Source organism: Equus przewalskii, chromosome 3 (assembly GCF_037783145.1).
Source record: "Equus przewalskii isolate Varuska chromosome 3, EquPr2, whole genome shotgun sequence".
Classification (NCBI taxonomy): Eukaryota; Metazoa; Chordata; class Mammalia; order Perissodactyla; family Equidae; genus Equus; species Equus przewalskii.
The window spans coordinates 7,803,749-7,862,164 of record NC_091833.1 but is presented as its reverse complement, the minus strand read 5'-3'; the positions used below and the strand labels follow the sequence as shown (position 1 = coordinate 7,862,164).

The 58,416-nt window shown below is 47.0% G+C and overlaps 1 protein-coding gene and 3 long non-coding RNA genes across 6 annotated transcripts; 2 read left to right on the top strand and 2 right to left on the bottom strand.

Annotated features, from left to right (window-relative positions):
* Positions 1-11,168: 11,168 nt before the first annotated feature.
* Positions 11,169-14,976, bottom strand: LOC103553188 (uncharacterized). The gene is made up of 7 exons (XR_011538441.1): positions 14,838-14,976; positions 14,329-14,707; positions 13,525-13,731; positions 12,902-13,413; positions 12,613-12,728; positions 12,335-12,391; positions 11,169-12,046 (listed from the first exon to the last, which is right to left on the bottom strand). It is a non-coding gene; the product is annotated as an uncharacterized lncRNA (long non-coding RNA).
* Positions 11,873-43,411, top strand: LOC103553189 (liver carboxylesterase-like). 2 transcript variants are annotated; one of them, XM_070613674.1, is made up of 13 exons: positions 11,873-12,036; positions 14,881-15,085; positions 18,495-18,639; positions 21,647-21,780; positions 24,541-24,694; positions 25,789-25,893; positions 27,736-27,840; positions 34,627-34,767; positions 36,624-36,704; positions 36,965-37,112; positions 41,560-41,691; positions 42,687-42,759; positions 43,040-43,411. In XM_070613674.1, exons 1-13 carry the CDS (start codon positions 11,985-11,987, stop codon positions 43,221-43,223), a joined length of 1,659 nt encoding a protein of 552 aa, XP_070469775.1. In that variant the 5' UTR covers positions 11,873-11,984; the 3' UTR covers positions 43,224-43,411. The 2 variants fall into 2 exon arrangements, with proteins under 2 accessions (XP_070469775.1, XP_070469774.1); XM_070613673.1 differs by having other exon boundaries at positions 11,888-12,036; positions 14,878-15,085.
* LOC139082447 (uncharacterized) lies at positions 18,892-24,075 on the bottom strand. Its single transcript, XR_011538454.1, has 2 exons — positions 23,958-24,075; positions 18,892-22,919 (listed from the first exon to the last, which is right to left on the bottom strand). It is a non-coding gene; the product is annotated as an uncharacterized lncRNA (long non-coding RNA).
* A 3,740-nt stretch (positions 43,412-47,151) lies between the features above and the next one.
* On the top strand, positions 47,152-53,064 carry LOC103553187 (uncharacterized). 2 transcript variants are annotated; one of them, XR_011538447.1, is made up of 3 exons: positions 47,152-47,372; positions 51,595-51,748; positions 52,822-53,064. It is a non-coding gene; the product is annotated as an uncharacterized lncRNA (long non-coding RNA). The 2 variants fall into 2 exon arrangements; XR_011538446.1 differs by having other exon boundaries at positions 47,191-47,372; positions 52,811-53,064.
* The last annotated feature ends 5,352 nt before the right edge of the window (positions 53,065-58,416 follow it).

The window sequence follows — 58,416 nt, the reverse complement described above, 5'->3', positions numbered from 1 at the left end:
GTATGGACAAAGGAGGCCCAGAGAGGGGAAGGAACTGGCTCAAATCACCCAGAAAACATAGACAAAACTACTGGAGCCAAACTGAGGCCTCGCTACCCTAAGCTGGAGTCTCTCTACTGCATTGCCTGGCCACCCCCAGATTGACCCCCTTCACAGGACGGGTCTTTCCCTCTTGACCACACTCTCCACTCTTCTCCCCTCTGCATCTGCCCACAGCTGCTCCCCCTCCTCCCAGAGCTCCAGGGTGTGAAACTGACTCTATCAAACACGCTTTGCTGCCACATCCCAGGCAGCTGTGGGAGGAAGAGACTGAAATTTCCAACAATGGACATTTCCCTTAAATAATTATGACTAATCTTTGGGGAAAATGGTGGCTTGAGATGGTGCCTCATCTAGACCAAGGAGAAAAAAACTTGAAAAACAAAGACGGAGGGGGCTGGCCTGGTGGCGCAGCGATTAAGTTCACAGGTTCAGCTTCAGCGACCCAGGGTTTGCAAGTTCAGATCCTGGGTGCAGACCTATGCACTGCTTTTCAAGCCATGCTGTGGCAGGCATCCCACATATAAAGTAGAGGAATATGGGCATAGATGTGAGCTCGGGGCCAGTCTTCCTCAGCAGAAAGAGGAAGATTGGTGGCAGATATTAGCTCAAGGCTAATACTTCTCAAGAGAAACAGAAATTTAAAAAATAGAATAAAAAGAAAGATGGAGATAAGAAAATGCACGAAGAATTAAAGAGGCAAACCCTGCAAAGGCTGAAAGAAATCCACTAGATGAAACATTCTCCATCGTGGCCGCCATTGGAATCAACTGAGCAGCTTCTGAAGCATGCCATTGCCCGGGCCCCATCCTGATCCTGACGCCTTTCATCTGGAGAGATGCCTGGGTGTCAGGAGTTTTTAAAAGCCCCCCACGTGAAGATGGTGTACATTCAGAGTTGAGAACTCCTGACCTGCTCAGTTTGTTCCTGAAGGAGGATACTTTCTATCTGTCTCTGCGACTCCAGGGCCCTGCACAGAGCATGCACTGAATGCAGGCAGGCATGCAGGGCTGAATACAGGAGCAGGAGGACAAAGGATTTGTTTGCCAGGTGCCTGGGGATTGCAAACATGTAGGCCCACCCAGGATTTCTTCAGTGACCGGGGCTTGTGGTCAGAATGCAGGAAGAAGAAGGAAAGCAGCACACTGACCAGGCCTTGTGGGGACAGGAATGTCGTCTGGGAGATGAACCCAAGGAAGCCATGACAACAGGGTCATTCCCTGCAGTGGCACCCACCACCCCCTAAGCTAGATGTCGCCCTTCATGGCAACTCAGCCCCTCTGAGCCTCTGCTTCTGCAGCTCCTGCTGATGTCTCTGTGTCTGATGCTGGAGGTTTCTGCTCACTGTGACCTCGTGTTGCACTCTGTCCCCTCCCCTGATCTCCGGCCTTCTCTGCACAGTTTCTGTCCAACCTTTCCTGAGAGGGAAGGTCTGATTGCTCATCTCACTCACCCTTCAGTAGAGACCATCCCCAACCAAGCTGTGGCTCTCAGCCCACTGTCCTTCTTGGCCTGGGTGCCTGCCCTGGACTGTGCAGCTGTTGCCATACCATGGGGTACAGCAGAGCAGCCCACATCTCACCCTGATAAGGGCACTGGGAAGTGGCAGACTTCTGAAGCTGGTCCCTTGTAACCGCAGCCCCTGCCTAGAGCTTCCCTCATCAGTCCAGGAGGTGAGCGCCTGGGTGAGGAATGGACAGTGAGCCCAGGGTCAGCCAACATATCCTGTCCATCAGTCCCTGCTCCATGAGCTCATTTGTGTTCCTCTGTGCACTGGCACCAGGAATAAATATGAAGGCAATGAAGCTGGTGACCAGAGACATTCCTTTAAACTGTGGCCTCCTTGGGGTCAGGACCAAAGTCAGATTCATTTTCATGGTGCCCTGGAAGGTGTTCAACAGGGGGACTAGGTGGATGGACTCACGGATCTTTATGAGGTGGAGGTGAACATCAGCCTTCGGTGACCTGCTGATTATGTCTTTGAACTCTATGCTAATAATAGAAAATAAAATTATTGAATGTTTATTATGTGTCTTCATAATAAAGTACTTTTCGTATTAATTGAAATAATCTTCACAGCAACCCTATGAGGTTAACACAGGGCCAAGAAAACTCAACTAGTAAGTGATAGACTGGACCAGCTACATAATTAACAGTGCAAAATAGAACTATATAATTTACATGATTTTGTTGTGCAAAGTAAAATAATCCTCATTTTAAAAGTTATTAAGAATTTCATTATGGTGACAGAGCAGCATTTAAGTGACTATGTAGCCTGGAGGCCTTCAGAGAGCTGGGTCTGTGTGACTGCACAGGTCTCACGCCCGTGAAGCCGGCCCTGGTGACAGAGCTGGGATATGAACCTCGCAGTCTGGCTCCAGAGCCTGAGTCCTTAAGTGCAAAGCAACCCTTCCTTCCTGCGCAGGACACTGTTTACCATCCACCTCTGGGCCCCTCCTCATCTGTATCTTCATCCCTTGATTCTGGCCAAAGGCACCGATTTGATGACTCTCTGCTGCCCTCTTGTGGGCAGTGTCCATGCAGCCATACCTGCTTCAAGGATGGAGCCAGGACTGCACCCCAGGCCAAGACTCCCCACCGTGTCCCCAAATAGTGTGACCATGCCTGAGCTGACACATTCAGGGACGGCATTCAGAGTAATCTCTTGGCTCTTGCAGCCTCTGGAGTCCTAGCCATGCAGGGGCTGCTTGGGTGGGAGCTTCCCAGCTCTTATTCCTCCTTCGAACTGAGATTAAACACCTTCAGGCCCAGGTGGTCTCCCAGCCTCTAAGACAGAACTAATCCAGTTCCCGCACCTGGGAAGTGCTCAGGAAGCTCCACTCACATAGCATTTCTCTGCAAAGCGTCTGTCCTCTGCCTCTCACCTGGGCTGGTCTAAGACTCCTATCAAGTCTCCTGCCTTTGTTCTCCACCCTACGGGGCCAGAGTGATGCATCTGAACAACCACAACTGTTATCACCTCTCTGGACACACACCCTTTTCCATATGATTCTGTAGGTCCACTCATTCAGGGTCTGGGCTGGCCTCTTGACTTGCTTTGACAGAAAAATGTGGTGGAAGTGAGGGTGTACCAGTTCTCAGCTAAAGAACCAGTTCACAGCTAAGGATTCAAGAGGGCTTGCATGTGTCCACATGCTCTCTTGAGCCCACGTGACTGCCATGTGAACAAACCCAGGCTAGCTGGCTGGAGAATGAGACGCCACAACGAAGGGAGTCATTCTCGGAGAGGCTATCTAAGACCAGCCAGCCTCCAGCTGAATGACCCACAGCTGCAGACACATGGGTAAGTCTGATCAAGATCGGATGAGCCTGGTCCAGATCAGCAGAACTGTGGCAGACAGGTTGTCCACCGACTGAGCTACATACATGGTTGTTATTCAAAGATATGGGATGGTTTGTTACCCAGCAGCTACTCACTGGTATGCTATATAACACCCAAGTATGATCACATCACTGCACCAATCTAAAACTTCCAACTGGCTCCCCAGGGCCCCTGGAAAAAATTGCATCTCCTCATCCCGGCACAGGAGGTCCTCGTCTTCTGGTTTACTTTCCTCTGCAGCTGGTCCACGCAGACCCTGCAAATTTCTGTGAACCCTTGAACTGTCTATACTGCTTCACACCTCTGTGCTGTCACTTTTGCTGTCTCATGACCTAGAATTACCCTCAAGACGGAGCTCAAGTGCCACCTGTTATGGGGAGCCCTCTCTGATGTCCCCAGGTGGGGTTCTGTGCATGATTTCTCTGTCTGGCTGAGATGGCCTTGTCTCACTTGTCTCTGTAACCCAACCATTCCCTGAGGACCGACCATGTGCCAGACACTCGTCTAGACTCTGGAGACATACAGAAAAGTAAGTGGTTGTGCCTCCCGTCTGAAAAGTTGCCGGCCCCTGAAAGTTCATGTCAACAAACTGTGGTAAGTGCACTGACAGGCGTAGGTCAGGGAAAGGATTTTTAGGGATGAAATCTTGAGGGACCAATAGGACTTAGGTACTTTCAGACGGAGAGGGAAAGGCCCAGGGATGAGGCCCAGGGCCCACAGCGTGCTGGGGGACACACCTGCATTAGTCTAGGGCGATTGGGGCAGAGAGGCGGGGTGAGATGAGGAGGGAGAGGCTGAGGAACTTGGATTTACATGAAGGCAACGGGGAGCCGCTAGAGGACTTCAAACAAGCATGCAGGAGGTGCTCAATATGTGTTTCCTGATCAGCACACCAGCTGTCTCCTCCATCAGACCGAGAGTTCCTTGAGGACAGGGTCATTTGACCTTTGTGTTCTCTAGTTCCTTCTCGTACATAGTAGGACTGAGTATGACTCTGATCAATAAATGGATGAATAAACGAGTGAATCCATCCAAGATCTATCAGTATGAAATCAAACGGATCTTGTCAAGAACTGCTTCTCACCTCCTGGTTCAGGGAAGTGTTGAGGGTTCAAACAGGCTGAGACTGGTCCAGAGACGAAGACCCCCAGTCCTCCTGGCTTCACTCAGCCTCTACTTGGCAGCAGGAGCCTGTGTTGCTGCCACCTGGTGGCCACAGTGCCATATTCTATTTTAATCAGCTTCCTCTGTTCCTAAGGTGCCCTGTCACTCCAGAGAAGGGGAGAGGGAACCTGGAATGGAGAAAATGCTCCCCTCAGTTGACATACCCACCAGCTCAGCCAACTTAGAGGTTCCTCTGTAAATGCCAACCCAAATCTGCCTGTTCTCACTCTGTAAGAACTGAGTCCTGAGTGCCCATAACTTGAGACCAGGAGAATAATGATAGTCCAGGGGACAGAGAAGCCCTTCTCTACGGCTTCTCAGACCACGGTGCTTTCCACAAAGCACTCCTCACCTTTCTCAGCAGATGCTGGAATCCAGGGTGCGGAAGCCACAGGAAAGGAGGCAATGACCAGCATCTTCCCCATATCCTTCTTCTCCTCCTCCTAAGAGAACCCTGATTCTGTCCAGAGAAGCAATGTACTCAGTTACAAGTTCTTACCCCACCCCACGACTCCCTTACAGCTGGAAGTTGCCATGTTACACGGATCGGGCCTGTGAGATGTAGGCAGACATCCAGGTTGGGACTCTGGACTGGAGTGTGAAGCTGCAATGGGTCTGGGGGCTGCTCCCTATATAATAGCCATTCTCTGCTGCAGAAACAATAGATCTATGGCTCCTGGTTATGTCCAACCCTGGATCTTGCTAGGGCCTTCTCTGGGGACAGAGATTTTCCTCTTAAAGTCTTCCTTAAATCTTTAAGCCCAAGCCCTTACTTTCATACCCTGCTTGTCTGTCCCAGCTCCGTCTCTCCCAGGCCTGAGGCTGACAGTACATGATATGCAGGACATGAGAAGCCAGTTAGTTGCCAGCTCTTTCAGGAGTCTCTTGTCACCACACTTCTGACTTGAGCATTCACGCATTTTGGCATCCATGTGGGGTCCTGGGACCAATCTCCTGTGGATACCGTGGGATGACTGTATTTGGATAGACTTTGCTAAAGTGCTCCCCAAGAAAGTATGCTAGTGTGGGGGCCTGGAATTGGCCACCCCAAGATATGTCTCTTTCGCATGATGATTATTTGAGGCTGGTTACTTTGCAGACAGGAAAGCAACTGAAAAGTAGAATTTACTTACCCCTTGTAAGAGACATTTACACTGTAAAGGAAGTCTCCATCTGTAAATATATCTCCCTCTCTACCAGGAAGAAGGGGGGATGACCTTATCTCTAGAAACTCTTAATCAATGGGGAGGGCAAGGACTTAAATCTGCATTTGTTTATTGTGCTTGTCTGGTAACCTCCTGTAACCGACTCCCCCCACCCCCAAGATCCTCCTTTGTCTTTAGCTGGATAAGATATTTAAGTGGGGACTTCAGCCATTTTAGTGAGTTGCTCAGCTTGCCTGACCTCTCCCATGTATACATGTTATAAAGCTTTGTTTAATTTTCTCCTGCTATTCTGTCTCATGTGAATTTAATTCATCCTCTGGCCAGATGAAACCACATTGGGTAGAGGAAATGTCTTCCTTCCCTGCACTAGTTTATCTCACACATCAGTTGTGAAAGGTCCTGTTTTTCCATACTCTTTCCAACACTTGGCATGACCACTAAAACACTAGTGGTACAAATCCTTGCCAATTTAATAGGAGCAATTTGAGTATCTGGATTTACTTTGCACGTCTTGATGTTCAACCTGGGATGTTGAAATGACATTTTGTATGTGTGTAGCTTAAAAGGCCCTAGGAGCCTGGGTGATGGGATGGGGGTCCATGGACAGACTCAACCTCCCACACACACTCTTGTGTCCACTGCCAGCATGCTCCCCGCCTGCTTGCATAGAAGGACAAGTAGGACAGAACAGAAAATGATTTGGGGGATCTCAGAGGGTTACAACTTCTCCACGGCTTTGGTGACCTTCTAAAGTGAGAACTAAAGGCCAGCATCAATAGATCATGGGATGTGGCAAGACTTTGTGCAGTCCAACATTTTGGAGATGCTTATGTCTTTATTCTTGCTGAGGCCTGTCTGAGTCCAAAAGGTGAAGGTTTCACATGCAGAGAGCTTAGCCATCTTTGGAAAGGAGAGCTTACCTTCCACCCTCCCAGTGATTGCCTGGGAGGTTCCTTTTCAGAGTGACTCTCTTGACTTCTCCAATGACTTGCCTGCTCTGCTAGATTCTCCTTTCAGAAATGTCCTTTTGATCTTGTCATTCCCTGGATTAAAGCCTTTCAATGGCTCCCCGTTGTCCAGGGTGTAAGCCAGCTTTCCTTAGCTTGGCATTCAAGCTCTTCATCCTCTATTCACCCATCCAGCCCAAAAGACTTCCCCAAGAAGCCCTCAAACCCACTTTACACCACTGCTAATGTCCTCTCTTCTCTGCTTCTCCAAAACCTGCTCAACTGTTGATGCCCAGTATAATCAGGAGAGGTCACGGAGAGTTTGGTGCATTAGTATATATGAACTTTCAGGGTATGAAAACTTTGTCTAGTTGAGGTCACTGTATTCACCCAGATATCTATAATAAAATCTGTAATAGCAATTTGAGTTGCTGATCCCTTTCCAGAATATGATTCAATCTTCACTTTTATGGGCTGAAATTTTAATGTATCTTTCTGATTCACCCATTTATGTTTTTTATTCCTAAAAAGCTGAAGGAAATGTTCATAGCTAGCGCTAGGAAGCAGGGACTAGATTTACAACCAGACTCTAGAAATTTAAATCAAATAAATAGAAAAACTCGGTGTTTACCAAAATGAGCACACATTCCAAGAATTATGTGAGATCGTTTCAGATGCCTGCAAACAAACTTTAAATTATTTACGTAATGGTTAAATATTTGTTTTGCTGGTTATTGGGAAAAAAATCCCTAATTTCAAATCTGTGTTTTAATCTATATCACTTGGGGCAAGAATTGCTAGTTGTGCATTAAAGTCTGTCCTACCTTCTGTGATGCACAACCAGACCACATTTCCCAGTCTTCCTTGCAATTAGATTGGCCATGTGGGTAAGTTCTTTCCAGTGGAATGTGAGTAGAAGTGAGGAGGGCCACGTCCACATCTGACCCCTAATGCCCCTCCCCTGCCCCATGTTCACTTCTTCATGGTCCTCCCCTCTTCAGCTGACTGGAATCAACACCCATAACAACGACAGAAACCATGAGTTCAAGATGGCTAAACCACCAGGATCCTGATCAGTGGTCTGCAGACTGTCCTTTGGGCCAAATCTGGTCCACCATCTGTGTTTGAAATAAAGTTTATTGTAACGTGGTCATGCCCATTTGCCTGGTATTGTCTATGCTTCTCTTGCCACAACAGCAGAGTTGAGAAGTTGCCACAGAGAGAATATAACCCACAAACCCTAAAACATTTGTTATCTGGCTTTTTACAGAATAAGTTTTCTGACCCCCTGGTTAGATTCCTGAATGAGCATATGGAGGACAGCCACCTTGTTCACGTGAACAGCACCCCAGTTTATTACATAAGAGGGAAATAAGCCCCTGAAATTCTGGAACTGTTTGCTCCCATAGTCTACCCAATTCTCACAATACTTTCTTACTCAGCAGGAGCTAAGCTAGGCAGTCCCACATGATCACCGATGCAGATGACCTGACCGCCAGTTGTTTGTGCCGTGCTTAAGCCCACAGGGCAGTGTTCCCCTCTGACAGCCACTCCCAGGCCAAAGTTTCCCACAAGCGCTCTCCTTCCTTGTGTCCTTGGACCAGATCGACCTCAGGGAGTCCAAACACCTAATTACAGCCCAGCATTAAGGGCCTAGAGAGATGTGAACAGAATGAGATTTCTCCCCAGTGATTGGAATTTTAAAAAGAAGATCCCTAAAGCTCAAGGAAATGGCTACAGTAACAATGACCCTTGATCTGGCCAGTGCCTGGTCGCCTCCCTAGTGGTCATGATGGTGGAGAAGGTTGTTCCTGCCCTTCTCTTACTTACTGACCATCAACGGTTCCCTGTTCCCATTGAGTAACGTGATTTTGGGAGTACACTTTTGTAAAATAATTGAAGGTATTATTACTTATATGTCTTTCTTCACTTCTTATTTACCATCTTTTTAATTTTTAAAAATACAATGACTCATTTTCCATGCTTACCTTTAATTCACGGTAAGTTATACAAGTCTTCCATTTCTGAAAATGATGTGAGACTTCCTTTTTGAATGATTGTGTTAAAGTAAAAAGAATACCGTTACGAAATGGAAAAGTGCTAACAATACTGCAGATGGTACCCTGACATCCCCCAAAACATGACGTTATTATGAGAATCAAAATACATCAAAAATGACGTCAAAATAATATACAATAACTAAATATCATCAAAAAACATGATGTTCTTATGAGAATAACTGAGGTTCCAGAAACACTGCATGTGTCTAAGCTGCATTAGAAAAGATCCTAGGGTTCTTGATTCACAGAATATTGATCCACGGTGAACAGTGCATGAGAGATCGTCAACCCATAGCCACTCCCTGCCTCTCATGACTCCACTTCCAGAAAGGGCTCCCGAATATCACCCAGAGGGGTTCGCTGACCTCTGGTCTCCCAGTGCAGTGTTCTGCAGTCCAACAGACAGCTGGAGACAACGGTGCTTCACATCTGCCCCCCTCCATTGGCAGGAACGAATCTCACGAATCCAGTTAATGTGAGGGGGACGGGGAATGTGTTCCCGGCTGGGCAGCATTTTCTCACTGACAAGTGCACACTGGGAGAGAGGACCATGAAGGTAGAGCCAACAGCAAGCCCTCCACCACCTGGTCACCACCTCTCCCAGGAACCCCAGCACTCCTGGTTCCAACCATCCTTCCAGGCAGCCTGAGAATCCAGGAGGGGTCAGCAGGAAGACTTGGCACAAGGGGCAGACATGGAGGAGATCTTAGAAGAGAGAGGCCACCTGAGCTCACCCACAGAACCAAACATGTGCTTAAGGCCCAAACAAGGTCAGTTTCTCAAAAAGTTTTTAACACTGCCATAGAGTTGTTGAGAGTATGGGCCGCAATATTATGCAGCTTTTGTTCAATCCTCAGCTCTTCCTCGTACTTGCTGTGTGACTGTTGGCCAGTTCCTTGACCACACTGAGCCACAGGAGATAATAGCACCAATGCATTGGGTTATTTTGAGAACTAAGATCCTACAAACAAAACACTCAACCCAGTGTTTGCCACACAGTCGAATGTCTGACTGAATAAAAGCTGAAAATACAAATAAGCATAAACACTCACAATACTATAGCCAGCAAATGGCTATTGTAATACTAAATAGATGTATATCCTTCCAGAATTTTTCCTATGCAAATGAAGGTATATGTTTTTACTAACATGGGTATTACACATGACATGATTTTTTTTAAAAGTTTCTTTCTTTTATTGAAATATGATTTACATACCATAAAATTCACCTTTTTAATAAAGTGTGCAATTCAGCGGTTTTTGTATATTCACAAAGTTCTGTATCCTTGCCACTATCTAATCCGTAAACATTTCCCTCATGCCAAATAGAAACCTCATACTTATTGGCAGTCATTCCTCATTCTCTCCTCCCCTAAACCCTGGAAACATCTAATTTCTGTCCATGTGGATTTGCTTATTCTGGACGTTTCTTATACATAAAACCATACGATGTGGCCTCTTGTGTCTGGGTTCTTTCATTAGTGTAATGTTTTCAAAATTCAACCTTGCAATGAGTGAAAAGATTCTTGTTGTAACAAGTATCTATACTTCGTTTCTTTTTATGGTGAACAATATTCCATTGTTTGGATAGATCACATTTCATTTGTCCATTCATCAATTGATGGATACTTGAGTGTTTCCACTTTGTGTACAGGTTTTTAATGCTCCTATTTGCGTACACGTTTTTGTATGGACATGTTTTCAATTGTCCTGGGTAATAACCTTGCAGTGGAATTCCTGGGAGATATGGTAACCCTAATGTTTAATTTTTGAGAAACTGTCTAACTGTTTCCCAAAGCAGATACAACGATTTTACAACCGGGGCCGGCTCGGTGGTGTAGTGGTTAAGCTCGCACACTCCGCTTCGGTGGCCCGGGGCTTGCCGGTTCAGATCCTGGCTGTGGACATACATTCCACTCATCAAGCCATGCTCTGGCAGCATCCCACATAGAAGAACTAGAAGGACGTACAGATAGGATATACAACTATGTACTGGGGCTTTGGGGAGAAAAAATAAAAAGAGGAAGATTGGCAAAAGATGTTATCTCAGGGCCAATCTTCTCCAACAATAACAACAAAATACCTAAAGTACAAAAAATACCCCATTATTTTATAACGTGTTTTTTTCCCTTTCACAATAGATCATGACTGTCTTTCCTTGTCAATAAATAGCTGTGAGCGTCACTAGTTTGAGTGAATGCATTGTATGTCCTTAGCCAGCTGTACCAGTGTCTATAACGGATTCCCCATGGTTGGACATTTAATGATTCTATGAAACAGGCTTTGAGTATCTTGCTTGCATCCCCAGCAGGTAAATGACACTTTCCCAGGTGAACCCAGAGCACTTTGCATCCCTCAGTTTTGGTGCTTTCACATTACATTGCAATTCATACCCCCACACCCCATCTGTCTTAATTACTACACGGTGAACTACAAGAGGAGATGGAACATATCTTGAATTCATCTTTGTATTTATAACACCTAGCATAGTGCTAGGCTTGGTAAATTTTCGAGAATGAATGAATGGATAAATGGAATAATGAATAAATGGGAGGACAAATGGATGGATGCATGAATGAATGAATATAGCCAGGCACTGTGGTGGGATGGAATTCACTACTCTAAGAACCTTGTGCCCAAATATCCCTGCGTCTAGAGATAGTGAGTTCCCTGTCCCTGGAGGTGTGAGACAGGAAGCTCAGTCATTTGGCAGGAATATTGTAAAGTCAATTTAGGCAACAGAAGGGAGACTGGATGCAATTTAAGATGCTTACAAACCTGACAGCATAGAGCCCTATGAAATAGAAGCCCAGGGAAAAGAAGAGATAGGTTCTCAGTTCCCCAGCAGAGCAGCTGCAGGGCTGGGAGTTGCTGTAAAAGTTTTCAAGCTTGTTCTGGGAGCCCAAACCAAAGGCATCTGGTGCTTGTACCTGCCTTTGGGAAGCTCACAGTGCACTGAGGTTAGCATCCAGGAGAGGGGAAACCCTTATGTAACAAGTTGTTTGACCAGTCTGTGGCTGTCTGTAATGGCAGAGTTCATTCTGTGCTGTTTAGATAAAAGAGGGTAAACTCTAAGAGGCGGAGCATAAAGGATCCACAAAGCCCAGAGTGATCTTTGGAAGGGGAAATCTGTTCTGCCTGATTAGGCTATTGGCTGGGAGGGAGGGAGCTGAGGGGCGGGGCAGGGGCAGGGCTCTGGGGCTGACTGCACAGCCCCTTCCAGCAGCGCTGAGTCCTGCAGGTCCAGGAGCTGCTGTCCTTCCAAGATGTGGCTCTTCGCTCTGGTCCTGGTCTCCTTGGCCACCTCCACAGTTTGGGGTGAGTTCTTCTGAAATACAAACAGGGGGGCACCTTGGAAATGCTGGTCCAGGGGTGAGGTGAGGGAGACGACGTAGGACAAAGGTGTGACAGGTCCGGTTCTGCAGCAGCTGCCCTCCAGACTTGGATCGCCCAGCCCAGACCGTCCTCTCCAGGGGAGGATGAACACCTCGAGAATTCAGCTTATTTCCGCTTGATATTAGTCCAGATATGGCCAAATCATGGACAGTGGCTTAGCAGAATAGAATTATTCACTCTGGCTGAGAGGGTGCAGGCTCCGTCTCAGCTCAGCACTCACCAGCTGTGTGTCTTTAGGCAAGGTTCTTCACTCTCCTGTGCCTCAGTTTCCCCCTCTCTAAAATGGAAATGAACACAGTCTCTAATTCATTGGACAACTGTGAGGAGGAAATGCATTGTTGTTTCTACAGAGCATAGTTCCTGGCATGAAGAAAGTGCAAAATAAGGATTCATAAATAAAGGGTTTGTTCTAAAATAGCATACTAATAGAAATTTGAGGTATGGTAAGACCAACAGAGCAGGAGACGACTACCATTGAAAAGACAGTTTGTTACTCACAGTTCCCAAGGTGAGGGGCACACTACCACCATGGTGGGCCTCAAGGTGGGGCACTGGGCAGGTCAGGAGGCAGAGGAAGAGGGAGGAATTGTGGCTTAGAGTCTTCCTCCTGGGTGCTGCGGGAAGGAAGGGGTGAGGCAGAATAAGCAGGGTTAGGAGGGCAATCAAGAGGTGGGGCAGGATAAGCAGGTATAGGATTTGCACCCAAAGCAAAGTACTCTGGTGCCTGGGCTTGTCCACAGTTGTCAGGTACCTGATCCTGGAGTGATTAGAGCAGGATGACAGTTACCTGGCATGTAAGAGCCCCATGAAGAAGGCGGTTGGGGTGTGGGCTCTGGCAAGCTGGAAGGACCAGCTGATTCCTGCCTCTAGGGAGAGGTGGTCCCTCCAGGGTCAGCAAGGCCCCTGATGTCAAAGCATCTGATCAGAGAAACTAAAAGACACGGTTAATACAAGGGTGCAGCAAGGGACCTCAGAATACATCTGTGCCATTTGATAGATGGAGAAACTGAGACTCAGACACAGAAATGGACTTGTCCAAGGTCAACTGGAAAATCACAAGCTGGAATCTATCTGTGCCTCCTGAATCCAACACTGTCCTGACAGCCTAGGCTGCATCTGGGTTTTACCTTCTTTCTGCTGGTGTGACACCATGAGAGGCCTGGAACTGAGTGTAACTACAGAGTAACAGCCAAATCAGGACACATTATTCCCAATCAGCAGTCACCTCCTGGCAAGTCCATCCCATTTCCATCTTCAGAAAGTCCATAGTGGCTGCCTCCATCTCCTCAGCTTCCTCATCTGTAAAATGGGCATACGAACAACTACCTAGCAAGGCTTTTGGGAAGATTAATTTAGCGGACCTGGAATGCACATCCAGCACATAGGAAGTACTCAGTATACAAACATTACCTGTAACACACGTGGTAACTGCTGCTCTTACCACTATGGCTGATGCCTCTCACCCCATCGCCCACTTTGTCACCCTTGGCATCTGGCTTCTGTCCACTTCATCTCTCCTGAAGGTTAGCACTGGATATTCTTCTTCAGAACAAGTCTGGGTTATTCTTTCTGCTCTGGCCACACACTTTGAGGGAGATGCAGCCCTTTCGTCAACATCTAAAAGAGAGCAGTTGGGAGGACGAGAGGCTAGACATCATTTCCTACGAGGAACGCTGGAACCATCTGAGGACGGACAAGAGGAGGCCTGAGGGATGGGCAGGCTCAGGGGTCTGCAAGGCCGCTGCCACATGGGAGCTCAGGACGGGCCACAGCAGGTAGAAGCAGGGCTGATGTGGAAGCTGCAGGGGAGGAACTTCAGCTCAGCGAGGAAGAGCTGTCTGCTCCACAAGAACGGAACAGACGGGGATCTGACCCCAGTCTCAGCCCCTCTGGACGACCCTGCTCAGAGTCGCCAGAAGAATCCTCCTCAAGCTGATGGTGTCACTCTCCCGTACTCTAACGGTTCATTGCTGCTCATTTACCCACAGTAAAGCCCAGATCCTTAGCCTGGCATTCAAGGCCCTCCAAAACATGAACCTCTCTCACCCCAGGATTATTTTCCGCTCCCCGTAGACTCCCTCTGCCTCACATGGGCCATCACTCTTCCTTGGGCAGGCCTTGCCTTTTGCTGTCTCAGAGCCTCGCCTCGGCACATTCTCTTCTCTGCTCTATACCTTTATACCCCCTCGGCCATCTCCCCCTGCTCAGTCTCACCTAATGTGAGTTCCAGCTCCAAGGTCACCGCCTCCAGGATGCCACCAATCAGAAGGCCTCGCTCCCTCTTCTAACTCCTGGAGGACCCCACTGGTCCCTCTCTCAGGACACTGACCACTTTCTTCCCAGCAGTAGGGTCGAGCGTGTATGTGGCTCATTCTCCCCACAAGGCTCAGAGCTTCTGAGAAGAGGGGCCGCCTCTTGTCCATCTTCCCATCCAGCACGCAGCTCAGCACCAGGATCCTAGTGGATAACTGTCTCCAGGGATCCTGAGAGCGCAACCCAATGTCTGCTTCACTCCCAGCAGCTCTCCTTCTTGCATTTCCTTCTCACTTGATGCCGTTTTACCTCCATGTCCACTTTGCTCCTTAAGACAGCCCTGGGAGTTAGGAAGGACAGTTAAACTCCCCTCCCTTTTACATAAGAAGAAACTGAGGCCTAGAGAGTTGAGGTGACTCATTCAAGGTCACATGCTGAGAGTGGTAAGACCCCTGGAATCCAGGTCAAACCTTTCACTGCTAACCTGTCTCATTTCCTCTTGCTGTCCAGCAGGGCACCCATCCTCGCCGCCTGTGGTGGACACCGCGCAGGGCAAGGTCCTGGGGAAGCACGTCAGCCTGGAAGGATTTGCACAGCCCGTGGCCGTTTTCCTGGGGGTCCCTTTTGCCAAGCCCCCCCTGGGATCCCTGAGGTTTGCTCCGCCGCAGCCTGCAGATCCATGGCCCTTCGTGAAGAACGCCACCTCCTACCCTCCCATGTAAGCCGGGGGCTTTGGCATCTTTCAGTGGGTGTGTGCCTCAAAGTGACGCAGGAAGGAGCCAAGGCCATCCTCCAGGTGCCTCACACTTTGTTCTGGAATCCTCAAGATATCGTAGATCCTTAGAGACATTCCAGAACTCTCACGGCATTCTAGAGCCCTCTATTCAACACATGGTTATTGAGCACCTACTGTGTGCCAGGCATGCTCTAGGTCCTGGGATCCGTTAGTGAACACAACCAAGATCCTGCCTTCACGTAGCTTAGATTTAAGCAGGGGAAACAGCCAATAAAAAACATGCAAATTAATAAATGAGCTATGTAATGTGTTAGAATATGATAACTTTTTGGAAAAAAAATTAAAATTTGCTCACATGGGAGGGACCAGAGGTAGCAGTTCTGTTTATTCTTCTGTCTTGAACTTTGCTATAGTTGGCAAGTGGAGTAAGCCAGGCAGTGTGTGGATGAGGAGGGCCTGGGGTGTTGAGCAGGCAAGTTCTCAACTCCCAGATGTGTCTAGCTGCTCAGTCACAAGCAGAAGAGTGGGTCATGTGTCCTAGTCACCCTGGACAAGCCGGGCAAAGAGGACTTGCAGCTGCACCTCGGAGACACGAATGCCTCCATGCATCCAGTTAGACTTCATTCTTCTCAGCAAGGCATTTCTCGGAATCTCCAGGTTCCCACCTCTTGCCGTCTTTTCTTTTCTTTCCTTTTTCCTCTTCTCCCCTTTCTTCTTTCCTTTAAAAATAATTTTCACTGTTTTTATTTCTTGATTGTAAGTGTAATACATACTTATTACTGAAAAGTGCAGGAGTACAGGTAAGGAAAGGTAAGAGAATGAAAATCCTTTATGATTCCACCCCTGGAGAGAACTGCGGTTCATGTTTTAGGTTCTGCTCTTCCAGTCTTTCATGTGTTGCATGTTTTCTCTCTTAAAAATAGAACCACCCAACATTCTGCACCCAATTCAACATGGGGAGTTTTGTCCACACTAGCTGGAATTCAACTCAATTCAGACACTCTTTACCAGGAGGTAGTATCAGATGCTACGAGTTAAGAACTCAGTCCCACAGGACTGTCCTCTCCTTCAGATGCCCATCACAAGTCCAGGTTGTTATCTGTGCTTCTGATTGACCAGCTATAAATCAGACATTCCCATGGCACCCTCCTTGGGTTCCATTAATTTTCTAAAGCAGCTCACAGAACTCAGGAAACTGGTTGACTCGCTACATTACTGGTTTATTACGAAGCACATTAAAGAATATGAATCAACAGCAGATGAAGAGATTCCTAGGGTGAGGCTGTGAAGAAAGCAGCTTCTGTTCTCATGAAGTTTGGGTCTGGCACGGCGGCACAGGGGGGCGTTCTGGTTCACCAACCTGGATGCTCTCTGAGCCCTTGTCCATTTGGTTTTTTATGGATGCTTCCTTACATAGGCATGATTGGTTAAATCTTTGGCCATTGAACATTAATTCAACACCCAGCCTCTCTCCCTTCCCGAGAGGTCGGGGGGGGGTGGGACTGAGAGTTCCAGCCCTGTAATCACTGATGGGTTTCCTGGCAACCAGCCCACATCCTTAGCCGAGGTCCAAAATTCACCTGATTAATATAACAAACACACCTTTATGGCTCTCGTCTCTTAGGAAATTCTAAGGGTTTTAGGAGCCCTGTGCCAGAAACTGGACGACAAATAAATAGATATTTCTTATTATAAATCACAGTATCCCATCATGCTATACGGATAGTTTGGATGCCTTCTTTGCTCACCTTTAAGTATGTCATGAACGTCGTTCTATGTCATTAAATATCACAGTCTGACATTTAATAGCTGAGTTACCTCAGGGATTGAATCATCATTTATTTACCTGATCTCTTATTTGGGTCACAGTTGTTCTTAGTGTTTTTGATAATATATATAGCATGAATAATGAATAACCTATAGTTAAACATTTATTGAACTCACGAATATTTTTGGAGAAGTTCCAAGAAATGACTTTTCCAAGTCACACAATATGCACCTTTTATAAAATTTCCTTCCAGGAGTGTTCCAACTGTACTCCTTCCAGTAATGTATGAAAACCTCCATTCACTGCACATTTGACAATGCTTGAGGTTGTTTTAAAGAATGTGTTTTTGGCTAATGGATACGGAAAATAATAATAATTATTATCATAATTATGATATATATACTTTGGCTATTTATTTTGCATTCATTTGAATACCAGTGATGTTGAAGTGTTTTCTGCTTTTTTGACATTTGATTTTTTTACTTTATGAATATTATGCCCCTTGCTCTTAGTGATCCCAGAAATCTTCCTCCGGGTTGGAGATCAGGAAGTCGTCTTTTCAGGCCTGACTCTGCCTCCTGACAGCTGCGTCATCCAGGCACCTCAGTGCCTCAGCCACCTCATCTGCACACTGGGGGCGGTGACATCTGCCTTCTGCTTACATTGAGACTCAGAAATGTTGCTTTTAATGTCCTTGGAAATCTAAGCACTCCATAGTATGGATCTTTCTGTCTGTGTGAACGAAGGATCGAAGGATTTCAAACCATTCTGTGCCTCAGTTCTCCTGTATATAAAATCTGGGTAATAATAGGACCTATGTCACGGGGCTGCTTGAGGATTAGATGAGTTAATACAAAAGGAGTACACACCTGACACGCTGGGAGAACTAAGGAAATGTGACCAATTATACTCTACGCTGGACCTTCATGATCTGTTATTAGGGCAACCATTAGTGCTTGTCTGGGCTGGATGACGGTAGAATATTAGTATGTCAGGCCTGCAAGGCCCTTAAAGAAATCTCTCCCTTCTCCTAGAGCTGAAGATTGAGGATTAGAGCAGGGAAGGTATTCAACCAAGGTCACCAAGCTCATTAATGGCTAACACAGGACTAGAACACAGTTCCTTTAATGTTGTCCCACAAATATTTCTCCTGACATCTTGTCTGCCCTGAATTTCTGCCATTTGAGTGACTTTTCATGGTTTATGGAAGTCTCCTGGGACTAGAATGCCTGGTTTACCTGGTGGAGGAACATGGTCACCCTGCAGCCCACCACAAAGAGCCCAGCGGAGAGCCAGGCTGTGTCCAGGGAGTGCAGGAAATGGTCCTCTCCCAGGCGTAGACGCAGCCTCCTCTCCTTGACCCAGGGCAGCTCGAAGGCTCTGGGAAGGGGACAGGTGCCAGGCTTCCTCACTATACACAGTCCTGGAAGATCTTAGTGAGTCCCAGGGCCCCCACTCAGATCCTCAGATACCTTCCTGCTCATTCCAGTGTCTCAAGTGTGGGAAGAGCAACTCTGTTACAGGTCTAACCCTCCCAGTCCAAGGCCCGGCCTGACCTTAGGAGACATCTCGTTGCTCAGCTCTGACAGAACCTCAGGACTTCTTTCTCCCTTCCCCTCCCAGGTGCTCCCAGGACCCAGTGGCAGGGCAGATAGCCTCGGACCTCTTTACCATAAGAAAGGAGAACATTCCTGTCCAGTTTTCTGAAGACTGTCTTTACCTAAATATTTACACTCCCGCTGACTTGACAAAAAAAAGCAGGCTGCCGGTAAGTAGTGGGAACCACTGGTCAAGGCTGGTGAGTTCCAGCCCCCCAGGATCTTCTGGTGGAGACTGAAAGAGGACAACGACAGTTTGGGGTGGGGCCACCACCAGCCGTGTTTGTTTCAGGGCCCCAGGGCTTTCTTTACCCACCACAGCCAGACCTCGTGACCACAGGAAACGGCAGGGAATGAAAATTTTTCCCTTCTTGCCCTCTAGATTCTTTGGATGGCCCATTATTAAAGTGACACAAGACAGATTAACAGGAGAAAAACAATTTTATCTTCATAAGTACAAGAGGTTATCAAAATTTAAGCATCAAAGAAAGGACCGAAGCGAGGAGCATTTATACATTTTAGACAAAGAAAAAGTTATTTGTGAAGATTTGACAAAGCAAAGGGGTTTGGGTTGGAGTGAAAAGTTAAAGAGGAAGTGACAAAGGTTGTTCATACAGCCTTCTTGGCCTTGACTTCCCCATCTCTGGTGATAAGGACGCCTTTCACCCTCAGGTGCAGGGAGGGTATCCTTCACATGGGAGATTTATTTCCTGCTTTCAGGAGACAAACGAGGGTTAGAGTGTCCTTGCACTGGCTGTTTCCTAGGAAATTTTCTTAACTAAATTTAATTCCAAATAGTCAATATACTAAAATGGCATGTTTTGGGGTGGCATATTCTGCTCCCCTTCAACCTCAGTTATCCCATTGACAGACATAGGATCTTTTGGGGAGTTTGCTACACATCTGTAATGTATCTTTCCATTTTTCCAGGTTCTCTTGCATTATAGAAGAAGAATGATTACTCTTGGTTGCTAGGTTACGAATCTGATACCCAGAGCAGCTCATATACAATTTCCAACAAGGACAGAACTGAAGGAATCGTAGAGATAAGCCAACAACCCAACCCATCCTTTACAGATAGAGAAATTGAGGCCCAAAGAGAGGAAAGTGAGGTCACACAGTAGGGTTGGCACAACAAGAACATGAGTCTTCTGATTGTCATACGCTTGCTCTTTGACTCACACTAGGAAACTGAGCCTGTGTGTGGACTTTCCTCAGCACACAAAGAACCCTGCCTCACAGTGTCTCCTGATAAAAGTGTGGAGAACACAACGTGATGAATCCAAGAAACACCTTCTTTGGCCTTTGGCCAACTCTCTGGGACTTTTAGCTAATTTCCCTCCCTAATTCACCTTGGCATGGGCTGAAGACCCAGTGAGTCAGCATTTCCTGAATAAACAGAAGCCCAGAGATGGGGCCGGCTTCCAGATTCAGTGTGGAGGTTGGGGAAGGGTCTTCTGGAAAAGAAGGGGGTCCGTGGGGTGGAGAAGGGAGGGGTATGAGCTTCCTGGGTTCTCCCAGAACACACCTGGCATCATGCCCAGGAGAGGAGGAGGCATCTATGAACTTGTGACTAGAAGTGGCACTGCTCATGCTTGGCTCAAAGAGGTGGGACAAAACTTCACTCACTCATTCATTCGCTCATTCATTCATTCTTCCGTGTTGTACTCAGAGCGCCACACACAGAGCTAGAATTGGGGGTTAGGAGGAAGGAGGAACGTACAACCATTGCCAAGCAGCCCCTGCCTTCGAGGGTCTCACCATCTGGGCTGCACAGATGGACACTAACTTCATCAAATCTCTGCTGCCCCGACCTTGGCTCAGCCTTCACTCAGAGATGACTCAGACTCAGCCGCTCCACCTGGAGGCAGGCGGGGATCGGAGGTTTGGGAGGAACAGGGGCTCTGGAACCTGCAGGCAGGAGACCTCTAGTTATGGACACAGTTCCTGGAACTTTAGGGCACAGGTTTAAATCCTGGTTCTGCCTTTTAATTGCTGAGACACCTGGCTCTTTTCCCTCAGAACTGGAGTAATCACGTATAAATATTCAGTGATGACCGTCAGGCTATATCTCAGGGCCTGCCGAGGTATCCAGGACAGTGCTCCTGACACGTCACTTAGAGCTGGCCAAAGGCAAGATCTTCCTCCTTCCCTAACAGCCGACCTACTGCACCCTGGACATTGGCTGCAGTGTGCTGGGTGGCCCATCATGTGGATCTGGAGCCAGACCGCCTGGGTTCAAGTCCCGCTTCCACCACTTATTAGCTGTGCGACCTCGGGCAGGTTAAGTGCCTCAGTTTCCCTGTCTGTTAAATGGGGCAATAGCAGTCCCTACTTCATGGGTGGTTTAATTTTAAATGCTGAGTATAGTACTTGGCACATAGTTCGTACTATGAGTTCCTTTCTTTAAATAACAAAATTCTTACAATATTATTATTTTAGCTACTCTCACTTCCTCGCTATGTGAGCTCATTAAATGCAAGAGCCATGTCTTGTAAATTGTTGTGTCCACTATGATCCTTAATTCTTATCACAGTCCCCAGCACATAGTAGGTCTCAGATCATGTTAGTCAAATGACTGAGGACTTCTTGGAGGACGTGGTTTTTAGGTTGTGCTTTGGAGGATTGGTGGGATTTGGGGATGTAGAGAAATCGGGAGGAGGCAGAGCAAAGGCATATCAGGAAGACATACCACTCGGGGCATGTGCGCTTCTTGAGATAATCATTCACGCATGAGAGAAGTTTAATTCACTGCATAAGAGACTCGTAAGATAAAGCTGAAATACAAGGGTTGTGGCATGCAGAATGTTCTGAGCTGAGGGAGGGGTCCACGGACGAAGGTGAAAGGAGTGTTGGGGAGAAGATGACACCTATAGCCTTGACTGTTCCCATGACGGTGTTCTGAGCATGAAGAGCCCTTGTAGAAGGTGGCACTGAGGCTGGGAAAACAGGCAGGGGCAGCCAGCATGCATTGAGTGGGGTGGTAGCCTGGAACCCAGATAGGAAAGGGGGGAAGGAGAGTGACAGATTGCTTCAACTTTGTGGGACACTGGTGGACTTTGGGTAAGGGCCTCCTTGAGTCATGGCTAAGAGATAGACGACCAAACCAGACTTCACCGTGGGGTCCTTCTCAGATCTGCTGCTTATAAGCGGTGTTGTTACTTCCTCCTTATCCAGGTGATGGTGTGGATCCATGGAGGTGGTCTGATGGTAGGTGGAGCATCAACCTATGATGGGCTGGCCCTCTCTGCCCATGAAAACGTGGTGGTGGTGACCATTCAGTACCGCCTCGGCATCTGGGGATTCCTCAGGTAAGATATTGGACTTCCTCACTGTGCATTGGCCCCCAAAGCGAGGGTACTAGGACCCCACTCTTGTCATGTCAGCTCTCAAGGGGATCTTTACTAAATTCCCTAGTGAGGCACCCAAGTCCCTTCATAACTGAGCTACACCTCCCTTCTCATTCCCCAGCCACACTGGTCCGCTTGCTTCTGAGCTTTTGCATAAGATGTTCCATCTGCCTGAAATATCTATTCTTTCAAATTTTTATTCATCCTGTAAGATCCTACTCAAATGTTTGTTGCTAGTGCTTTTGAGTCAATTCTGTCTCCTGGTGACCATGTAAGGAAGAGACAGAAGCTGCCCGATCTTTTTGCATCATCCTCTCATCTTCTGGTGCTGTATCAGACAATGTTCTGCTGCTATTTATGAGGTTTTCATGGCCTATGTTTTAATAAGTGTTTGGCTAGGTCCCACTTTCTGGTCTGCCTTGGTCTGGAAACTCTGCTGAAACCTGTCTGACATGGGTGACCCTACTGGTATTTGAAGTACTGGTGGCAGAGCTTCAGCATCACAGCAACACACAGCCGCCACATTATGGCAACTAACAGACTAGTGGTGTATTTCCCTGACGAGCAAACAAACCTGGGATGCAACGGTGAGAGTACTGAATCTTAACCCCTAGAACACTAGGCTGGATAACTCACGTTACCTCCTCAGAAATGGTCATCTCCTTTTCACCTGTGCTGCCCCAGCACTTGCAACGTGTAAATTGACAGTTAGCATCAGCACAGCAGTTATAGGCTTACACATCTTACCTCACGGGAAAGTGAGGAAGGAGCAGATTTATGGTGGGAGCTCAGTGAATGCTTGTGGGTGACGGAATGGGTGGCCAGAGCTGGGAGGTTGTTGCAGCATCTGATCTCAATGCACAGTCCTCCTAGGGAAAGTCAGGTCCACTCATCCCATTTCCTTCTGCTTTTGGGGCACCCATGAGTCAAGGCTAGAGTCTTCTCCATTGAGCCTCCATGGAAGCAGGAACCAGGTTTCCTGAAGGACATAGTTGATAGCAGCATTTTCTGAATGCACCAGCCCCAGGACCTCTGATCCTCAGATAGCTGATGGGTGGACTGGTGGAGGGGTGGACTCCTCACTGGAAAGACCTATGGAGCTGGAGTAGAGTTATCCCAGGTGAGTCATGACTCAGGATATATTGCCTTCATTAAGACTGCTCATCTCTTCCACCCATGGCCCGTTTCCCTGCTCCCCATTACAGTCAAACTGCTACATTAGTGCTCCCCGCTTCCTCTCCTCCCAGTCTCTCCTCAAACCTATGTCAATCAGGTTTTCACTCCGACCATGCCACCAGACTGTTGTGGTCGAGGTCACCAATGACCCACCAGCTCTTGGCCCAACCTTGGCCACACACCGTCTTGGCAACATCCACACATGATGGGTCACATCCTTTTGAAATACTTTCTCTCTTGGGTCCCGGCCGCCTCCTACCTCCTGGACTGCTCCTTCTCAGCACCGTCACTGTACCCTCCTCCTCCCTTTCCTCTTGCCTGTGTGTGTCTCCCTCTCCATCGAACACTGGTGTCCTAGTGACCTCAGGGGGCACTTTCACAGTCCTTATCCCCAATTTCTTCTTTGAAACCCAGAAGGACATCATTAACTATCTCCTTATCCCTCCTGCTGTCTCCACTGGACATCAAAGGGCATCTCACACTTTACTTGGACAAACTAAACCCTTGACTCCCACTGCCCCTCCCCCAAAATACTCCTCCTTTCCCCACAATGTTCCCTGCTCAGCTGCTGGCAATTCCATCCTTCTGCTTTCTCAGGATAAAAGCCTTGTGGTCAGCCTTGACTCTTCTATTTTTCTCACATCCCATATCCAGTGGACGAGAAAATCCTCTGGTTCCACCTTTAACATTCATTCAGAATCTCAGCCACTTCTCGTCTCCTTCTTTGCACCCACCCTAATCTGAGCCCTCTGTGCCTCTCACCTGGATTATTGTAACAACCTCCACTTTTATAATCCTGCTACTTTTATGCTCTGTTTGATCTGCACAGTAGCCAGAGTGATCATCTAAGACACAGACGGAGTTATGACCTTCCCCTGCAGTGACTTCCCCCTTACTTACAATGACATCCAGTCCTTACCAAGTCCCACAGGGCCCTCTCTAGCAGCATGTCCTATACTCACACTTTGTTCACTGAACCCCGGGATCTCTGCACTTGCTGTTTCCTCCACCCGGAATTCTCTTCTTTGGATATTTGCAAGGCTCTGTGCTCACTCATTCAGTTCTCTACTCAAATGCCACAGCCTCAAATAGTCCTTCCCTGGTCATGTGGTCTGAAATAGGATCCTACTGCCCCACCTCTGCCATTTCTCTTACCAGGTTTTGTTTTTCCTGAAAGCACTTTCACTACCTGACATTAGATTCTATGCTTATCTCTTTATTTGTTTGTGATCCGTAGTGTGAGCTCTACGTAGTGTGAGCTCTAGTCAGAGGCTTACTTTTTTTGCTCTCAGACTTGTTCCTGGCTCTTAGAACTGTGTTTGCACAGAGCAGACACTCAATAAATAGATGCCAGATGAAGGAATGTAGAACCCACGACGGAACAATGCTACAGGAGAGGAAGGCAAGTGGAGAGCCCTGGGTCAGGGCTGTGGAAGCCCTGTCTCATTCCAGAAGGCTCACCAAGAGTTCCCAGCTGAGTCTGTGGTCCTGAGAGCCCTGCTGTGACATCTCTGTTCCCACTCCACCCTGTTCTCTTTCTCACAGCACAGGGGACGAGCACAGCCCCGGAAACTGGGGTCACTTGGACCAGGTGGCTGCATTGCACTGGGTCCAGGATAACATCGCCAACTTTGGAGGGGACCCAGGCTCCGTGACGATCTTTGGAGAGTCAGCAGGAGGTGAAAGTGTCTCTGTTCTTGTAAGTGTTCCTGGCCCTCTTGTGGCTGTGGATGGGACTTAGTGGAGACCAATCAATCTAGCCATGGGCACCTTTATTCACAAGACCTAGATTCAAAGCTGAGTCCACACTGCACAGCATCGGATGGTAGAGAGCTAATGGCCCAACTCTCCTTGACCCCCAGGAAGCTCAGAGCTCAAACAGCATCCTGGGGCCATAAAAATGTTCAGCCACACCTGCAACATATCTCATTTTCTAACTTGGTTGTGCTCTCTCTCGCCTTCTTAATCATTTTCCCATTAGGGCTCATCTCACTTCTCTTGGGATGTAGGGGTGGGAATACATTATGAATAAGAGGAGGCAACCTTAAAGGTTGGTCAGAGTGTCATGGTTTGTCTTACAGCCATATGCATGTGAAGGGGACACGGGCACAAACATCGGGTCAGGGGCCTCCTCTGAGATGGTCTGACTGTTTCTCCATGCTCAGAGGGAAGGCAGTAGTCCCTGGGATATCTTGCTAGTGGTAGTGGGGCTGAGGGAAGAAATGGTGGAAAACCAGACTAGAAGGTGCTAGGAGCTGTAAGGAATCCTCCAGCTGCCTCACGCTTGAGCAGAGGGTCAGCACTATTACTGTTTGTTTTTGGGGGGTTTTTGTTTTTTTGGGGGGGGGAATATTGTCCCTGAGCTAACATCTGTGGCAATCTTCCTCTATTTCGTATGTGGGATACCACCAAAGATGGCTTGAGGAGTAGTGTGTAGGATCACACCTGGAATGTGAAGTAATGGAAATGCAGAATCAGAGCCATGTCTTTAAAGTGTTGTTAGGAATTCCTAAGCATCTTTCAGATACCTTTGATTGTTTTAATCAGCGTGCACGCCGCACACATCCTGTTCTGTCCCTCGCTCTGTGCTCCTGGCTGCCTCCAGCTGAGGGAGGTTTTCTTGGAGAATCGGGTCCTGGGGTCAGCCTGGAGAACAGGCCAGGCCAGGACCTGTGATGTCCACTGAGCCCCAGGGTCTCCAGGGGAGGGGCCAGGGCAGAGCTGTGGATGAGACTAGCTCTTCAAGACCCCTGCTGTGAGCGTAAACTCTCTTCGTCTCTACTTTCCTCCCAGGTGTTATCTCCACTGGCCAAGAACCTCTTCCACCAGGCCATCTCTGAGAGTGGTGTGGCCTTCACTGCTGGCCTGGTCCAGAAGGACTCGAAGGCCGCAGCTCAGGTGAGTCTCACAGTGGGACGCCCCTGCACCCTTAGCTCTGCTCTCCTGGATTCGTCAGGGTTCTTTCTTGTCATGGGATCCAGCTGACATCCTCAAAGCATCACAGTAGTGAGAATGCCTGGGTGGGAAGGGCAAGGAGACACGTCACCCAACCTCCCAGTTATCCAGCTGAGCAACCTGGGGCAGGGTGTGTCAGCAGCTGGCCAAGATCAGAGAGTGATGGGGCAGAGCTGGACTCAAGCTCATGATTCTGGACTGCCAGCACTGTGCACTTTCCAAGGACCACACTTCCCAAAGTGTGCCAAGGTGGGGTGCCAGGCCAGAGTGGGCAGTGGAGTGTCACTGTGTGTTGTGTCTCTCAGGGTCTCAGTTCTGGTGAACCCACTTTCAGCATGTGAGCCTGGAGGGGTTCCTCTCTGAGGGGCTTGTGACTGGGGGTGGTTCCTTGTGACTACGGGAGAATTCACTCATTGATCCATTTATTCATCAATGAATAATTTTGATATACCCAATATCTAGCAACCTTAGGAAGCTTTCATTCTAATGCAAGGCACAAATTATTGAAAACATAACCAAACAAATTATAAAATGTTAATAGTAACAAGAGCAATAATGGAGAGATACCTGGTGTCATGACAGAATCCAAAAGGAGCAATTAGTCCATGAGTAGGGGAGGGTATCAGGAAAGGCTTCCTGAAAAGATAGTCAATGAGTTGAGATCAGAGGGATGGGCAGTAATTTACTTGGTGAGAAAAGAATATTTCAGGAAGAGGCAACAATATGTGCAAATGTCCTGTGGCATGAGGAAGTATCTCGAATGAGAGAATGAGACAGGCTGATGTGACCAGAGCAGAAGGAGCAGAGGGAACCTGGAGTGAGCTGAGGATGGGGACATTGCGGGGGCTGCACAGGACCCTGGTCAGGACTTTGTCTTTATCTGGAGACTGTTAGGAAGCCAAGGAAGAGTGAGCCACAGGAGGCTCAGCTGAGGAGAGCCCGCTGGAGTCGGTGATCTGGGGCATTTACGTAGGGCTGTGAGAGCTGGTTTCGAGGAGCAGTGGGGGCACCAGCCAGACTTAAAGGGGCTGGTGAGTAGGAGGAAAGGAAAGGAAGACATCAAGAATTTTTAGAATTTTTTAGAATGTTTTTCAGAATTCTCTGTTCATACACACTGCAAGTCCACCTGACCGTCCTTTAGTTTTAAGGGGGAATATATTTAAGGGAAACAGAGGTGGCAGAGATGGGACTGGATTTCGCTATCAAACTGGAATAAGACATTGGCAAAATGAAGGGAATCTAAGACACTTATTCTCTCTCTCAGTCTGTCTCTCTCTCTCCTCTACTTCTCTCTGTGACTTTTTATTTATTCAACAAATACATCCTGAGTATTGATTCTGTGTCAGACACTGTACTAAGGCTCTGGGGATCCGTGCACACTCTCCATGGCCCCGCCATTGTGGTGCCTGCCTCCTCTCCGTCTGCATCTTCTCCTCTGGTCACTTTGTAAGTGACTTCCCTGAATCCAAATGTCTAGTAAGTAGATGAGCTGAGATGTGAAACAGGACAGAGTGATTCTGGACTCTATGCTCTTAGCCCCACTCCCGCAGCCTCTTCTTCGATGTTCAGCTCTGAGATCGTTGTGCCCGTTCTCACAGAGACAAGGCAACAGAGACAGAGGCTGTGTAATGGGCATGACTGGCACCAGGACCCACACCTGCTGGTCTAGAATACTTTCTGCCACCCCTGCTGCCTTTAGAAATTGAGGTTGGGATGGAACAGCTCTTTATTGACCAATGGAAGAGACATGGCTCTGAATTCTGCTGTCACCTGTGATCTCTGCAGCAAATTGCTGTGTTTGCTGGGTGCAAAAGCACGACCTCGGCTGTCATTGTTCACTGCCTACGCCAGAAGACAGACGACGAGCTCTTGGAGTTGTCGCTGAAGATGGTAGGTGCACCCATTCTCGTGGCCACACTAGCCCCCACCCTGTAAACTTGGCCGCAGGTTTCACCATTTCAGCTGTCCCCTCACCCCGGAAAATCTACCTGTGACAGTGTCTCACCTCTCAGGAGCAGTGTCAGCCTCTGAATATGAATGGGGAAATTCTTTTTTTCTTTTCTATCATGAAATATCTCAATCATCAACAAAATCAAAAAAAATAACATAGTGAGCATTGTGTAATAATCCTGCAGCTTTGTCAAATCTTATCATTTTGCCTATCTTACTTTCAGATATATTTTTAAGAACTAAACATTCCACATTCCCAGAGGTAACTACCATCCTGAATTTGGGGGATGGGGACATTAAAAAAAAGATTTCCGGAAAGGTGGACACAATTTATCTTGACTCATTTAGAAACTGCCTCAATTACAACCTAGTGGTGGCTTCTATATTTTCGAGACTCTACCTCAATTGTGATTCTAGGATAACTACACATCCATCCATTTATCCATCCATTTATCCATTCATCTTCTTATTTTCCATCTATATGTCCACCAATGCATCCAATTCATCAATATCGTTTCATCAATTTAATGTCAATGTATCCATAACTTTCATTCATGTATTATTAATCATCCTGCCACCGTATGTCCTCATTCCATCATCCATCTCTCTAAAATCAGTTATCCATCTATCTCCTATCCACAAGTTATCATCCATCTAGCCACTTATCCATCCAATTCACCCATATGCCATGTATTAATAAACTCCATCAATCCATCCATCCACTTGTCCATCCATCTATCCATCCATCTACCTGTGCTGAGTGTATGACTGGGTAACAGCAAGGGTTATGCACACGAATTGGATGCACTGCCTGCTACAGGGAACTATTCAATGAAAAAAACACTCATATACGTCCTGGGTCAAGTGTATTGGGAGTACAGAGAGGGGAACCATTCATTATAGTCACAAGGATACTTCACAGAGAAGATGACATTTGAGGATTTATGGATGCCTATTGCAGTGGGTCATCACAGGGAAGCTACGGCAGGACAGGTGCCTAGAGAATGCAGCATCCAGGGACAAGAGGAAATCTTCCCTTTGTGGGAGAATGGTGTGAATGTGAGCCCAGGAGTAGCCTGAGCCCCCGGACTCTCTGTCTGCACCCTGGGCTCCTGAGGATACTCCTGGACCCCCAGGGACAGCATCTAGGGCTAGACTCTGCTTTATTTCCACGGGTTGAGTCCAGTGTGACCCTAAAATTGGATCCTGGGTTTTAAGGCTCAACTAAGGTGACCAATGTGTTCAAAGAATTAAAATAGAACTTTTTTCTCATGCCTGGAAAGAGGCAACTTTATTTTTGCAATTCTCCATGTGGCACGAGAGGACCTCTCATTTAAGAGTTGGTGATCCGGAGATAACCCAGAGATCAAAGAGCACATGTCTTCTTAGATCTTCTGAGATCACGTGGGAGAGTTCCCATGACTACGTACTCCCCTCAACACACACACACACCTGGATCATATGGCTACAACCCATAATAGAGGGATCCTTACTGCTCACTTCCTCCACACTGATCGACTTGTTAGCTACAGTGTGCAATAGTGCAATCTTGTGAACACACAGCATAGAGAAGCGGAGGGTGGGGTGAATTTCCGTGAGCTTCAGTGAGTCAGGACTTGCCAATGCGAGATGAGCCTAGAGCAGAAAAAGGAATGCATTGTAACAGACTCTTCAGGTAACTACCTGAAAACTAAACTATAGTTCAGGAGTAGATGGCTTCAGCATGGCTGAATTCAGATGCACATATGATATTGATAAGAATCTGTCTCCAGCCCAAAGTTTTTTATCTCTCAGCGTAGACTTCACTCTCAGGCAGGTTAGTCCCCGGGGGGATAAAGACAAGAACACACTCTAGACTTACATCCTATCTGCTTAGAAACCTTCTTTCCAAATAATTCCTGCAAAACTTTTGGCGTAAACTCTATTGAACTGACATAGGCATGTGCTCATTACTGAAATCTTCTCTGGTCAGGGAGATGGGGCACCTCAGGTCACATGTAGATGCCTGGATTCATGGACTGAGAATAGAGAAGGGGGAGGTCCCTCAAAGGAAAAAGAGGGTGCTGTTGCCTGGGGAAGCAAGAATGGGAAATGGATGGAGGGCAGGGCAGGCACCACCACAGACATCCTCTCCAGAGCCCCCTCCTGCATCCTATGCCTACAACCTGTGCTCATGCCCAGGGCAGCCAGGGTCAAGCTTTTCTCCAGGAAGCCCTCTCACCCACATCCTCTGCCTTCGTCTTCACGGAAATTTCTCAGTCTTGACTTACTTGGAGAACCCAGAGACATAAGTACCTTTAGTTTCTTGATTATAGGTTTTAAGTCTTGACACCTTCAAGCTCCACTTAAATAGGAATGAAAGAGTTCCCCTTGTGGACTTATAGTAACGTCCTGTGTTCATGCTGTTGAGGCCCAAAGAAGGGTTGTAACTTGCCTGCATAACACAGCCAGGAGGACTATAGGTAGGACTAGAACCCGATCTTCTGAGTCCCACTCCAGTGCTCCCGTTCATTAACTCTGTGCCCCTGAGACCAGCCTAGCCCTTGTTTTTTACAGTTCTTGTTCCAAAAAATGGCTACTTTAGAGAGAGCTGGACTAGAACCTTCCACCGTGGGGAGATGGAGATAATTGGTTAAGGAGTTTCTTCAGGAGCCTTCATTGAGGAGCCCAGATCTCCTCCTGGAGGCTGCAGGGCTTGTTAGCTGTGCAAGCTGCACTGTCTGCAGGGCCATCAGGAAGGGAGCCAAGAATCTCAGTCCTGAGGACTCCACCCTCCTCCCAGCCAGGAGGAAACTCCAGCAGCATCCTCCCCATCTCCTTCTTCCTCCTCTCCTGCCCTCTAACATGTTTCCAGATTCCAGTGGCATTACCTCTGCAATGACTCACATTCCTGTCGTCTCTGCTCTCTCCCTGGGGAGGGTAGCACTTAGCTTAAAAGGTGTTGCAAGGATTAAATGAGATTCCCTGTCATTCAGCAAATATTTAAGTAGCACTTACTATGTACCAGGACCAGATTCAGGAACTGGAGATATAGCAGTGAAACAGGCACAATAGACGTAAATCCCTGCCTTCTGGAGTGAGGGAAGAAACCTTAACAGACAAATAAAATACATACTGTGTGTGATGTTGGTCAGCATTAGGGTGGAAAAGTAGTTTGGAAATGGGGCTGGAGTTTGCCAGTGATTTGAATTGGCAAGGCATGATTGGGAATACTCCATGAGGAGGTGACATTTGAGCCCAGTTCTGGAGGAGGAGAGGAAGCCAGCTGTCAGGAACGGAGGAGGAAAAGTGATCTAGGCAGTTTTCTAGAGGGAAGAGCAGCTGTAAAGGCCCTAGGCAAGAGGCCAGTGTGGATAGAGTGGAGGGAAAGAGGAACAGGACTGAGGCTGAAAAGGGAATGGGAGGTGGGGGTGGTCCTTTAAAGGACTTGGATTTTGATTCCAAGTGTGATGGGAAGTCTTGGGAGGGTTCTGAACAGAGGAGGGAGTGACCTTGGCTGTTACAAAGGGCTCACTGATGTCTGTGTTAAATGAAAGGTGGGGAAGGGGCAGAGCAGATGCAGGGACAGCAGCTGGGGGACCCTGGGCAGGAACAATCCAGACAAAGGATCATGGCAGCCTGGACTGGCCCACAGCAGAGTGGGTGATGAGAAGGGCTTGGCGCCTGGATATTTTTGAAGTAACATCCAACAGGATGTGCTAGTGGACAGGATGTGGGGCATAAGAAAAGGAGAATGGGTGAAGCAGACCGTGGGTTTCTGACTTGAACCAGGGGATGCAGGAGCCCCACACAGGGCAGCCACTTGCAGCCACTCTGTACAGCAGGCATCACTGCCATTTCTACTGTTGCTTGTGTCCGTCAGCCCCGCTGGACGCCACCCTGATCGGGCCCTCGTAGTCTGTCTCCTGGGCTTTCACTTCCACCTCTACACTCTCTCCTAGTCCTATGCTCCACGGTGCAGCCAGACTTACCCTTGTGGACCCAGGTCAGGGCATGTTGCCCCTTCTTAAAAGACTGACCCTCCTTACAAGACAAGTCCCCTAACCTCCATGGAGTTATCCTGCAAAGCATATCTGAGCCCCTGCTCTGTGCCGGACATGGTGCAGAAAGTTGCCGCACTATCTGTTCTCTCTGTCCACACCCCACAGCCTTCCTCCAAGCCCAGGGCTCCCGGGGTCTGAGGTTCCTGGGATTAGTGCTGCACACTGTCACCTTGTCACTGTGCTCATGCCATTCCCACTGTTGGAATACTGTTCACTCCCCAGGCCCACTGCAGATGGCAGGCACCTCCCCCATGTGGGATGCCCTGTGTCTTCCTCCCAGAAGGAGATGCTCCTCTAGGCGCCTTCCCACAGCAGCCCTTTCTGAACTGCACAGCCTTTCGAAGAGAGCAGTGGTGGCTCCCAGATCCTTTGTCCCTATTGTCAGCCATATTGCATTAGGACGTGGGCCCTTGTCCTGCTGAGTCTGATTCATTTGACAGAGCTTCTCTTCTGCAGCCAGAACTTGCCCATTGTTGACCCTTTCAGAGCAGATGTAGGTCCCTGGTCTCAAAGCCTGGGAATTGTCCAGTTTCACCTGCCATCCAGGGGGGAATATGACACACAGCATGTGCAGATGGAAATAAGGTCCATGGAGCTGATGTCTATGTGAGGGGTCTGTAACAACACCTCTAATGAGTAATAGCTAATGTTTATCCAGCCCGTTCCAGGTACTAGGTACTGTGCTGAGCATTTTGCATGTGTTCAACCATTTAAGCCCCACAACAATGTGTGTTATAGATGAGGAAAGTGAGTCACAAACAGGTGAAATTATTTTCCCAGGTCACCAGCTAGTTACTGGCAGAAGCAGGTTTCAAATCCAGATAGTCTGGCTCCCAACCCATGCTTTTAACAATTTCTGTGACCAAATATGGAACATTCCTGTACCCAGAACCAGCTTCCCAGGTGCTGACGTGTAAGTCAGGCTCTGCAGGATTTGTGGCCATGTAAATATTTTCCTTCAAAGGTAAAACCTAAAACTAAGACATTTATCCACACAACGCGAGCCCATCCCTGATTCTCTTTCTCCTGCTATTGCTCTCTGATACGGAGCCAAGCCTCAGTCTAGGCACCTGGAGTGATGAGGAGCTCACTGCCTCCTTGAAGCAAACCTTTCATCAAGAATATCTCGTGTTTAAATATAGAGACATAGACACAGTCACTTGTCATTAATCATGAATTCTGTTTTTGTGAATTCACCTACTCACTGAAATTTATTTCTTACTCCAAATCAATATTCAGGGCACATTTTTGGTCATTGATGGACGTGCAAAAAGTGGCAGAAAGTGAGTCACGTGATGACACGTCCGTTCCCATCTGACATCCAACAAGGCAACACACCGTCTTCTGTTTCATCTCTCATACTATTAACAAATGTCCTTTCCATGGTCCATTTAGTCCCACATTTTTCACATTTCTGTGCTTTCTGTTGGTGGTTTCTCTGTTTAAAATGGTCCCAAGCAGGGGCTGGCCCTGTGGCTGAGTGGTTAATTTCGCGTGCTCCACTGCAGGAGGCCCAGTGTTTCCGTGGTTCAAATCCTGGGCGCGAACATGGCACTGCTCATCAAACCACGCTGAGGCAGCATCCCACATGCCACAACTAGAAGGACCCACAACGAAGAATATACAACTATGTACTGGGGGGCTTTGGGGAGAAAAAGGAAAAAATAGAATCTTAAAATAAATAAATAAATAAATAAAATGGTCCCAAGCATAGTGCTGAGGGGCTGTCTAGTGTTCCTAAGCACAATAACGCTGTGATATGCCCAACATGGGAGAAAGTGCGTGTGTTTGATGAGCTTCGTTCAGGCGTGGGTCACAGTGCTGTCGGCGGTGCGTTCAGTGTTAATGGATCAACCCTGCAGCCCATCCAGAAAAAGGAGGAGGACATTTGCCATGAGGCCCCTCTGGAAAGGCTAACGTATCATCCATAGTCTGTGATGAAGCTGTGGAAAAACGGCTACATTTGTGGATTCATGAGATGATGATGATAAGCTCATAGTGGACGGCACTGTCACAAGGCTGAAGGACAAGGAAATTACAGTCACGTTACCCAGGGCCCAGGAAATGTGGAGCCCTTCTTGGCTGGTGCTTTATTATAAACAAGAACTACAGATAATGAATTATTTTAAAGAGTTGTGTATTACATAAGATATCTTTAAACATACTTAAAACAGGGTTGATGAAAATGTGACCACAGGCACGCAGGAACCTGACCCTGTATTTCCCCTGGGAGCAGTGGCTCAGTGTTCACTAATTCAGAGTTCACGGTGACTTACAGACCTAAACCACCACGAATAATGAGGACTGACTGTAGAGAGAGACACACATAGGTATACATACAATTTAATTGAAATACATGTAAAGTGTGTATATATATATCTCAATTATTAAATATATTTATATGTTTATATATATTTGAATCTATATAAATGTGTGTATATGCATATATATTACACTTTGAGGGAGACTTCCCCCCATCACCTTCCCACCTCTAGTCCCTGTTCGAAGTTCTGCCCTCTGGGGTGATACAGACTTGCCATCCTTTGATGGGACCCTCAGTTCTGTGGTCACTGCCATGGGCACACAGCTCTGTGTGCTGGCCTTGTGCTCAGACAGGTGGAGATGCGGAGGCAGGTGTTTCCTTGAGAGGAGAAGCACGGACACTATGCTCCCTCTTCCCCAGAGCCATCCCTTGCTGCCCACTGTGGTTGATGGAGTGCTGCTGCCAAAGATGCCTGAGGAGATTCTGGCTGAAAAGACGTTCAACACTGTTCCCTACATTGTCGGAATCAACAAGCAGGAGTTTGGCTGGATTATTCCAACGGTGAGAATGTGCTGGTCTCTTAGACTCAACTCCCCCACCCCTCTCATCACCTCTCCCATCTCAGGTCACAGGAGCTCCTCCTTCTCCAGACACCCCTCGGGGTCCAGGGCAGCCGTCCCCTTCACACAAGTTGACATTTCCATGGACACCTTCTCTGAGATGTCCCAAATGTCACCTGGGTGTGTGGCCCTGGGTATCCCTGTCCCCAAACACTCTCTGATTGTTCCCCAATCCAAGAATCCTGAAATGTCGATGCTGGGGGCACTGTAGAGACAATCACAAGGCAGATGAGAAAACCGAGGCCTGGAAAGGGAAGGAGCTCGGGGGTGAAGGAGTGTGAGGCTGGGGCCCTGCAGCCTCTCCCCTTGGGCTTGGTGCTTTCATGGTCTCTCCATAAACTCCACACACGCTCCTGGTCATCCAACTGCAAACATTCAGAGGAGCTCGCTTCTTCTTGAGTTAAAATGACTGCTGAAAGCTAGGAAGGGCTGTCCCTTCTGTCAAAGATAAAGACAACAGGAGTGTAAGTGGTGAGGACAGGTTTTACTCAGTTATACCATTGCAGTGGGGAAAAGAGTCCAGCATGAACTGAGCTCAAGTCCCTGAAACTAAAGGCTGGAGCCTGTTTAAAGGGTCCCTATGCTCAGGGAAAGGCACGGGGTGTGCAGGGTAGTTTGTCTATGGGACTAGGCCACCTGGTTTAGTTAATTGGTGTTCATTGGAGGAGAAGTAAACTTTCCTGTTTTGCTTTTTTCTGTTTTGTTTTTGCTTGAGGAAGATTGTCCCTGAGCTCACATCTGTGCCAATCTTCTTCTACTTTCTATGTGGGACGCCTGCCACAGCATGGCTTGATGAGCAGTGTTCAGATCCACGCCCAGGATCTGAACCAGTGAACCTCAGGCCACTGAAGCAGAGCGGTCAAACTTAACCACTAGCCACTTGACCGGTCCCCACACTCTCTTGCCTTTATGACAGGAGACAGTGGTATATGTTGGAGCAAGGTGCCCAAAGTAGTTAGGTTTCTATCCGCCCACAGGGACTGAGGGAGAGCAAGAGACATCCCCTCAGAGTTTGCTTTCAGAGAGATGGCTCTCCGGTCCTTGAGGAAACAGTTTCGGGTAGTCTGTTTACAGCTTAAAGGTCAGAGAAAGGATTTATAGTTGCAAACTCTTTAAAGTAACTGCTCTAAGAGGGGGTTCAGGGACCTATCAACCTTTCAGCAGGTGTGGCTGGAACAAACAGTAAATTCTCCTGGTTGCAGGCGCTTTCTCAGGCAGGCATTTTAAGGGAAGCTGTGCCATCCTAAAGACAGGGTCTTAAGCTGCTATAGCCTTGTTAGAGTTTCGAAAATTCTGTTACTATAGAGATTATCTTGGAGCTGTTATATGCAGAGGGATGTATTCTCGCTTCAGAACAATTTCAGCGGTTATACGGAAGGACCAAAGCCATAATGGCAGGATTTGGGGCTCCCTCAGTTCAACTGAGACAGGGAGGGTATTTGTGAGCTCTGTGTCCTCTGCCCAGAGCCCTCCACTTCCACACTAGCCTGGCTTAAGCCTTCCCGCTCTGTGTCGATGACCATTGTGGGGACTCTAGCCTGACATATATATGCGCATACATACTGCAAAGAGCTGGGACATCTTCTCTTAATATTTACTTTCTCCTGTTTGTACCCCTTGAGTATCTGGATGTAACAAGTCGGTTTGATTAATTAATTTCACCCAAATCTTCAAAGACCCTGACTGTCAAGCCATGACGAGGTGACCTTCAACCTGCATTGGTTTGGTTGGTTGGTCAGTTTGGTTCTTCTTGCTAATTCCCAATGATTCACGATTGCTTAACCATTGTTTTAACAGATGATGGGCTACCCGCTCTCTGAAGGCAAGATGGACCAGAGGACAGCCACGTCACTCTTGCAGAACTCCTCCACCCTCCTTGTAAGAGTCTAGGGAGTCACAGGAACTGGCTGAGACCTAAAGATGGGAGGAGCTTGCCCCAAATCACAAAGCAATTAAATGGCAGAATGAGGACTGGGGCCGGAAAGTTCTGCACCCACTTTTCTACCTTTCTTACCCACCACCCGAGGGGGGTGATATTTGCACAGGGCTCATGAGGCTCACCATTAACACAAGAAGAGAAGCTTGTCATTTACTGGGGGCGGGGAGGGGGGTGGTCACTTTCACTCGACCCATTTCAGAACATCCCTGAGGAACTGACTCCAGTGGCCATTGAGAAGTATTTAGGAGGGACAGACGACCCTGTCAAAAAGAAAGTCCTGTTCCTGGACTTGATGGGGGATGTGATGTTTGGTGTCCCATCTGTGACTGTGGCCCGGCTCCACAGAGGTGAGTCCTGACGATTGGGTAGGAGAGGGACACTGACTTCACCAGCTTCACTGTCTGTCCGTCCGCCCCTCAGCATAGACAGGTATGGGGAAACTGCTGAAGGTCGGGCCTGCAAGGCTTTTCCCATGTGGCCTAGGGTGGCATGTTGTCCTATGTTGGTTTCTACCAGAAGGTGACTCTGGGAAAAGGATGCAAATGCAAACAGTTTATTTTGGAGATGATCCCAGAAGACACCAATAGGGGAATGGAGCAGTGAACAAGAAGTAGAAGGAAGCCAATTCATGCTGCCCTGTCAAGCAAGTACCTATGTGGACACTGGAGTTGGGGAGCTCTGGGAAACCCACAGAAGACGTTCTCAGGGTTATTCTGAGTGAGCGGCATGGGAGCTCCAGTATTTATCCCCCAACTCCCAGGAGTCATTGGTTGAAGGTTGTTCCCAAGTGGTTGTTAATTCTCTGGTGCTTTGACCTGCTGTACACATGGAAGGGTGGTCTCTGGTGGCCAAAGACCTCAGGTAAAGAGCTAGAGATGCCAGGGGTGGAAGTCAGGCTGGCACGTCCAGAAGTAGAGGATATGGTGAGGCATTGACAGAGTCTGCTACAAGCACTGCTCCCTTGAAATTTTTGTAGTCCATGGGGCTAGAGCAAATCTTAGAAGATGCATCTTGAAAGGTCCAGAATTAGCTTCAAACTAATTTGTTAACTGGTGGAGCTACAGGTAAAATGAGGACAAGCAGAAGACCAAGAGGGTAGCCTGGGACCAAGAAAAGTGAATGAAATGAGTAGTGGGAGGTGCGGGGCCAGGTGGTCTGGCGAGGGTCAACGTTTGCGGCTGGCTTTTGTCCAGCCTGGCGTGTGCTGGGTCTACCACAGGACCTCCCACACTGACCCAAGGCTGTGTGAGTGGGGTGTGAAGTCGGGGTGGATGAGCTCACCTAGAGAGGTGTCCCTTCTGGGTCCCTTTCTGAGGTCCTCACAGAACCCCTCCTTTTCTAGGAGCCCTCCTTCAACTAGTCTGCAAGCCAGGAAATGCTTCTCTGCTCCAGACCTCTCTCTCTAACCTTGCTGGGAGGGCTGTAAATTAAGGACATGATGAGCAAGGTGAAAAGTAGCTACAGGTGACCTACCATGTCCCCGAGCACTAGGGACAGTAACGTACAGGTGCTGGTTACCACTTCCCCCTCCCACAGACCCTGATGAGACTCTTCAGCCAGGGGCCATTGGGTCAAATCTGTTCTTTCATGAACTTGGACTTTCCTCTTCCCACCTGTCTGATTTGTGGTATCCCTGTCTGCATCATCTGCTGCTCCAGCCACACCGGACTTATGTTTTTCATCTGAAATCTCATGACTTTGAGTTCAGGGTCCTTTAACAGCACGACACAGATTTTGTCAACATTATTCTTTCCTTTGTGTATTCTTCTTACTGTCTTTTTGATAAAAAAAGAACTTTCTGAATATAAAATTTGTATAGAATGATATGTAATATATTACAGTTGTGGAAAGGTTTGAAAATATGGAACACGTAAAGAAAAAAATTAGATATAACTTATAACACCTCCACCTAGAAGAGTCTACCATAAATTTTTTGGTGTTTTGTTTTGTTTTGTTTTTGAGGAAGATTAGCCCTGAGCTAACATCCATGCCCATCTTCCTCTACTTTATACATGGGATGCTACCAAAGCATGGCGTGCCAAGCAGTGCCATGTCCACACCCGGTATCCAAACCGGTGAACCCTGGGCCTCTGAGAAGCGGAACATGAGAACTTAATTGCTGCGCCACCAGGATGGCCCCTCTACTATAGAGTTTTGATATGTTTTCTTCTATTGATCTTTCTGTGTTTTACATAAAATTTAAAAATTAATTTATATTATGTTTTTGTTCATAGAACACTATATTGTTGGCTTTTCCTCAGTGTCAGTAAAAGCTCATCGAAGACATCCATCATTTCATGGATTAAAATTTATTTTAGTACTTGGGGCTGGCCCAGTGGTGCAGTGGTCACTTTCGCCCACTCGACTTTGGTGACCTGGAGTTCACAGGTTCAGATCTTGGGCATGGACCAAGCACCATTCATCAAGCCATGCTGTGGAAGCATCCCACATACAAAATAGAGGAAGATGGGCACAGATGTGAGCTCAGGGCCCATCTTCCTCAACAAAAAAACAATTGTCTTAGCATTCCTGTCTTATTGGATATTTAGACTGGCTGCTCACATTTTGATGCCAGAAAAACATTCTTCTCAGCCTTATTTGCATAAATCTTTAATTTGTTCTCTAATAATTTTCTTAGAATTGGTTTTTAGAAGTGAAATGATTAGGCTGGGATGTAGGAGTGTATTAAAGTTGCTGATACAGATTGTGAAATTGGTTTCCAATGTTAAAAGGTGGATTTCTTAATTCTGTCACCTGGGACACTCAGGCTAAAAAGTAAAAATAGCACTGCCAATTTCATAAGCATTTCCTCCCCAAAAAGAAAAAAAAGTAGAGATTGTCACGCTGTTTCAATTGGCATATTTTTGATTACTAGCTCTCTCTTTCCTTCTACTTCTCTCATTGTTCCCAATTGTAATTATCTAAATCTGTGCCTTACTTAACTTTGAGCATGTGTGTTGTGATTGTAAGGATTTTATAAATCGCAGTGATTTAAGGCAGAAAGTTAAAAAATCAAGAAAAAGAAGTATATCTTTTGGGCAGTGTTGTGCCAAAAATAAGTTCTCTCATTCACAGAAGATCTCTCCTCTATGGCTGTGTTCTGAGCTCCTCTCTAAAACGTTTGGGCAGCAGAGGCGAGGTGAACCCCTCCTTTCAGGGAGCTCTGCTTGACCTGGAAGCAGCTGTTTAACAAGTGGATTCCTGAACCGCAGAGGATTGCTTCTTCCAAACATCTCCTCTCCCCAAACCAAGGGTGCAATGATGGGGAGTGGGAGGCAATTAATAAATTATTCTACTTCCTCATGTCAGCACAGCATGTATTGTAAAATCATGTGGCTGACTATTTAATGATGTGAAGAAATGATTATAATATTTACATAATAACATGTACAATATTGTCTCAACTTTATATACGTAAGAGGAACATGTGGGGCTGGCCCCATGGCCAAGTGATTAAACTTCTGGGTGCTCTGCTTTGGTGGCCGGGTTTGTGGGTTCAGATGCGGGGTGCAGACTTGCTCCACTCCTCAGCCACGCTGTGGAGGTGACCCACAAACAAAGTAGAGGAGGATTGGCACGGATGTTAACTCAGGGCTAATCTTCCTCAAGCAAAAAAAAAAAACCAAAAACCAGGATATGTGCTAAAATATTGACAGTTTTCTCTGAATGGTGAGATTATATCTGATCTTCCTGTACATTTTCCTTTTTTATGCATTTCCCAAATTTGTTACTCTGTCCAACAGGGGGAAAACTTGTAAAGATTCTCTACCAGACTGACTTGGGATATGACCCTTAACTCCTCATAGGCAATATGATCTATGCAAAGTGTCAACAGCCATGGCCAGGTGGCCTTTGAGTTACACCTGAAGGGGCAGGGATGGGCAGCTCTGGTGAAGCAGTCAATAGAAAAACTGACATCTCCGGGACTTGGAGAGGGGGAAGTGAGAGAGGGGGCAGGGGAGAGGAGGAGAGAGGGCAGGAGAGAGGCAACGTTGTCCTTCCTCAGCCTCTTTTCTCTCTTCTGCCACCACCTTAACACTCCCCAGGCCAAGGAAGAAGCAAGACATGTGAGGTGACAGAGAAAAAGGAAGAGCTGAGTTTCTGGTGCCCTGAGACACAAGACACAGATTGTCCCCTTTCTTCATGTGTTTGTATTTAAATATTTGTGCTTTCAGACCAGCAACGTGGATTTGCTTCATTTTTCTCAGAATGGGCGAGAAAAAACACTGGAAACTCTCAAAACTGGGCAGAACAGATGACTACTGTTGCACAGCAGGGATTCTCCAAAGGAATGAAAACTAGCCTGTTATCAATGAAATCCAATAGTGCAAACTTTATGTTTGTAGGTGTTCTTGAGTGTGGATGCATCAGTGGGCAAAGGAGTTTATGTGAATTGACCGAGTGCCGCTATAATGATGGTTATTTTCAATGGCTCTATCTAGTGTTTCAACAGTCATTCATTCATTCTTTTAATATTCATTCATTCATTCGACAAACACTGGCTCAAATCCCATTCCACCTCCACCAGCTATACGCCCTTAAGCAAGTGACAGAAGCTTTTCAAAATACTATTTCTCCATTACACTGATAAGAAGGAGTTTCCTGCAGGGACACACAGTGTCCAGCACACAGCTGACACTCACAATGGCAGCTGTTATTAATATTGTCATTGTTGTATACTCAGGACACAGGCGTGCCACCAATTCCCTGAGTGCTCAGGGCCCCCAGAGACTTTGATACCATCCAGGTGTGCATCAGGTAAAATGAACTGTGTATGAATCCATGTCTTCTCAGATGCCGGAGCCTCCACCTTCATGTATGAGTTTCAGTACCGCCCAAGCTTTTCATCAGCCATGAGACCCAAGACGGTGATAGGGGACCATGGAGATGAGATCTTCTCTGTCTTCGGGGCCCCATTTCTAAAAGGTGATCTCCCTTTGGTGACTACAAACTTCAGATTAGGAGATCTGGGTACAAATCTCAGTTTGGTGGCCTTGGGAAAGTTACTCCTTCTCTCCAGGTCTTAGTTTCCCAAATTCTCCGTAACAGAGTTGAACAAGAAGCGTCCCCAACCTTTCTCTTGCTGCACCATGCATGATAGAGAATGTATGTCCATGTGCCCTCATTCATGGTCACTACAAGAATCCAGAGCTGAGCATCAATGCAGCAAACGGTTGGTGAGCTGTCAGGTCCAGATCAAAGGCAAGAATGCCACCACCCATTTCCACTCACAAGAGCATAACAGATTGACTTATAGAAAGGTTAGAATGGGTGTGGACCTTGAATCAGGGCTACTGTGTGTCTATTTACCTATCCAACAATCTGTCCATCTTTCTAAAACTCATATCTTTTCAAACTTAATATGTTAATAGTATAATATTTTAAAGAAAACCTTTCACAAATGTCTTCAATGCCTTAATTATCCACAGTGAGGGATGAATCGCATGTGACCCACCTCAGAGCTATTTGTGATACACCAGTGCCTCTGGGGATTTCCAGGTTGGGTGAATCTTTAGGACCATTACAGCTCTGTTATTTATCAGATTCTGTGGAGATGTGGGTGGGTGAAGGAGATTGAGTTTAAACTCAAAGGAGAACAATCGTAGGGGGTGGGGTTGCTGTGATGCAACGCCTGGGGTACAGCATTGTGACTCTGAAGGGGGACGGCAAGGGCTGGTAGGCACAGAAGACAAACGCCACCCACTCATGGACTGGCTGCAGCCCTTTACTAGATCAATAAATCTCAAACTCGAAGTGCACATACATTACCCAAGATCTTCTTAAAATGCATCATTTGACTCAGTAGGTCTGGAGTAAGGGCTCAGATTCTGATTTCCTAACAAGCTCTCAAGTGATCCCGCTGCTTTGGGCCCATTAAACACACTCTGAGTAGCAACGGCTTTTTTTCTTCTTCCCCACAGAGGGTGCCTCAGAAGAGGAGATCAAACTCAGCAAGATGGTGATGAAATTCTGGGCCAACTTTGCTCGGACTGGGTGAGCCTGACAGCAAAGATGGAGCAGGGATGGGAAGGGGTATGGCATATCTATTGGGAAGGGTAGCTTCTAACGTTTGATGGTCAAACTCCTAGACCTGTGTTCTCTGACATGAGAGCTCTCTAAAAATGGACAGGCTGCCCAGGAGATAGTGAGCTGCCTGTCTCTGGAGGCATACGAGCCTCTAGGCAGAGATGACACCAGGCATCCCTGAAAATTTCAAAGGATTGTTGGGACCACACAGTAGATTTGGAGAATATCTCTTTGATTCTGTTCCCAGGAGCCCCAATGGTGAGGGGCTGCCCCACTGGCCAGTGTACGACCAGAAGGAAGGGTACTTGCAGATTGGTGTCACCACTCAGGCAGCCCAGAAGCTGAAAGATAAGGAAGTGGCTTTCTGGACCGAGCTCCTGGCCAAGAAGGCAGCAGAGAAGCAACAACAGACAGAACATGTTGAACTTTGAATACGCTACCTGTCAGGCCTCAGGGGCCTGGGGGAGCCAAGACAGTGTGTTCTACCAAATTTGCTTAAAGTCCAAGGAGGCACCTTATTGTGGAGGCTGGGGAATTGTCTGGTGGGGGTGGACAGAGACCAGGGAGCGGGAATTTCTGTATGTGGCCTAAATTTTTGAAATAAATGTTCTTTAGGAGAGCAAGTGAGTATCTGTGTCTTGAACTAGAGAGTAAACCATCCATCCTCATTAGAGAGAAGCATGAAGAGAGAGGGCACTATCTGCAGGGAGTTGCCTCTGACAGGTCTGACTTGGCCTCTGGACAAGCAGAGCAGCAGGCTGGGCCCTGGGACACTTTGCATCTGCTCCATGTCTCTAGGCCCTCAACACCTTCCAACAACAGGATGTGGGGTGGCCAGAGTGCAGTGTCCTTGTCCTCCCTGTGGAATTACCTGTAGAGATGGAGAATGCACCAATCAAAGATGTACCTGGAGTCTGGGGGTAGGGGAAGTGCCATGGTGACCCTATGCCACTGTTGTGTTGCCTTTAATAACCCTTCCACAGGTCTACACGTCTTTCTCCAACATACACAGTACATTCCCAGTCCTTTCCCTGAGGCTGTCTCTTCCAACAGTTCATCTGAGCCCCTTCTGCAGCCTACACCACTAGAAGTGCTTGGAGTGAGTCCCTGAAGTATCACCCTAAAACTGCCTCTTTCAGCATTGCTGGGCTGACTCCTGGCCTCTGCTACTTGTAGAAAGCACTAATGAGTGACACTCCCACCCTAACAGCAAGAAAAAGCTCGGTATTCTCAAAATCATGACTTTTCCTGAATGATTTGAAGAGCTGAGGTTGCAGGTGAACAATTACCCTGAGGTCTCAGGAAGACAGGCATTTTGGAGCAGAGATGGGATGCGGATGCTGACTCACCATCTGCTACAGGTGGAAGATGGGGTCACCGTGGGTGTGAGTAGAATTACTCTAAAATTCCTAATCAAGTGCTAAAGGCCAAGTGTGGACTAGTGTGAGGGTATAAAATCCTAAAGAGCCACAGACCCATGGGGGATTGTATCCAGACTCTTCTCCATGGACCTCCATCAGGGGCTGCTGAGAAAGATGGGGAGTAGGTAGTGAGACCAGAGAAAGCCTGCCTCAGGATTGCATGCCTGAAGCCCTGCTAAGACCCTTCTCCCTTAAGGAACAAAATCCCTCAACCATTGTAAAAGGGCAGCAAACCCACCTCCCTTGGGGCCCTGGAGGAGACCTATTAAGACTGCAGAAGAGGAAAATTTAAAAACCCTCTACCCCTGGGAGTGGGACAAGAGACCCTCCTGGGTCCTGGTCTTTAGAGGTCTTTTACTGCTGGGGAGGGGCACAATCATTGAGAAAGCCCCCTCTCCACGACCAAGGGATGAGGGTCTGCCTAAGGCTGAGGCTGGACCAGGACAAGAGAGACCACTCCTGGATGCCACCACCAAGTCAGCACACACCAAGGACTGAGCAGCTGAAATGTACCACTGGGGGATGGAGACAGTGTGGAGAGAGAACTTCTCTGAGGGGCAGGTGCACAGGGCAGGGGTACAGCTGAGGGTGGAACAGGAACATTGGGGTAAACCTTTCAGCACCTCTCGCCCTAAGCACAAGATAACACTGGAAGAATGTGAATCGCGTGGCGCACTGAAGAAAACCTCAGCAACAACGAAACCCAAGCCCTGCTCCTCTCTTGATAATTGGACTCAACTCTCCTGACACACACACACACACACACACACACACGGCAAACGTACATGCACAGACACACACGTACACATGCACATTATAAGTCTAGCAGAAGAGTATGACCATTTCCACTAATACATACTATTTACTTCATTTTCTACTCTCTCACGTTTGCTGCTCAGGGGGACTCTGGATCCCTCATCCAAAATTGGAAACACAGAAAAAGCAAGAAAAAAACTCCACTAACATGAGACAAAACAATCAACAGAAGTAGAGTCAGAGATGGCCCAGGTGTTAGAACTAACAGACTAGGGATCCAAAACAACTATATGGAAAACTTGCATCAACAGATGGGTAATTTCAGCAGAAGGAAGCAAATTGGAAGGTTACAATTTTTTAATAATAGTAATACAGATGAAGAATGTCTTCAACACGTTTATCAGTACACTTGACGCAGCTGAGGAAAGAATGTGTGAACTTGAAGAAAGGCCAATATAAATTACCAAACTTCAATAAAACGAGAAAAAGAGTGGGAAGAAAATAGTACAGAGGATCGAAGAGATGTGGGACAATATGGAATGGTCCAGCATAGGTGTAATTGGAATCCCAGGAGGAGAAGACGGAAAGAAGGAGCAGAAACCATAGTTGAAAAGCTAATGCCCAAGAATTTTCCAAAAATAATGAAAGACATCGAAGCCTAGATCCGGGAAAATCAGTCAACTCCAAGCAGGATTAAAGGACAACAACACACAATGAGACAATATTGAAGGCAACCAGAGGAAAAGGAAATGACATGACGTAGAAGGGCATCAGGAAGGGCACTTGACCACCCAAATGTATGGACAAAAGAGGCCCAGAGAGGGGAAGGAACTGGCTCAAATCACTGAGAAAACATCAACAAAACCTTGGAGCCAAACTGAGGCCTCCTTGCCCATAAGTTGCAGTCTCTCTACTGCACTGCCTGGCCACCCCCACATGGACCCCATCCATGCATGAAGGGTCTTTCCCTCTTGACCATACTCTCCACTCATTTTCCCTCTGCATCTGCCTACAGCTGCTGCCCCTCCCTGCCCAGCTCCAGCGTGTGAAACCAACCCTATCAAACACTCGTTGCCTCCACATTCCAGGCAGCTATGAGAGACCAAAGACTTTGAAAGTGCCATCAACAGACATTTCCCTTCAATAATTATGACTAATCTTTGGCGAAACTGGTGGCATGAGCTGGTGCCTGAGCTACACCAAGTCATGACCTACAATAGAGGAAGGGAAAGCAGAAAAAGAAAGGAGAAAAAAACATGAAAAAGAAAGATTGGAGATGAACAAAATTCCGCCTGGCTTAAAAGAAGCAAAAACCTATAGAGGCTGAAAGAAATCCATTGGATGAGAAATTCTCCATCCTGGTTGCCCATTGGAATCAGCTGAGCAGCTTCTAAAACATGCCCTTGCACGGGCCCCATCCTGGTTCTCATTCCTTTCCTCTGGGGAGATGCCTGGGCATCAGGACTTTTTAAAAGCTCCCTATGTGGAGATGGAGTACAGCCAGCGTAGAGAGCCCCTCACCTGCTCAGTTTGTTCCTGAAGGAGGACCCTTTCTATAGGTCCTGTGTCTCCAGGGCCCTGCACAGAGCATGTGTTGAGTGCAGGCATGCACGGCTGAATGCAGGAGCAGACAAATAAAGGAGTTGTTTTCCAGGTACCTGAGATTGCAAAAATGTAGGCTCACCCAGGATATCTTCAGTGACTGGGGTTTGTGGTCAGAATGCAGGAAGAAGGAAAGCAGCGCACTGAAGAGGCCTTGTGGGGACAGGAATGTCATCAAGGAGGTGAACCCAAGTAAGCTACGACAACAAGGTCATTGTGTCAATTCCCCTGCAGTGTCGTGTACCACCCCCTAACCTGGATGGCCCCCTTCATGGTCACTCAGCCCCTCCGAGCCTCTGCTTCTGCAACTCTTACCGATGTCTCTGGGTCTGACACTAAGGTTTCTGCTCACTGTGACCTTGAATTGCACTCTGTCCCCTCCCCTGACCTCTGACTTTCTCTGCACAGTTTCAGTCCAACCTTCCTGAGATAGAAGGTGTGATTGGCTATGTCAGTCACCCTTCAGTAGAGATCATCCCTGACCAGTGTGTGGCTTTGTGCACACTAGTCCTTCTTGGCCTGGGTGCCTGGCCTAGACTGCACAGCTGTGACTACACAATGGGGAGCAGAGCAGCCCACATCTCCCCCTCAGAAGGGCACTGGGGAGTGGCAGCCTTCTGAAGCTGGCACCTCGTAACCACAGGCCCTGCCTGGAGCTTCCCTGGTCAGTCCAGGAGGTGAGCACCTGGATGAGGGATGGACAGTGAGCCCAGGGTCAGCCAACGTGTCCTGTCCATCAGTCCCTGTGCCATCAGCTCATTTGTGTTCCTCTGTGCACTGGCACCAGGAATAAATGTGAAGGTGAGGGAGCTGGTGAGCAGAGGGGTTCCTGTTAGACAGTGGGCTCCTCAGGGTCAAGACCCAGGTCAGATTCATTTTCATGGTCCCCCAGAAAGTGTTTGGCAAAGGGACTAGGTGGATGGACTCATGGATCTTTACAAGGTGGAGGTGGACATCAGCCTTCGGTGACCTGTGATTATGTCTTTGAAGTCTATACTAATAATAGTAACTAAAAGTTATTGAATATTTATTATGTGTCTTCATAATAATTACTTTCATATTAATTCAAATAATCTCCACAGGAACCCTATGAGGTTAGAACAAGGGCCAAGAAAACTCAACTAGTAAGTCATGGATAGGACCAGCTACATAATTAACAGTGCAAAATAGAACTGTATAATTTACATAATTTTGTTGTGCAAAGTAAAATAATCCTCATTTTAAAAGTTATTAAGAATTTCATGTTGGTTACAGAGAAGCATTTAAGGCCTCCGGAGGCCTTCAGAGAGCCGGGTCTGTGTGACTGCACAGGTCTCACGCCCGTGAAGCCGGCCCTGGTGACAGAGCTGGGATATGAACCTCGCAGTCTGGCTCCAGAGCCTGAGTCCTTAAGTGCAAAGCACCCCTTCCTTCCTGCGCAGGACACTGTTTACCATCCACCTCTGGGCCCCTCCTCACCTGTATCTTCATCCCTTGATTCTGGCCAAAGGCACCGATTTGATGATTCTCTGCTGCCCTCTTGTGGGCAGAGTCCATGCACCCACACCTGCTTCGGGGATGGGGCCAGGTCTGCACCCCAGGCCGAGACTCCCCACCACGTCCCCAAACAGTGTGACCATGCCTGCGCTGACACATCCAGGGACGGCATTCAGAGTAATCTCTCGGCTCTTGCAGCCTCTGGAGTCCTAGCCATGCAGGGGCTGCTTGGGTGGGAGCTTCCCAGCTCTTATTCCTCCTTCGAACTGAGATTAAACACCTTCAGGCCCAGGTGGTCTCCCAGCCTCTAAGACAGAACTAATCCAGTTCCCGCACCTGGGAAGTGCTCAGGAAGCTCCACTCACATAGCATTTCTCTGCAAAGCGTCTGTCCTCTGCCTCTCACCTGGGCGGGTCTAAGACTCCTATCAAGTCTCCTGCCTCTGTTCTCCACCCTACAGGGCCAGAGTGAGGCATCTGAACAGCCACAACTGTTATCACCTCTGTACATGCGATTCTGCAGGTCCACTCATTCAGAGTCTGGGCTGGCCTCTTGACTTGCTTTGACAGTAAAACATGGTGGAAGTGATGGTGTGTCAGTTCTCAGCTAAGGACTCAAGAGGTCTTGCACGTGTCCACTGGTTCTCCTGAATCCACGTGACTGGCACGTGAACAAACCCAGGTTAGCTTGTTGAAGAATGACATACCACATGGAGGGGAGCCATCCCAGGAGAGGCTGTCTAAGACCAGCCAGCTTTGAGCTCACTCACAGCTGCAGACACCTGAGTGAGCCTGATCAAGGTCAGCTGAACCTGGTCTTGATCAGCAGAACTGTGGGAGGCAGATGGTCGACAGACCATGAACTACAGACATGGTTGTTGTTTTAAGATCCAAAGTGGTTTTGTTACCCAGCATGTGCTCACTGATACGTTATATAACAACCAACTATGATCACATCACTGCACAAATCTACAACATAGCACTGGCTCCCAAGCGCCCCTGGAAACTGTTCCATCTCTTTATACCAGCATACGAGGACCCTCATCTTCTGGTTTACTTTCCTCTACAGCCTGTCCACTTGCACCCTGCAAATTTCTGCACATCCTTACACTGCAGAATCATGGTATTGTCATGATGTGGAACTTACCTCCAGACTCAGCTCAAGTGCCACCTGTTATGGGGAGCCCTGTCTGATGTCCCTGGGTGGGGTTATGTGCATGATTTCTCTGCCAGGCTGTGCCTTGTCTCACTTGTCTCTGTAACCCAACCATCCCCTAAGGGCCGATGATGTACCAAACACTTGTCTAGACTCTGGAGACATAAAGAGAAGTAAGTGGTTGTGCCTCCCGTCCTAAAAGGCACTGGCCCCATGAAAGATCATGTCAACAAATGGTGGTAGGTGCGGTGACAGGGGTAGGTCAGGGAAGGCTCTTCTAGGGGTGACATCTTGAGGGACCAATAGGACTTAGCCAGTTTCAGAGAGATGGAGAAAGGCCCAGGGATGAGGCGCAAGGGGACAGGGTGTGCTGGGGGAAACACCTGCGTTAATCTAGGGTGACTGGGGCAGAGAGCGGGGGTGAGATGAGGAGGAGGAGGAGGCTGAGGAATTTGGATTTACAGTGAAGGAACGGGGAGCCGCTAGAGGACTTCAAACAAGCATGCAGGAGGTGCTCAATATGTGTTTCCTGATCAGCACACCAGCTGTCTCCTCCATCAGACCGAGAGTTCCTTGAGGACAGGGTTATTTGACCTTTGTGTTCTCTAGTTCCTTCAGGTACATAGTAGGACTGGGTATGACTGTGATCAGTGAATGAGTGAATGAATGAGTGAATCCATCCAAGATATACCAATATGAAACCAAATATATCTTTTTATCCAGACAAGAACCCTTTTCACTCCCTGGTTCAGGGAAGTGTTGAGGGTTCAAATAGGCTCTGAGACTGGTCCAGAGACAAAGACTCCTCGTCCTCCTGGCTTCCCTCAGCCTCTACTTGGCAGCAGGAGCCTGTGTTGGTGCCACCTGAGGGCCACAGTGCCCATGTTCTATTTTAATCAGCTTCTGCTGTTGCTATGATGCCCTGTCAGCTCAGAGAAGGGGAGAGGGAATCCAGAATGGGGAGAAATGTTCTGCTCAGTGGACATACCCACCCACTCAGCCAGCTTAGAGGTGCCTCTGTGAATGCCAACCCACGGTCTGTCTGTCCTCATCCTGGAAGAACTAGTCCTGAGTCCCTATAACGTCGTCAAGGATAATAACTGATTGCAGCCTGTGGGAATGAGAAGCCCTTATCTATGGCCGCTTGGACCACGGTCTTTCAACCCCTCCCCACATTTGTCAGCAGATGATGGAATCCAGAGTGAGGAAGCCATGGGAAGGGAGTCAATGACCATCATCCTTCAATATCCCTTCTTATCCTTCTGACATAACCCTGATTCTGTTCAGGGCAGCAAAGTACCCACTTACAATTTCTTACTCTGCCCCCAGACTCCCTTACAGCTAAGAATTGCCATGTTACACGGATCTGGCCAATGAGATGTAGGTAGACATCTGTGTGGGGTTCCAGAAAAATCTACTCTTCTCCATAGTAAAGAGACACAGGATCAACTGGTCTCTTCCTTTTACTCTGTTTCCCTTCCTCCTGCCTGAAAGGTGGGCAAGATGTCTGCAGGTGGATTAGCCCTTTTCTCTCCATGAGCATGAGAACCACATGCTATGGATGGTGAACAGGAAGCTAGAAGGGTTGCAAATTCTTCTTGACTTCCTTCAGCATCTCCAGAAACATCCCAGGCTTCTGAGCATGTCCAGATGAAGAAAGTTCTCCGGAAACAAGAAGATTTCTCCCTTTCTTCTTGCTCAAGAACATCTCTCATGCTGACCTATTGCCTATTTGTTACACAGGAATGAGAAAACCTCATTTAAGAGACCATGATTAGATCTGTTACATGGAGCCACTTGTCATCCTAACACATGTACACTCTATGTGTAATCTTTTTGCATTTTGTGAGCCCATATGGCATACCTGTATCTGGCATAAAGAACCAGAGAGCATGGGTCTGGTGTGTGCCTGGGGAAAGCCAGCAAAGGTATTTTCCCTGGGAGACAGGAGAATTCTGTTCAAGATGAACTCTCTCTTATTATATTACCTAGGACAAGTCATTTCTTCCTAGCGCAATGTAGGCACTTAAATATATCTATGTATAAATTTCCTTTTTTTCCTTCTCTTCTCCCAAAAGCCCCCAGTACATAGCTGTATACTCTAGTTGTAGGCGCCTCTGGTTGTGCGATGTGGGACGCCGCCTCAGCATGGCCTGATGAGCGGTGCCATGTCCACGTCCAGAATCCGAACCAGTGAACCCCGGGCCGCCAAAGCGGAGCATGCGAATTTAACCACTCAGCCATGGGTCCAGACTCATACATAAATTTCTATATATATGTATTATATATACTTAAGTAGGAGTATATATACATAGATAACATATTTATACAAATTACATATATCTGTACATATAAATAAATATATTTGTTTTTATATGTATTTGTAATGAAGAGAGTGTTGGAACCAGTTGAGAATCCATGTCCAGGTACCAGCTGGACCATGTTACGCCTGTGTGGCTGGGGACCAGGGAGATGGCATATCAGAGTGGGTAAAAGAACAGACCGGAGCCTGACTTCCTGGATTCAAACCTCAGTCTCACCAACCAGTAAGTTATTTCATCTCTTTATGTCTCAGTTTCCACCACTAGTAAATGGGGTTGATAATACTACCTCATGGACTCATTGGGAGGATTCAATGAGCTGCAGTTTATAAAGCACTAGGAACAGTAACTGGCACAGGATAAACCAATGTGTTTGCTAATTAAATGTTAGCTCAGCACACTGGCCTTGTCCAAGGTGCTGATGCTCCTCAGGTCCCAGTTCTCCTGGGAATCCATGACTCGTGAGACTGGGATGGCCCCATTCTCTCTTTTAACAAAGCCAGGCACTCCTTGTGCCATATTTCCCCATAATGCCAAAACCATGGTGGGGGCTCTATAAATTTAACTGCCTAGCTAGTAATTCTAATCTTGGCTCTGATGCTCCCTGATCTGAATCTGCATCTCATTTAAAATGGCAGAGTTGCAATGTCTTTCCTTATCTGTGAAGTGGGCATGCCTCAAATATCACCCTGCCCTCTCACCTCTCTCCTTTGGTGGAGTATTTTTACTACTGTGTGATTGGAGACGGGGTCAGGGCTCAACGGCAACTACCATGGGAGTTTGAGGAGTTGTGATGCAAGAACAGAAATTTAGCAAAGCCTGGGAATGGGCTCAGAGTGGGCAGCAGGCAGGTGCCCTGGTGTTGGGCTGACGTGGCCTTCAAGTCTGCAGCAGGACCACTGTGGCCAGAGGCTGGGCTTGCATGAGACCTCTTCTGTCCTCACTTTGAGTCACCCTATCCTAGGTTGGGACTCTGGACTAGAACCTGGAGCTGCAGTGGGTGTGGGGGCTGCTCCCTGTATAGTAGCCATTCTCTGCTGCAGAAGCAATTTATTGGTGGCTCCTGGATATGTCCAGGCCATGGTCTTTTCTGGGGCCTTCTCTGGGGATGTGAGTCAGCATAAGTGAGGCCATTTTGTCATGCTAAATAGCCCCAGTTCATCTTCTGCATGACTACTCGTTGCTCTGCATGTACTCTGAAAACATTCACATGCTCTCCTGATTTATGGCCTCAGCTTACGTATGTACTACCCGATAGCTTGATAAATTAAGACTTTTTTCTATGAGTTTCCCTCCAGGAACAGGCTGATCACAGGTGGGGAACACACCTACAAAGTGTCCATCACAGCTGACAAAGGAATGGAACAGTAAAAGACCCTGGAGTCCATCAGGACTGAAGTAAACCCCCTCCTTACTCCCCATTTTGCCTATATCTTCCTCAAGATTCTGCAGTCCTTGAAGATGGGTTTTTGAGACATTAGTCTTCCATCTTCCTGATTGTGACAGCTAATTGAATTAAATCTTCCTTTCTTGATCCCTAATTCGTTGTGATTAATTGACTTCTCTGGAGTGATGTTATAGGCCAGTCTCTGTGAGAGGATGGAGAATTGGAGGAAGCCTCAGCCTGGTCCAGGGTCACCCTTCCAGTGGCCGAGAAGATACTCCAAAGTAAGGGTCACCTGCTATTTGGTCCTGAAGTCCCACATGGACAGCATGTGAGGTTTGTACAAAACACAGCCCACCCGTTTGTGGAGTTGGTCAGTTCACTTTGAGTCATTCATCCAGTGAGTGTTTATTGAGCCAACTACTGTGGTCAGACACTGAGCCAGGCCCTAGTGATCCAGAGCTGAGGGAGACCCACATGCTCTCTGCTGTGGGGGAGCCTACAGTTCATGGAAGGGACTGGCATTGAACAAATAAACGCACAGGCAATTTTCTATCCATGATGGGTATAAGTGCTGCAGAGGACAGGCTCAGAGTGCAGTGAGAGCACAGGAGATGGGACTGGCCCTGCCTGGGAAGCAGGCTGGCCTCCCTGGGGTGGAGACACAGGGCAGGACTCAGGGAACATAATTAGAGTCAACGACTGATCACTAGATGATGGAAGCCCTCCATGCTCCCGAAGCGTGGACAATAAAAATGCTGAAAGCAGGTCCTGGTTCCCATGTCTGGGATGACCTCACGGAACCCTGACCCTCCCAGTCACCCAGAGGCTGCCAGATTTTGAGATTTCATGAACAGGAAATATGTCACAAGGAACTGGGGGAAAGAGCAGACAACAGTGGCTGGGGCCCCCTTCCCTCAGTTCTTGTATGGCTCCCTCCCTCAAGTCCTCATTTGTCTATCTGTTCCCTCATCAGAATGTGAACTCCAGGAAGTGTTGCCTAGTGCTGAGAATACTGCACGGCCCATACGGGTTCTCGGTAAATATCTGTGGAGTGAGTGGGTAAAGGAAAGAAGAAATGAAATCTTTATCTTTCAAATTAAGGACATCAAGAAAAGATCATCATTATGATTTACAAAAGAAAGGGCATGGTAATAACCAAAGAATAGGAAAGACATAACTTTAGAATAAAGAGCACTGTTTCCCAAACACTTATCCATGTGTATATGTTCATGCAATGCATACAGGTAAAAGAAGAACAATACGTTTTGGAGATCTCTGGTTTAGGTTTATCAGGTGTCAGATTTAGGAAAGAGGCAGGTAAAAGCTGAGATACCAGGTCACCGTGAGCTTGGACAGGGAGACTTAGGACATTTGGAGCCATGACAAACCTTAGAGTGACCACGGGAGTGGGTCCAATGAAGGCAGTCTGTCTAGCTCATCCTTGGAGGACTTGAGGACTGAGCATCACCTTCCCACATAAATAACAGTAGGAATAGCAGTAGGAGCATTTATTGCATAGGACATATAACATAACAGCAGGTAACATGTGTTGAACATATATGTACCAGGCACTGTGCTAAGCACAGTCCCTTTTTCCTTTCAAGGTCCATATTATTATCCCCAGGTTACAGATGTGGAAACTGAGGCTTGTGTGTGTGTGTGGGGGGGGGGGTAAATAAGTTGGCAAATGTGGTGGGTCTGTCTTACTCTAGTGTCCACATCCTTCTGTATCCCCTCTCTCATTCCAACAGGAATGACTTAAGATGACCCCTCCATTCCCTGTGCCCCTGTCTTCCTCCAGACTGGCCCAGTGCTCACCTCTTGAAGGGAACTTCATGTGCTGTAGAACTTGTAGACAACGTAGGCTGGCACCAGAGCCATGGAGGAGAACGTGATGCCCCACCCAACCTGGTTGTCCCAGAGTGGGAAGATGTAGTCATTACAGGTGAGTGGCTTAAAGTCGATGATGCTCACCACCACCATGTGTAAATTAATAAAAGAAACCTCAACTAAAATTGGAGTCTGGAAGACCTGTAGAGGGAGCTCTAATGCCTGCCACCCATTGTCAATACCCCAAAGAGGAAAGGACTTACCTGGCATCTCCAACAGCAAGTTGGCTACTACTTTACTACCCCAGCAGGAGGAAGGAAGAATTTCTTTCTGTCCTTCAACAAGCCCAGCCAATGGAAAATACCACAGCTCAGCAAATGAGAAACCATCATCACCCTGGACTCTTACCCTCCTCCAAGGAACTTTCACAGAACAGCCCTCTCTACTCCCCTTTTTTCTCTTTAAAAGCACAATCCCCTTCTCTGTTCTCCGGCCTTGCCGGTGGTTTTTGCCATAGCTTGCTTGTCCCAAACTGAATTCCTCTGGCTATTCCTGAATAAACTCAATCTGCTGCTGAGCTAACGGGCTATTTTATTTTAAGGGTGATGGTAACTGTTGTCAGAAATGGGATCCAAATGAGGAGATCCCTGAAAGACGATGATCCCTGGAACCAAGCAAGCTCCCTGCACCAGCCCCCCGTGCTCAACGCTCTCATGAGTTGCTGCCAAATATATACATATTTTTTTTTTATTGAGGCCATATTGACTTATAACATTGTGTAAAGTTTAGGTGTGTATTGTTATATTTCAGTTTCTGTGTAGCCTACATTGCGTTCGCCACCAATAGTCTAGTTTTTATCTCTCACCATACATATGTGATCCTTTATCCATTTCACCCACCCCCCACCTCCTTTTACTCTCGTAACCACTAATCTGTTTGCCAAATTTTGGTTTGGTACGTCTCTCTGAGCTCCACTCTTCTGCATTTTGAGCTCTCTGATTTTATTCATTAAACACTCATTAAAGGCTTCGTTAATTCCAGTTCAAGGCTTCATCCTTGGTGTCAAGGTTTCATCCTTGGTGAGTACTCGATTATTTTCCTTTCAGAAAGGGTAAGATTTTTTTTGCAATCAGGCTAGCCAGGAATATTCTTCTGTTCCTTGAAAAATTTGAGATGGGATCCCAGTCACCTAAATGCTCTAAGGACAGCCCTTCTTCAGGGCCCTTTACCAGTTTTATGTTCAAAAACTATGCTCCCTCCTCATCTGCATTTTTAACTAAATGAACTGATTTAACTAAAAATAATTTACAACATCAATGACCATTATAGAGAATTTTTGATCTCCTCAACCTTTCTTTCCTCAGAACTAAACCAGAAAGCTCCAGCTCTAAAATAAAACAAACTAAATGATACACCTGTTTTAATTGGTTCCTGGAATCTTCTAAACATACCCAAGACTCCAAAATCACCTATTTGTAAAATACCAGTTATAAATTATCTGAGGCAAAGAAACAATAGAAGGAGTCAAAACGGCTTCGGAAGCCTTGTGCTCCCCTCCCAAAGTTTCTACGTCTCAGGCGCCATCTTGTTTGTTCTTCTGGTTCCTTTGTCTCAGGCTTCACCTCCTGCACCATCTTCCTCTCTTCCCCTCTGTGAAAATCTGTCCCTTTAAAATCAGACCCTCTGAGGATTCAAAAGCTAAACTCCTAATAACTATTGCTAAGTTAACTGGAGCAAATAGACAACTAGGAGGAAAAATTTAAATAGCAATTACCCTAGGCTTTGGATAATAGACAAATATACTCTGAAACTCCTAGGAGAAAACTTACGTGTGTTTCTGTCTGTTTGTTGAAATTCTTGGTAAGGAATAAAAACATGATATTCTCAAGATTTTTAGAACAACTGTTGGAAAACAAAGTCCCTCATAGTTAAGAAGTTTTAGGGAATCCAAAGACAAGAAAGGTTCCACCTGGCTTGTGGGCCAGGATCTTATGCCTTTCTGGAAAAATGAGTAAGCTTTTGGATACTTTGGAAATGTAATGGCCATTCTGAGGAAACTGTTTTAAATAAATCCACCTTAAGTGTCACTCTTAGAAGAGAGGATTCCAAACCTTCCAGGAGACAGTGGAATACATTCTTTGATTGGTATGCAGAAGTTTCTAGAAGACAAAATGGCTCCAAAAAGAATCTTATAGCATGCAAAAAATTTGTTTAGTAGAAAACCTTTGGGCATCTGACCAAATAACCTTAACTTAATCTGTCTGCCAGAAATAGAGTTTGGATCCAACTATTCTTTTGAGTTTTGTATTATTGCGCCTGAAGTTTTAAAATGAAAGCCATGAGGTCTTTGTTTGCATCAATCTGTATGTTTATGTGTGTCTGTGTGTGTTGTATTTTCTACCTCCAGATATTATCACCAAAATTAATTTGTAAAAAAGCTCTATTTAATTGATTTGAAATTAAGCATTTATAAACTAAGTATTCCTAAATCTCAGAAATAAAATAGAAACTAATCAGAATGTTTTTCAAGTTTACAGGATCTAGAATTAGTCTTTTGTAAATAAATCTTTAGATTGTTGCTTTAGTTGAAAAAAGTATATCTTTAGAGTTATCAACACTGAATATAATGCAAACATACAACTTTTATTCTACCTGGGTTTATTAAGATGATGTGACTCTGTTACAAAATTTGGCAGTGAGAAACAATAATTTAAGATGGAGGTTATCTGCTTTAATGCCACAGGAAGCTTTTGTGAGTAATGCAAACATAATTCTTGGAACAAATGATTTAGATGGATAAAAGTGGGCTAAGAGATTTGAATGCAATAATTATGTTGTACGGTATGTGTGCTTAAAAAATAGCATCCAAAATCCTTTTGGTAACTTAAAACTTTATAGCTTTGCTGAGTTAAATTAAATGATGGAATTTCTTTGAATATCTGGATCATTTCCAAACAAGATTAAATACTAAACAGTCAATTACTGAACACAGGGTTTTCTACTTCTCACTTTATTTTTGAGGAAGATTAGCCCTGAGCTAACTGCTGCCAGTCTCCCTCTTTTTGCTGAGGAAGACTTGCTTTGAGCTAACATCCGTGCCCATCTTCCTCTACTTTATATGTGGGACGCCTACAACAGCATGGCTTGCCAAGCAGTGCCATGTCTGCATCCAGGATCTGAACCAGTGGAACCCTGGGCCACCAAAGTGAAACATGCACACTTAACTGCTGTGCCACCAGGCCAGCCCCTACTTCTCACTTCTTATTGCAAAGAAACTGAAGATAAATTTGGGTCTGTTAGTAGCCATGTCTTGTGCCACATTGAAAGATTGCTCTATTTAAAAGGGCATATATACTACAAGTTATGAAATATTTTTATAAATTTGCCAGTCCACAATTGCTTGCTTCTTAGTTTTCACTAGGAATTAAGGATTCTAAGGGTTAAGAATTCTAAAATATGAACAAGGGGCCAGCCCAGTGGTGCAGCAGTTAAGTGCGCATGTTTCACGTCGGCGGCCCGGGTTCGCTGGTTTGGATCCCTGGTGCAGACATGGCAATACTTGGCACACCATGCTGTGGTAGGCATCCCACATATAAAGTAGAGGAAGATGGGCATGGATATTACCTCAGTGACAGTCTTCCTCAGCAAAAGGAGTAGGATTGGCGGCAGTTAGCTC

Coding starts and splice junctions, on each gene's coding strand:
- LOC103553189 (XM_070613673.1), top strand. CDS start 11,985: ATGTGGCTCTTCGCTCTGGTCCTGGTCTCCTTGGCCACCTCCACAGTT. Junction 12,037..14,877: donor GGCCACCTCCACAGTTTGGG/GTGAGTTCTTCT, acceptor CTTGCTGTCCAG/CAGGGCACCCATCCTCGCCG. Junction 42,760..43,039: donor GCCAACTTTGCTCGGACTGG/GTGAGCCTGACA, acceptor TTCTGTTCCCAG/GAGCCCCAATGGTGAGGGGC.